Below are 72089 nucleotides of genomic sequence, written 5' to 3'. Positions count from 1 at the left end.
ATACGGGAGTTTATGGTCTAAAGACCATGTGTGTTGGAGTTTACGGCCCAGGGGAGTAAACTCCTGACCGTAAACTCTCTATTGGGGCACTAAAGGAAGCTCAAAGCTATTACAACTTAAGTGGTGAAGTGCTTCTAGGCTTAAACAAGTGTTTGGGTGGGTTTAAGGCCTTAAAATGGCTTTGCTTAATGTTCACGGCCTTGGGACCATATCCCTTGGAGATTACGGCCGTAATCTCCCTTGGGAGGGTGTTTTTGGTGTTTACAAGTCCCTAATTTAAGTAGGAACTAAACTAGGCTAGTGTACAAGGCTTTAGAAGAGTTTATAGCACCATTTGGCACTATTGTTTGGAGTTCACGGCCCTGGAACTTTTTGGGCCGTGAACACCTTACTCTTGGTGTTCTAAGGGTGTTTACTAGTCCCAAACTCATTAGGGTACATGTCTAACCTAGTCTCTTGGCTTAAGGAAGGCTTTTAGGGTGTTTTGGCACCTAAAAATGGAGTTCACGGCCCAAGAACATCCTTGGCCATGAACTCACTTCTAGCATTTGTTTCTTAATGAATTTGTGGTCTAAACATGTCATGGTAGCTCTAGGTTGAGTTCCAAGGATTTGAGGGGCATTGGGCACACTTTGGCCATTTTATAAGAGTTTACTCCCCAAGGTGTTCTTGGGCGGTAAACTCTTAGATCTTAGTGTTTTCCTATGATTTCTAGTGTATTAAGCATATAAGAAGCTTTAAAACAACACTATATAGAAGTACTCACTTTCCGGAACGAAATTCCGAAGATCCTTGAGAGAGAATTCAGCTTTTCTCTAGTTGGAAATGTAACTAATGAAATAATATGGCTCAGAATCCTATATATACTCCTGGGATTTTTGGCAGAAAATATTTTTATTCCGAAATTGAACCCTAATATCCTAGAGTTTCGGAATAACAGTGTTGCACAAAACCCTAGTGCATCCACTCTCCTGATATCTCCTTAAGTGTAAATCCTGAAATACTCAAACTTATACCCAAAAGTCTGGAAATTCTCTGTAACTGTTCTACTTCTATTGGCTGGATATGGTTTGTATAGAATGGAATTTTCGGGTTGTCACATAAACATCCTCGGCCAACTTTCCATTAAGGAAAGCGGTTTTGACATCCATTTTTCATATTTCATAGTCATGAAATGCAGCTATGGCTAACATAACCCTAATAGACTTAATGTTGGCTACTGGAGAAAAGGTCTCATCATAATCAACTCCCGGAGTTTGAGAGAAGCCCTTTGCAACCAGTCGTGCCTTATAAGTGTGTACATTGCCATCCGTGTTGGTGTTCTTCTTGAAGATCCATTTGCACCCTACAGTCTTACGACCTGGTACATTCTCAACCAAGTTCCAAACTTGATTGTCATATATGGACTATATCTCGTTGTCCATTGCCTCTTTCCACTTGGCTGACTCAGGGCCTGCCATGATTTCCGCGTAACGGTTAGGTTCATCCAGCCCTACTAGTGTCTCATCACTAATAAGTGTATCACCTTCCGCAGTAATATGGAATCCATAGTAATGCTCATGTGCATTCCTAATATAATTCTCGTGGAACGCCTCAATGGTACAGACTCGTCAATTGGCTCAACAGGAGTTTCCTCCTCAAGTTGAGTGCTAGGGTTTGAAGTTCCTTCACCACTTGACTCTTGGATTTCTTCAAGGTCAACTTGCCTCCCACTGTTTCCTTGGCTTATGAACTCTCTTTCTTGAAAGACATACCTCCTAGCTACAAAGACCACATTCTCACTAGGTCTGTAGAAGAGGTAACTAAAGGATTTCTATGGGTAGCTGATGAAAATACACCTCTCACTTTGAGGTTCAAGCTTATCATGAGTCTCGCATCTCACGAAAGCCTCGCAACCCCAAATCTTGATGTGGTCTAGTTTGGGTACTTTACCAGTCCACATCTCATGAGGAGTTTTGGCAACTTTCTTTGTAGGGACTAGATTAAGGATATGTGCGGCAGTCTCTAAGGCATACCCCCAAAACGAGATTGGTAGCGAAGCTCAACTCATCATGGAACGAACCATATCTAACAAGGTTCGATTACGCGTCTCAGCCACACCATTCAACTTCGGTGTCCTGGGAGGTGTCAATTGTGAGACAATCCCACATTACCTAAGATAGTCGAGGAACTCTAAACTAAGATACTCACCACCTCGATCGGATCGAAGCATCTTAATGTTCCTGCCCAATTGATTCTCGACTTCCTATTTAAACTCTTTAAACCTTTCAAAAGTCTCTGACTTATGCTTGATTAAGTAGACATATCCATATCTACTATAATCATCAGTAAAAGTCAAATAATAACGATTAGCATCCCTTGTGGCATGTTTGAAGGGTCCACACACATCCGTGTGTACGAGATCCAACAAACCTCCACCCCTCTCACAAGAACCAGTGAAGGGAGACTTTGTCATTTTTCCATGTAAGCATGATTCGCAACTATCATCTGACTTTAGGTCAAATGATTCCAAGCCTCCATCCTTTTAGAGTTGGCCTATGCGTTTCTTGCTTATATGTCCAAGACGACAATGCCATAATGATGCTTTATCCAAGTTATTATCATTAACAAAATCAATACACAATACATTATTTCCTAAGTTATCTACAACAAATACAGTTTCATACACACCATCACAAGGTAATGCTTTAAAATAAAGAACATTATTAAAGAAAACATTAATCGAACCAACTTCATTATCAAATGAAAAGGTAAAACCTTGTTTTTACAATGCATGAAAGGAAATAATATTTCTTGCCATTTCTGGAGAGTAACAACATTTATTCAAATCTAAACTAAACCCACTACTTAGCGATAAAGTATAAACTCCAATCTTGGTGACAGGTGAAGCTTTCCTATTCCCCATGATCAGGCTTATTCTTCCATGCTCCACATTCTCACTTCTTCTTAGTCCCTGCAAATCAGAACATATATGAATATCGCAACCGGTATTAAGGACCCAAGAGTTAGAATAGGGTGAGTTATTAAATAAGATAGTGTAAATACCTGCATGGTTGGGTTTAACTTTCCCATCCTCCACATCTTGCTGGTACTTTGGGCAGTTCCGCTTCCAATGTGCCTTTTCATGGAAATAGAAGCATTCAGCCTCTTTTAGGTCAGCAGAAGGAGTGACGAAACCTTTCTTGGTTCCATTTGAAGAGGAGCCTTCAAGGGTCTTACCCTTGGTACCCTTTGAGGGGATCTTACTCTTTTTACCCTTCCCTTTCCCGATTGCCAAGACAGGGGCGGAGTTGGTAGGAGTTGGAGTAACAAACCACTTACCCTTAAAACCACTTTCCGCGGTCTTTAGGAGTCCTTGAAGTCAGCTAAGTGTGACCGCTTCCTTATTCATGTGATATGTCATGCGGAATTAATCATAACACGAGGGTAAGGAGTACAAAATGATATCTATTGCAAGCTCCTCGGGAAAGTTAACATTAAGCTTCAGTAGACGGTCCACAAATCTTTGCACTTTCTGCATGTGGGCCATGATGGCTTCACCATCCTTCATTCGGGTTGTTATCATGGAGGAGATGATTTCATACCTCTCTTGTCGGGCACTTTGATGGTATCTTTCCATCAAGTCTTGGTGAATTTCAAAAGGGTAGAAGTCCTCATAGGACTTTTGGAGTTCTGCTGTCATGGTGGCCATCATGATGCATGTCACTTTGGTGGCATCCCTTTCATGTGCCCGGAAGTCAGCGATCTCCTGGGGAGTTGCAGTGGTCTCATCAATCTCTTTAAGCTCCTTATTGAGGACATATTCCTTGTCCTCGTAGCGGGTAATCATCCTGATGTTTCTGATCCATTCATTGAAGTTGGATCCATCAAAAGTGACTTTCCCACACAAGTTCATAAGGGGAAAGGAGCCATTATGATTAGAGCCAAAAGAAGCATTGTTTGAAGACATCTGAGCAAGAAGAAATACAAGATTAGTTTAGATATAAATATAGTCATTAATAAAACAGCCAAATGTACTATTAAGGCTAGGGCCCAATCACAATATATTATACTTAGAAGAGGTATGTCGTAATCTAAGTAATAACATATTTGAAAGGTAGGTGAATGACGATTCACCAATTCCCACCAAAAACAAAATATTAATATATTAATTTGGTTCTTAGAAATTCCTAGATTCTTTTGAGATTCAATGAACTTTTCAAAGGCATGTTTCAATCTCGAGTGTGCCCTCCAAGTTTTGTGACCGGGATACCGAGGATCACAAAACGAGGTGTGAAGTAACCATGCAAATCACTTGGTACCCTCAATGTTTATTACTCAATCGTTGTGCCGGTTAACCACAAGCGCTCCACCGACCTATAATAAACTTTAAGTTACCCTTTACCTACCTTGTTAAGTCCAAGTTAGTGTGTCGGTTAACCACACACGCTCTAATAACGACTTAAACAAAGTGTAAAGTGTAATTTCATGGATGAGCACCTTATTCACATTTTCCTAAAGTAACTAAGATTGGGAATTTAATAAAACATTTAGTTACTTTATAATATTCATTATAGTTTTAATGAGAATTTATAAGTCCTTGTCCTACCCGTTCGGCTAACGAACCTCCACCGATCAAGGAGGCGGTGGGTGAGAGTGGACACCCATTAAGTTGCCATTTTATAGGCAACAACCTTATACCCCCTTATTGACCGGCTTCGTGAATGAGGCGTACTAGCGGTAAGACGACTTGATCTTATACATATATATTATTAACTTATAATATTATAAAGTATAAGGGTTGAATTTTAAATTTTTAAAATTCTATGGGTTGGAACTAAAGTTTTAATCATGACTTTACTTGTTCCAAAACTTGAGGGCAAGTTTTGTAAACTTTCAAAACTTTTCATTTCTTATAACTTTTGAATTAATTGAGTATTAAAAATGAAGACTCTTCATTTTTATAACCCTTGTGTTCTTTTAATGGCTTTTATTCAAGTGTGACCTTTGGTTGTCCATAACTTGAGGACAAGTTATAGACTCCATTAAAACACATAATGATCATGAATTAAGCTACCAAGTAGGTTACAAACAATTCCTATGATCATCTAATCTTCATAAGTTCAAGAACATGAATATTAACATTTCAAGAATCATAAATTACTCTTAAAACTTGTAATTTTTGATAATTGCCATCGTAAATGGATTAGCATAAACATTACACCATCTAAAACAAGTTTTAAAACACCAAAACAGTTTAGGGTAATGTTTCTAGTCCATTTCCAGCAACAAAAGTCGAAAATCTGCTGTCAGGGCCTCCTACTCGTCGAGTGCATGAACCTACTCGACGAGTAGGATGATTTTTCACTTGGAGTCGTCGATTCCCCCCATGGACTCGGCGAGTCCACTGTCCAGAAAGCAAGCTGTTTTGATTTTTAACATATTTTTTCACAAATAACAAACAAACAAGCCTAGGCTCTGATACCACTGATGGGTTTTGAGCATTCTAACACTTCCTAAGTGTACATGCAACCCTAATAATCCTTGGATCTATGTTTGTCTACGATTCATGCAAAGTTGATTTCCAAGGTTCATGATCTTATCTAGCATACATGGGGAACATTTTAACTTAAATGAAAGCTATAATAACATACCTTGTTGTTGATTTTGATTCCTTGAAACCTTGTGAGCCTAGCACCCCAAGTGTGATGCCTCAAATGCTTCACAAAACACCAAATGCTATAGAGTAAACTTGGAGAGAAAGTATAATACTCAAAAATCGGCCAAGCCCTCAAGTATGCATGTGTAGCCGATTTTGGGAGAAACATGAGCTATATATAGTGTGTTGCATTAGGGTTACACCATGTAAACCCTAATGTAACATGACTCTTCATTTCATGATCCATGGATTAACTCCATGGAGCATCCTATGGGTGGAACCCGACTTGATAATCCATGGAGCCTCTTAGCCCACTATATAAGTTATGGATGATTTACATAATCAACCCATATATTTAATTAGTTATCTTTTGATCACTTAATTAATTCTAAATTAATTCTTGATCAAACTAATTAAATATAATTATTAATATATTAGAACTTATAGTATATTAATAAACCATAAGTGTTATTTCTCTCATTTAGTTTATCCAATGCATGGTGTCATGCAACCCAAATGGACTATGCCGGGTCGGGTCAAGTACATACCAGAAATAGTTATGGACTTAGACACCTTATCCAACAGTTATTTCATTTAATCATGCTCATCCAATCATCACCTCATATTGACTGTGTCATTCCACTCTTTAATGGAGTCGAACTAGTCATAATGGTAAGTCATGTGATAAGATGTTCCAGAGTCTAAGATCCAGGCATCAACAGAACTAGTTGTACACACAGTCTAAACTTCACCATCATCCTCTTCATCGTAATTTCTTTGAACCACATCAGCATTGTTGTAGTTGCTTGATTCAAATATGTGATTCCCTTTCTTCAGCAATGTGCAATATCTTTTGAAGTGACCTTTTTCCTTGCAGTTATAACACGTAATGTTGGATTTATATTCGAAACATGACTTCCCTTTGTTACCTCTACTATATCTGGTGTTCTTCCTCTTCCTGTGAACAAATCAGAACTAGAAACTTCTTCACAAACATAATTTTTTTTTTCATTTCCTTGGACATCAAAGAATCCTTCATATCATTCAAAGTGATCATTGTCCTACCATACAAAATAGAATCAATAAAACTCTCATAAGTATTCGGCAATAGACATAAGAGGATAAGTGCTTCATCCTCAATCTTTACATTTACACCTTGTAAATCCAAGATGATCTCATTGAAGTTATCCAAATGATCCTTCACTTGGGTACTTTTAGACATCCTAAGAGTATACAAATGTTGCTTTTAATATATCTTGTTCGTCGGAGAATTGTTGTGATAATTTTCATACCATTTCACCCAAAGCCCATGTACACTCGTTTTTCCACGACATCTCGAAGTACTTTGTCTGTAAAAAAAGGAATAATGTTATGCACTCTTTTCAGAATATCCACCTTTTTGTCCGCCACATGGGATGGGAAAGAGAAGTAAGCATTCCTTATAAGGGGTGTGGATACCTTATTCGCCACAACACATTTTAAATTGATGAGGTTTGCAGATCCCATAAGAACTCTGCAGTTAAGTGTGCCCTGGCAAGAACGATTCAGAGATGGGTGACCACCTGGGAAGTTTTTATGCTAGGAGCCCAAAATGAACATGATTGTGTACATGCCAAAGGAGTATGTAACAAATAGTATCAAAGATGGGGCACAAGTTGATGTGTTTGAAGGGGACGATGAACCCTATAATGGGGGTAAATGTGGGTTGCACCAGATCCCATATCATCTTGGAAGGAAAACGAAACATTTCCTAATAAGGGATGGGGATACCTTCCTTATCACGATGCATTTTAAAGTCGTGAGGGAAGCAGATTCCATAAGAACTCTGCATTTAAGTGTGCTTGGGCGAGAGCAACTCCAGGATGGGTGACCCCCAAGGAAGTTTTCGTACCAGGTGCCCAAAGTGGACAATATTGTGATAAGTGCCAAAGGGGGATGTTACACTAGTACACATCACAACATATGTAGAATATCGAGGGACATCATGGATCTTCAAAAACATATGTGGCACTTCAAGCCACCTAATGGCACATCATGATTCACAAGTAGCGGATCATGATTATTACTGAACCATCCATGCTTCAGTAACACATCAATACTTCAGATTACACCATTTTACACTAGATGGAACACCTTGTACCAAGGTGAATCTAGAAAATAAGTGGCGTAACCTGTTCCTAAGTTGGCATATCCAACTCTGAACTGGTGCAACCTACTCCCAAGTGGCGAATCTTCCTTTCCAATGGTGCATCTTCCTCCATAATGGCACATCTACCTTTACAATGGCCCATTGACCTTCCATAGTGGCACACCAAGCACTAAGATTGAGCATGATGCATGAAGATGGCAAATTTTATCTATATGTGGCGCACTCTCCAAAATGGTGCATCCTTGCTTCATGGCTCGTCAAGGATGCTTTATTCCCTTTCTAGATGCTCTACTCCCTTATTAGGTGTTGTTCTCCCATCTTGTGATATCCCCATTTTCATGGCCATAAAAGACCGATTTTTTTATGCTTTATAAAAATTAGAGTATCTCTTTTAATAAAAATGTTGCGGAATTTGTTCCCAGAAAAACATGATAAATACGTTATCAAAGCATTTCCGAAGAAATGTATTATATTCATTTTAAAAAATTGGGATGTCGTCGTCAATACAGAAACATCAGCGTAAACAAAACTTACATTCATTATCACTAGTGATTTATATCTCCTTAATCTCTCAGTGTAATGTAACTTCATATTGACACCTGTGATACAAATGAACTACGTGGGTCAGGTTGGGAAACCTGGGGAGTATTAGGGTTTTCACCCTACAATAATATAATTATTATGTTTCATCATCAAACAATTATCCAATTACCCATCCCAAAAATATCTTCTTTATTCTTAAGGGTCTACCCTAAGAATTATTTATCTTATATTCCTTCAAACTGAAGTCCATTGCTTCCAGGGTTTATCCGATAGGCACTAAGTCCATAACTGCCAATGCGCGTTCGTAAAGCACTAATTCCATAGCTGCTAAAGTTCATTCATTGGATACTAATCCATAGCTACCAACGTTTATCTAATAGGTACTAAGTCCACAGCTACCAACGTTTATCTAACAGGTACTAAGTCCATAGCTACTAACATTTATCCAATAGGCAATAAATCCATAGTTTCCGATGTTATTTATGTTGGATTAGTGTCTAAGCCCGTAACTATATTCGGTAAGTATTTGACCCGGTTGTGCATGATCCTTTTGGGCTGTCTTCATAAAAGCAACTAGATAGGATGATTTATGAAGAAAGAGGTTAATTATAGTTTATTAATATATTATATGAATAATATATTAATAGTGAAATCATGGAGTTTAATTAATATTAGACAAGAATTATTAAGAAATTAATTCTATGGCAAAAATAGATTAATTAGACTTAGGGGACTAATATTGTAATTATAAGATAATTGCAATGTGGGTTATGGATTCCTAAAGGGAAGGAGGTTGGACGAAATATATGGGAAGCCCATATGATTTTAGTCCAATGGCCTTCTAGAAAGGTTCCATGGGTTGCTTAAGGCTTAAGCAGAGAATTAAGGTTTCTCATGAAACCCTAGCAGCCCACACAAGTATAAATAGACCCCTAGGGATCCCAAAAACGTGGCTAAGTCTTCTGGTAGAGATCTTGGACGATTTTGGTGCTTGTATCCTCTTTCAATATCATCCTCTTGCTTATGGTGTTTGTAAACCATTAGAGGAGTGACATTTGTGACTCTAAGCTCCAAGGATACGAGATTTAAGCCATTCTATAAGAGGTATTCATCTAGATCTATTCTTACATGTTAATTTCGATATACATATGCTAGATATAGGGTTTATGGCTTTGGATGATTATCGCATGTTCATTAGACAAACTATATCCAAAGCTTTAGGGTTTGCATGTACACCATAGGATTGATGTAGTGCTCATATCCCATCAGTGGTATCAGAGCCTAGGCTGTTTGTATAATGAATTGATGCAATTGTGAACTGTAAAAGATCAGGAAATCAAAAAATTTTGTTTTCTGGACCATGAACTCGACAAGTTCTATATTAACTCGACGAGTTGGGTGAACTCGGCGAGTTTAGAAGCCCAACTCGACGAGTTTTCTGTTCTATTGCCGGGATTTTCGATTTTTCTGCCAGATTTTGTTGAGGATAATTGCCAAAACTCGTTTTTCTTGGCTAAATCTAATTTTTTAAGTTTGGAATGATTATCTTCATCAAAATTGATGGAATTGGTTAAAAATGGATAATATAGGATTACTATAAGTAAAATATTTAACCTCACTACATTGAAAAGTTTCAATTTACACCCTGAAGTTTTATAGTTTAAATTTGAACTTAATAGTTTTAGTTTTGAAATTTAAATAGTTAAATCTAATTGTTTTTGAAAGGTTTCAAAACATTCCCTCAAGTTTTGGAATTTAAATTTTAATTAAAAGTTTAATTTTAAAATGTTAAATTCTAAAACCCTAATTTTTGAAAAGTTTAAATTGCACCCTTATGGTTTTATTAAATTAATTAAGTGTATAATTAAAAGAGAGTTAATAAATCCATAGTGATATGGGTTACATTTAATTAAATTAAAAGTGTAATTTATTAAATTAGACCACATAGTATTTTAAAAGTGTAAAATACACCCTTATACTATATATAAAATTAAAAGGTGTAATAATATATATGTATAACTTAAATGCTAGTCTTACCGTTAGTAGGCCTCATTCACGAAGCCGATCTATGAGGGGGGGGGGGGTATAAGGTTATGCCTAAAATATTGGTCGTTTAATGGATGTCCACTCTCACCCACCGCTTCCTTGATTTTTGGAGGGTCGTTAGGCGAACGGGTAGGATAGAGCAAACCCCCTTCCATTAAAAGTATAATGAATTATAAAGTAACTAGATGTTTTACAAAATTCCCAAATCTTAGTTACTTTAGGCAAAAGTGAATTTGATGCAATTCCATGAAATTACACTTTGTACCCTTGCTAAGATGTTAGTGGAGCGTGTGTGGTTAACCGGCACACTAAATGGGTTCCAAGAAAAGGTAGAGAAGGGTGACTTGATGTTTGTCATAGTTTTGTGGAGCGTGTGTGGTTAACCGGCACATCGAATAGGTAACTGTAACACTGGGGGCACCATGTAAATTTGCATGGTTATTCACACCCTGTTTTGTGATCCTCGGCATCCCAGTCACAAAACAAGGGGCATATCGAGATTTAAACATGCTATTGAAAAGTTCAATGAATTTCAAAGGATCTAGGAGTTTTCAATACATTTAAAACTTAATCTCTTTTTCGTTTTTCATAATGGAAAATTAGTGAATCGTCATTCACTTACCTTCAAATGTTCTGCAATTTGGATAACGGCATCCCTCTTCCAAGTTGTAGAATATTATGTTGGGTCCTAGCCTTAATATCCTATTTGGGTGTTTTATTAAGGACTCAATCAATCAACTAACTTGAATTTTCTCCTGTTTTGTAGATGTCAAAGTATGACAACTACGGTCTTCCCAATTCCCATGGAACAAGCTTTCCACATGAAGATGATATTCCACGATTTGATCGAGGAATAAGAGATCATGCTTCACTTCTTCCACCTCCTCCTATTGTTCTCCCTAACCCACAAGTTAAAAGGCTTGAAAAGTTCAAGCTCACTCAAGCCCATTTGGCAAGTAAACATGAAGAAGGAAAGTCAGTGTGTGCACACGCCTTAGATATGAAGTCACACATTGATATGTTAAGAATATTAGGAGTCATTGTCTGTGAGAAGTTGGTTGTTGACTGGGTTCTTCAATCGCTTCCTGACTCATATAGTGAGTTCATAAGAGAGTATTATATGATAGACCACGACGTGACCCTCATCGATCTCACCTATTTGCTTGTTGCTGCTGAATCAACAATGATTTGGCGCACTGGAGAAGCAAAGTTGATTGGTGGATCTACCTTCCAAACCTCCGTGGACATAGGAAATGGCAACGAAAGGCATGCCATAGTCAAAAAGTTTGATCATAAGAGAAAGGCAAAGTCTGAAGTAGTTCCGTGTGCTGTTCCAAAAGAGTCAATTTGCTTTTATTGCCAAGAGAAAGGGCATTGGAGACGAATCTGCCCTGGCTACTAGAGAGATCTAAGAGATGGGAGAGTCAAGACGTATGGCTCTACTTCAGGTAAAATCCATTAACTAACTCTATAAGTTCCTATTTTTTATTCTTGATACATTATGTGATAAGATTACATTTTTGATGTTTTGTAGGACCGAAGAAAAGAAAGGAAGCTTAAAGGACGAAGTGTGTTGAATCTGATCGTGAAGAAATGGATTTCAATCGCATGGATTCAAAGATCGGATTTTTTTGGAGCTGCTACTTTAGAGTTAGGATAGATTGCTAAGAAATGAAATAGCATAGTTTTTCATTTGAGTTGCGTTGTAAGGTCAAATTTTTCCGCAATAAAATACATTTTGATTTTGTCTTATTTATTTATCCTTGCAATGACATGTATGAAAAATTGATGTTTGTGTATTTCTATTATTAGCAATGTCAAAGTGGATGTGATTCTTAGGTATGTTATTTATGGTAGTGTCATAATTTTCTAAGTAAGGAAAGATTCCCATCGCCCAAGTTTCAATTGGACAGAAACTTGGAATCATACAACTTGTATTGTGTGATGTATGGAAATCTTTGTAGTTAGATAATTAAGACTAATTCCTTGTTCACATAAGTATGTGAGTCAAGTGAAGGACTAAAGGAACTAGTACACAATGTTGTGAACTAGTCATATCCACCATAAATAATAATAACATTGTTCGTTATGATTTACTAAAAGTCTAGTAAATGGGGTTATACTTACAAGATTAAGTGTAATTATGAATCATTGAAAAGTTTCAATGAATGGCAAAACGAATAAGTAAAATCAATGAAGGCAGGAAAATTAAAAGTTTCTCCAATCTAAGAAGAAGGGAGAGTACTTTTATCATGTTTTTATGATCGTCTTGGTAATCATAGGAACCATATTACAATTCATCCTCTAAGGACACCTTAGTGCACTAGTTTAGCTAAGAAGAGGAATCGAGAATTGTTGTAGTGGTTAAGTCAATAAGATGTATCATACTTCGTTACAAAATCAAGTCTTAGAGTCATACTCCAAGATTGTGACTTGAGTGACATAATCTTAAGTAGGAATGTTCTTACACTTGCACATTTTGGTAAGTTGTGATGTCTTGAATGAGACAAAGACCAACTTGTACCAAATTGTGTGTAGGTTTTGTCTTGATATAGACACACACTAACTTTTGGGTATTTGTTTTTGTCAAGAAATGTTTCTTGATAAGAGAATCTAATATGTCAAGAAGTCAGTGGGAGTCTAAAGATCTGAAAAAGTTTCAAGAACTAATCAAGAGTAAACCTATTAAACACTAGCACATGACTTAAGGATTGTAACCTATCGTGTTGACGTATTCTTGTTTCTGTGCCAATCCAGTTGAGTTGATTATTCATATGAGTTCTCAATAGGTTGCATAGGGGCAAGGCACCTTAATCAATGGAAAGTACATTGAAAGGTATAGGTAAGCTGCTTAATAACTTGGAAGCAATGGTAGGACCCTTGATGGCAAGAAATTAAGAATGAACAAGTTCTGTCCATAAGAGCTTAGATTTGTCACAAACATTATCTTATGATTATGGTTATGAAAAATTTGCATGGATAGAAACACATGCACCATAAACTCTAAGTGTCATAAGGTTTCTCTCCTTCATGAAAATGATTGTGAGGAAATGCTTTCACTAAGAGAGATTTTAAGGAGATATCAATTATGTAAATTGCATTTTCAAATTCGATTATGATTACGACATCCCTCTTCATAGTTCGAATTGTAAGATTTGACGATTAATCTGAACATTTGGGACTTAGTAATATAAGTTCTGAATTAGTCTAGACACACATGTGAGCTGTCTAAGGAAAGGTGTATGAGGTTGAGAAGCTTAGATAAAGGGTTATCGAAGAACATTGTATTGGAAATGTGAACTTTGGAAGTCAATAAGTATTGTCTTCTAGAAGTCCAACTGTTTTCTGATACGTGTCAAAGCTAGTGGGAGTATAAATGTTATGCTGGAATGGATATAATCATCATGTTAGTGGGAGCATGATTATTATTTTAAGTGTTACAAGTTGGCAATATTAATTATAGAAAAACAAAAAGTTTCACTTTGCAAAGTTGCAGGGGTTGAAAAGATGTTTTTTCTATAATTAAGGGAGAGAATGTTATACTTCGTTTCCAATCTAAAAGCTTAGATCGAGAAATTTTATTGAATTTAGTCAAGGATATATTTATTAATTGCATTCTCAAAGTTTGAGTATGATTATAGCATCCCTCTTCATAGTTCGAATTTTGAGAACACAACAAATAGAAATATTATGACAATATTATAGCAAGAACCTGGTAAAGTATCATGTTTTTCATTATGAATCGTATCCCAGACGCTTCGGGTATAGGATCAATTGCATATGCTGTAATATTCGACTATTCTAAAATTTTCCAAATGCCTAGGGCATTTAGAGGGAAAAATGGAATAGAACCGGATTTAACTTAAATAATTAACCAAATGTCAAGGACAATTGGAAGTATAGTCATGGATAGACCATATTGGCATTATTATGAAAAGATAAGACTCTATTTAGAATGAGCTTTCATATGGCAAATATGGAAATGTTTCCTTATTGGGAGTTGGACGTTAAGAATCTATGTCTATATTAGAAACTTCTATACAAGAAGGATGTTCAAAGGAATGTACTTTGAATATGAGACTTCATGAATATGGAATTGTCTTGTAACAATCTCCAATAGAGCACTTTGTAATTTCATTGGCAAAGTCTTGGTGACTTTGGCGCTGTGATATTATGAAAGGACTGTTGCATAAAATGTTAGAGTCTAACATATTCTAGTAGTGGCGAGAATTTTGTATTCTTACACTAATTAATCAGGATTAGGAATTATGAAATGAGTATCATTGGAAATTTGTTCATTTGATCTATTTCACAAAGTAAGGACCATAGATAAACATAGTGTGCATGCTTGGTGCATGGGACAACTGTTGTTATAATTCTAGTAAGAAGTTGATTAACCGAAACAACAAATAATGAGTAATCAATATGGTGATTAAATAAAAGGTTTTTTATTTATACTCAAAATTTTGGGGCCATATAGGATTAGTATTATTCTTGTGTTTCACTTTGCATGTTTTGACTTCCTGAATGATAAGATTATTCAAACCCTCCACAGTCGCTCATACTTTGGAAGTAGGTATGAATGAAGACTGTCATGAATCTGTCTGTAGATTGTCTAAAAAGTTTAGACATGGCACAAGTTTGATGTAGAGTTCATGAGTACTGCCATAAGATTAGAGTATTGGATTAAACCCACGCTCACTTGGATCACTTCATGGATTTTATCACGAGTGATTGGTGAGACGATAATATCTTATATTCTTGAAACTGAGACGTTTGAGTTGTATTCTGCAAGTTGGTTGCACGTTGATAATATGTAAACGCACCAGTAACTTGGTGTTATAAAACATATTAGTGTGTATGATTTGAGGAGTAGGTACAAGCGAGCATTCGAGTCGAAGTTTATCCGTTCCTTTTTCCCAAAGTGGGATAAAAGCGATATTTGTGGGCCCTTCGATGATTTAGTGATCACACCCTAAGCGTTTGGCCAAGCCAGGACTAAGTTGATGTGTTCAACTGTACTCTGTTGTCAGTTGTCATAAATCATAAATCGGGAAACAACACGTGAACAGAGAGTATGATTAAAATCCATGTCTTAGTTCATACCGATATCTAGAATGGAGGAATATATGATCCCTTATCTAAAGGTCAGGTTACTGATAAGATCAGATTTCGACAACGTCTTTGAGAGCTATGATTGCTAATCGGATAATACTTGCATTTATAGTTACTAGACTTATCCAAGTTGGAGACTGTTGGATTAATGTCTAAGCCTGTAACTATATTTGGTAAGTATTTGACCCGATTGTGCATGGTCTTTTTGGGTTGCGTTCATCAAAGCAATTGTTGGATTAGTGTCTAAGACTGTAACTATATTTGGTAAGTACTTCACCCGGTTGTGCATGGTCCTTTTGGGTTGCCTTCACCATAGCAACTTGACAGGATGATTTGTTAAGAGAGAAGAGATATTATTGTTAATATATTATGAGAATAATATATTAAAGGAATAATAATATTATTTGATTAATATAAGTCATATATTAATTGAGAATTAATTTGGTGACTTAAAGAGGTTAATTGAATAAAGGGGCATAAACTGTCAAATGTGTGATAGTTGTGTTTTGGGCTATGTATCCTTATGGATATAAGGGTGGACGGATTTTAGGGTTAGGAGACCATAAAATCGTCCAAGCCTAATATCTAGGAGGATCTTGGATTGCTTAGGGCTTAAGTTATTCAATTAGGGTTAAATGTGAAACCCTTGTAGCTCATAGTATAAATAGCTCCCTTGGGTGAGGGAAATCGGCACTCATGCAAGGCAAGAAACCCTAGAGCCGATTTCTCACCCCTCTTTTCTCTCTCAAGATCATCCTCTTGCTAGTTGGTGTTTGTAAGCCATTAGAGGAATGACAATTGTGACTCTAAGCTCCAAGAAGAACAAGTTTCAAGCAAGTAACTCAAGGTATTGTTCTAGATCCGATTTCATATGATAAGATTCAATTGTTTACGTTAGATCTTGAATTGTAAGCCTTGGATACAATGCATGTTCAATTAGAGAAACCTAGATCCAAGCATTAGGGTTTGCATGTGCACTTAGGAAAGTTCTTATGGCTCAACCCCATCAGTGGTATCAGAGCTTTGATCGATTTCTATTGAATTGATGCATTGGTTGATTTCTTGTTGCTTAACAAATTCGATTTTTGTGATTCTGCCTGATGAACTCGGCGAGTTCCACTGTGGACTCGGCAAGTAGCTCCAGCTCGGCGAGTCCGTAGTGGAACTCGGCGAGTTCGAGCTTCAAAAGGAGGTAGTTTCGGGATTTCTTATTGTTTTACTTGAGGATACTTGCCTCAATTGTTTTGGGTCATCAAAATCCGAATTTAATCATATATATGAGTATATTCTTAACCAAACAAAAGATAATTACCAATTAGTTGAATAATAATTTCCTTATATGATAATAATTGATTATTTGAATTGAATTGGTGAATTGTCTTGCAAGTAACATTGAATAAGATCAAATTGAGATAATCTAATTAGTTGATTTATATTATTTACTATTTGATCCTTATGTTTTGAAAAGTTTAAAACTTGTCCTCAAGTTTGAAATTTAAGTTTTGTGATTAAAAGTTTAATTTGAATAATTTAAATTTCAAACCCTAGAATTTTACAAGTTTAAAATTCAACACTATACTAATATATTATTACAAGATATATATATATATATATATATATATATATATATATATATATATATATATATATATATATATATGTGTGTGTGTGTGTGTGTGTGTGTATGATTTAAAAATGCTAGTCTTACCGTTAGTAGGCCTCATTCACGAAGTCAGTCTATAAGGTGGGTATAAGGTTGTTGCCTATAAAATGGCGCTTAATGAGTGTAGACTCACACCCACCGCTTGCTTGACTGGTGGAGGATTGTTAGAGGAACGGGTAGGATAGGGCAAACCTCTTCTCATTAATAAGTATAATGAATCTATATAAAGTAACTAAACGTGTTTCACAAAATTCCCAATCTTATTACTTTAGGAAAGTGAATTGATGCAATCCCATGAAATTACACTTTGCACCCTTGTTAAGAAGTTAGTGGAGCGCGTGTGGTTAACCGACACGCTAATTGGTTCTAAGCAAAGGTGGCAAAGGGTGATTCATTGTTTGTCATAGTTCGATGGAGCGTGTGTGGTTTACCGGCACATCGAATAGGTGATTGAAACAATGAAGGCACCATGTAGATTTGCATGGTTATTCACACCCGCTTTGTGATCCTCAGTATCCCAGTCACAATCTAGAGGGGCATATCGAGATTTAAACATGCCATTGAAAGGTTCAATGAATATCAAAGAAATCTAGGAATTCTCAATACATTTAAAACTTAAAGCTTATGGTTTTCATGGTGAAGAATTAGTGAATCGTCATTCACTTACCTCTAAATTATTTGCATGTTGGATTACGGCATCCCTTTTCTAATGTGTAAATAATGTTGTTGGGTCCTAGAACTAAATTTTTCATTTTGGGTGTTAATTAGGGACTTAACTCTAATCAAACTTTGTTCCTTTCTATTTGTAGATGTCTAACGCAAACAACGTTGCTGCTAGCTCATTGACGCTAATGAGCCTTTGTCAAAAAGTGACTTTCGATGGATCAAAATTTAGCGAATGGATAAGATACATTCGCACAATCAAGCGTTACGAGGACAAAGAGTATGTTCTCGATGAGAAGCTTGAGAAGACGTAAATAAAAATAACTTTTTCCAATTAAATGGAAATGTAATTTACTTGTTTTTATTTATTTTATTACGACGATATTGACATAAAACACAAATAAATAAAACATTTATTTATTTGTCGACCCTAATTTAACGGAACTTTTATAAAATAAAATATTCTATTAACGAAAACGGGTTATAATGACGGAAATAATTTTGGGTTGTCACACGAAGTAAGAGACTGATAGGACTTAGTCAGAATACTTACTTGGATAAAGTACTAAAATGTTTTAGTATGGAAAACTCGAAGAAGGGAGAACTACCGATACAAAGTAATGTCAAATTGAGTAAGACTCAAAGTCCGAGTACAGAAGCCGAGATAGCTAAGATGAGCCGAGTACCCTACGCTTCCGCAGTTGGCTCAATCATGTATGCTATGACTTGTACTCGCCCTGATGTGGCCTTTGCTTTGAGCATGGTCAGTAGATATCAAGGGAACCCTGGCAGAGCTCATTGGATTGCGGTCAAGAATATACTTAAGTACCTTCGGAGGACCAAGGAATGGTTCTTAGTCCTCGGAGGGAGTGATGACTTAAAGGTGCGAGGGTATAGTGACGCCAGCTTCCAGATCGACAGGGACAATTATCGTTCGCAATCGGGCTGGGTCTTTACCCTTAATGGAGGAGCAGTAACTTGGAAAAGTTCCAAGCAAGATACCGTAGCTGATTCAATGTGCGAATCAGAGTACATTGCAGCAAGTGAAGCGTCAAAGGAGGCGACGTGGTTGAAGAACTTCATTGGTGGTCTTGGAGTTGTGCCTGCCATAAAGGAGCCTATGGAAATTTTCTGTGATAATGAAGGAGCGGTTGCCTTGACCAAGGAACCGAGGGATCATCGTAGATCTCGGCATATCGACAGAAAATATCACTTTATTAGGCATCGAGTAGAAGAAGGACACCTCGTAGTGAAGAGGGTATCGTCAGAGGATAACCCAGCAGATCCGCTTACGAAGGGACTGAGTAGGGTTAAGCATTTGTAGCACGCTAGGAGCATTGGGCTGAAAGATGATATTAGTTTAGATTAGATAGTTTTAGAAACATGTAATAGATAAATGTAATTGACATTTGATGATTAAATAAAGGAGTATTATTTATAAGTAAAGCTACTGTCTTATGTTAATTGTTTAACTATTGTTTCACTTTGCATGTTTTGACTTCCTAAATAATTAAGTTATTAAGAATAATTGAATTATTCAAATGGTCCACAATCGTTCATATGCTGGAAGTAGGTATGAATGAAGATTGTCATGAATTGGTGTGTAGATTGTCTAAAAGGTATTAGACATAGCAAAGGTTTGATGCAACGTTCATGAGTGCTTATGAACAAGTTTTGAGCATTGGAATAAACCCGCGCTTGCTGGTATCACTTTATGGAATGCGACGCAAGTGATCGCAAGACGATAATATCATACGGTCTTAAAACCAAGATATATGGCTTATTGTTTATTAATTGGTTGTGCATTGATAATGCGAAACCGCATTAGTAAATTGATGTTATAAAACGCATTATTGTGTATGGTTGATTAGTAAATAGTAAATGCATATAAGTCGAAGTTTATCTGTTACTTTTATCCTAAGAGGGTAAAAGCGATATCAAGGCCCCTCAATGATTTGATTTGACGTGTGTGTCGGACCCGGTCAGGACTGAATTGATGTGTTCAATTAAGTTCTATGTCAAATGAATCTGAGATCGAGAAACCAACTGCTGGACAATAAGTTCCATGAGATTGTCCGCACAATATCTAAACAGAGGACTGTACGATCCCTTATCTAAAGGACATGATACTGATAAGATCAGAGTTTGACAGCGTCTTTGAGAGTTACGATTGCTAATCGGATTGTGTTTACATATATAGTTACTAGACTTATCCATGTGGGAGACTGTTGGATTAGTGTCTAAGACTGTAACTATATTTGGTAAGTACTTGACTCGGTTGTGCATGGTCCTTTTGGGTTGCCTTCACCATAGCAACTTGACAGCATGATTTGTTAAGAGAGAAGAGATATTATTGTTAATATATTATGAGAATAATATATTAAAGGAATAATAATATTATTTGATTAATATAAGTCATATATTAATTGAGAATTAATTTGGTGACTTAAAGAGGTTAATTGAATAAAGGGGCATAAACTATCAAATGTGTGATAGTTGTGTTTTGGGCTATGTATCCTTATGGATATAAGGGTGGACGGATTTTAGGGTTGCGAGACCATAAAATCGTCCAAGCCTAATATCTAGGAGGATCTTCGATTTCTTAGGGCCTAAGTTATTCAATTAGGGTTAAAGGTGAAACCCTAGTAGCTCATAGTATAAATAGATCCCTTGGGTGAGGGAAATTGACACTCATGCAAGGCAAGAAACCCTAGAGCCGATTTCTCACCCCTCCTCTCTCTCTCTCTCTCTCTCTCTCTCTCTCTTTCTCGATCATCCTCTTGCTAGTTGGTGTTTGTAAGCCATTAGAGGAGTGACAATTGTGACTCTAAGCTCCAAGAAGAAGAATTTTCAAGCAAGTAACTCAAGGTATTGTTCTAGATCCGATTTCATATGATAAGATTCAATTGTTTACATTATATCTTGAATTGTAAGCCTTGGATACAATGCATGTTCAATTAGAGAAACCTAGATCCAAGCATTAGGGTTTGCATGTGCACATAGGAAAGTTCTTATGGCTCAAACACATCAACAACTAGATAGGATGATTTATGAAGAAAGAGGTTAATTATAGTTTATTAATATATTATATGAATACTATATTAATAGAGAAATCATAGAGTTTAATTAATATTGGACAAGAATCATTAAGAAATTAATTATGTGGCTAAAAGAGATTAATTAGACTTGGGGGACTAATATTGTAATTATAAGATAATCGCATTGTGGGCTATGGATTCCTAGGGAAGGAGGTTGGACTAAATCAATGGGAAGCCCATATGAATTTTGTCTAAGTGCCTTCTAGAAAGGTTCCATGGGTTACTTAAGGCCTAAGCAAAGAATTAGGGTTTCTCATGAAACCCTAGCAGCCCACACAAGTATAAATAGACCCCTAGGGATCCCAAAAACGTGGCTAAGTCTTCTGGTAGAGATCTTGGACAGTTTTGGTGCTCCTCTCCTCTTTCAATATCATCCTCTTGCTTATGGTGTTTGTAAACCATTAGATAAGTGACATTTGTGACTCTAAGCTCCAAGGATACGAGATTCAAGCCATTCTATAAAAGGTATTCATCTAAATCTATTTTTACATGTTAATTTCGATATACATATGCTAGATCTAGGGTTTATGGATTTGGATGATTATTGCATGTTCATTAGACAAACTAGATCCAAAACTTTAGGGTTTGCATGTGCACCATAAGATTGATGTAGTGCTCATATCCCATCAATTTATTAGGCACTAAGTTTATAGTTGCCAATGTTCACTCATATTATCTTTCATCTCTCATCATTCATCTACCCATGTTTAACCCAATATATTCATAGATATAAAAAAAATTTAAATCATTTAAAACTTGTATAAAATCGTTCATCCAACATAGATAGCAAGTGTACATATAATATGCACACATAACACGTAGTTTATATAAAATACTTCATATCTCTGTGTAAGATGAAAGTAACTATGCACTCACTTGTTAAGGTGGTGATTCCAAACTCAGACAGCACTTCACTTCTATTAATTTATTTTCTTTCGAAGAAACCTAGTATCATTACCACTAGAGTTTAGTCTAATATTCTCTGAGACTAATTAATAGTCTAGCTATTATTACTATTATCTAAGCGTTAAACAATACTTTTCACCCACTATGTACAGACAGGGGCCAGACATAAAACACCGGAGGGCAGGACAATTTTGGCATATAGCACTTTTGAAATCCAACAACTCTATGCAGCCCTTTAAACCGGATTCCCCGTACCGCGAGTGGTTAAAAAGATATTATAACGACACCTATATAACTCATAATAATAGCCTAAATATTTATTATAAGTTCCTAATAACAATACTATATTTAAATAAAAGCTATATTTAAAATAGGGTAGGCGTATCTTACCTATGATGGGGTTTGGCTAAAAGCCAGGCTCTGCAGAGACAGAACTTACGAGCCGAAAGCTCTTTGTCTCGGAGCCGTCGAGCGCTTCGGGGCTTACATCTAGCGCTAGGGGAGTTTTGGGAGGTTTAGAGAGAGAGTAGAGAGAGAAGGGTGGAGGTGTGAAGAAATGAAGGTGGAAGGGGTTGTATTTATAGGGTGAAATATGGCTGAAATTGGTGCCACATGTCACCATCTAGTGGCAAGCCGTGGGGAGAAAGCGATGGCCAAGATTGTGCCACGTCACCCTTTTTGCAGCAACACCCTGCCGACTTCTAAACCCCGTAACTTTCTCATACGAGTTTTGTTTTCGACGTTCTTTAAATTCACGCGTAGTTAAAAACAAGATCTACAACTTTCGTTTTGACTCCATTGACTAATTCTTGACCAATTTTAAATTTAACAGTAGAAGGAGATTATATTGTTAAATGACCGTGTAAAATTCATAGCTTCTACATACGGGCTCTGTTTTCGTCTATTTTTTCATCGTTGCGCTACTAATAATGAGATCTTTAACTCTCATTTAGGTTGCGTTGACCAAAAAATTGCTCAATCTAAAATTCGAATTTCGGGTTGTGCACTACTAGGCCAAATTTTAGAAAAATCATAACTTCCTCATACGAAGTCAGATTTGGGCGTTCTTTTTATGCATGCTCTCGGTTTAACATATACTACAACTTTTGTTTAGATCACTAAGGCTAAAAAGCACTCTATCATAAATTCACTATTTATGCCGTGAAGTGTTGTACCGGTTCCGTCACAAAACTTCGACGGGCCATAACTTCTTCGTTATAACTCGGATTCCGGCATTCCTTATATGTACAAAATCCTTGTAACATATGATACAACTTTTATTAAGACTATTCCTTCTAAATAATCTTCTACCAAAAAGTCATTTTCGACACATATTGTCTCTAAATTGACTAGCCCAAATCTTCGGGCATGACAATTATCTCCCCCTTAGGATGATTATGTCCCAGAATCATCAACGAAACAGGGTTGTATAATTACTCCATAGGTTATCTCTTCATCCTAGGTACTAATCGTAACTTTTATGTTCCTTTGAATGAGTATCTAACTCTTGGACTTCTTGACCGTAGGCGGTGCTCGATCTATCTCATGTTAGATTTTAAATCATGACCTTCATGTCACAATATCGTTCTTTATCAGAGACTCCTTCTTCTTCTTAACAAAATTAAGATAAGTTATTTGATTTCCATAATAGACCGATGGGTCACGTTCTAATGACCTCTCATCGTATATTGCAACGCTTAGACTCAGGTCTCTTAGAGTCAAATTGCGGAATGGAATATACTTCCTTCATGACCTAATGTGATATAATCACATTTTAACATGTAGCATTTCTAGCTACCAACTTCTTTAACAACGAGCGCATACTTCTATTGATATCTTTGATTTCATTCTTCTGGTTTAAGTCAGATGCTACATCGAACTTGGTCCTCTGAACCACATAACATACTTGTCTTTTTCGGACTCGATTTGATATGACCACTAGTGTCGGAATAACAATCATCTTCTTAGTCATTACCGAAACGATGGTAACGACATACTTGAATAAAACGGAATCAACTACTAGCTTCTTGGTAACCTTGTGAATTTCCCTAATCCAAGTGCGAGTCCTGTGCTTCCGTTAGTATAGGCCTCTACTACCATTCACACCTACTCATACTCGTCCCAAGTGTTGTCTCACAGTTTTCCAATTCACCATACAAGAAAATCACATAAGAACTTAACACACCAGATAACAAAATGAAGGTTTTATATTATTCCTTGAAACGATTACATAGGTGCTCAAGTCCAACCTATATTATGCCTCTAATAGGCTACACCTCCTGGCTACTTCATATCTTGATCTTTGGATATGAAGTCCTCATCCTTGATTCCTCGCGTTGTTATCTGCTTTGTCGAGGATCATGTGGAATTCCCTTGGCCTTGGTGGTGTATCTGGCCTTACTGCTTTATTTTTCCTCTGGTAGTCTTTGGACATGTGCCCCTTGCCTCCACATTCGTAGCATACCTTATCATTATGTGTGCAGTCCTTGGAATAGTGACCGGTCCTCCCACACTTGTAACATGTCACTTCTTCGTTGCATTTCCCACTATGATTCTTCTTGCACTTATCACACCACTTGGCTCCATAACTTTGGTTATCCAGGTTAAACTTCGGGAACTTTCCTTTCTTATCAGGTCTTGAGGATTCTTTAAGCTTCCTCTTCTCGCCAACTTCAACTTTTTTCCTGACCCTTTTCCCTTATTTGGATCTCAACATTCTTGGTTGCCTAGATGGCGGCTTTCAAAGTGGTTGTTTGCTTGACCATTGGACCAAAGTTCGTTGGTAATCGATGGGCAAACTTGTTGACCTTGGAGAGTTCAGTTGGAACTAAGTAAGGAACAAGCTTCATTTTCTCCGTAAAACTTGCAACGTACTCGGTAATGCTCATTCTTCCTTTCTTCAGGTTCTGAAACTCGTTGTTGATCTCTAGTAGATCCTGCTAAGAGCAGTACTGCACTTTTAGTTGCACCAGGAAATCTTCCCAAGACATCTTGCTTGCTTCTCCTTTGGGCATTATATCTGCCAATAACTTCCATCAGCTCAAGACTCCGGTCTTTAGTTGACTGACCGTAAAGACGGTTTTTTGCTTGTTGCTACAGTCGCAAGTTTCAAACACCAACTCCATTTCGGAGATCTATTCCATAATCTCAACAAGCTTCGGGCTTCCTAAGAGACTCGGTGGTTTTGCACTCAAGAAGTTCTTATATGTTCGTCCGTCCTTGTCGTTTCCCTTCTTCGGGCCATTTCTTCGTTCTCCTTGAGTCCCAGCTTGACTCACAAGGCGGGTGTAGTTTCCTTCCTCTGATTGCTCGGGGACCAATTTAGGTTGTACGATCGGTATTGTAGCTTCCTCTCAATTCTATTGAAGTAAGCGTCTGGTCTCCTCCATTTGACGATCCAACATTATTTGGATCATCGCTTGTACTCCGGCCATAGTGATTAGCTCAGGAGCGGCTACCACACCAGGTATTTGCTCAATCACTGGGGGTTGATTCCTGTTTCTGTTCGCATTCCCGTCTCCGCTTCGGCTTCTTGCCATTTCGATCTATACACCAAATCATACGTTTGGTGTGTAATGACGAGAATTAAGATAGGAAAGATTCGACGTGTAATTCTCCCTATCACTCTGAAAAGTTACATGCTAGTTCTAGTACCGTAATTAAACGTTTAGAAATCTGAACACATAAAATTTCCAGATTTGGTCGGCAACAGACCATAGATCCAATCAACCGATAAGGCATCACAAATAATTTAGCACATAAAAGCATTTTAGGCATATTCCTTAATTAAGCTAGTACTTGTGTCTATTCAGGTGTACTACCTAATATATTAGACACACTCCTCATGATCATCTCTTAGCATTCTAAGTTTAAGTCTAGAAATAAATCCTTATTCTTAGTTCGCTTAAACTAATGCTCTGATACCAACTGTGACACCCCTATTTTCACGGCCAGAAAAGATCGATTTTGTTTATGCTTTATAAAAATCAGAGTATCTCTTTTAATAATAATGTTGCGGATTTTTCCCAGAAAAACATGATAAATACGTTATCAAAGCATTTCCAAAGAAATGTATTATATTTATTTTAAAACATTGGGATGTCATTGCCAATATAGAAACATAAGCATAAACAAAACTTACATTCATTATCACTAGTGATTTATATCTCCTTAATCTGTCAATGTAATGTAAGTTCATATCGACACCTGTGATACAAATGAACTGAGTGGGTCAGGTTGGGAAACCTGGTGAGTACATAGGGTTTTCAACCCACAATAATATAATTATTATGTTTCATCATCAAACAATTATCCCAATTACCCATCCCCAAATATCTTCTTTATTCTTAAGGGTCTACCCTAAGAATTATTTATCCTATATTCCTTCAAATCGAAGTCCATTGCTTCCAAGTTTTATACGATAACCACTAAGTCCATAGCTGCCAATGCTCGTTCGTAAAGCACTAATTCCATAGCTGCTAAAGTTTAATCATCGGGTACTAAATCCATAGCTATCGATGTTTATCTAATATGTACTAAGTCCATAGTTACCAACGTTTATCTAATAGGTACTAAGTCCAAAGCTAATAACCTTTATCCAATTGACACTAAATCCATAGTTGCCGATGCTATTTATTAGGCACTAAGTTTATAGCTGCCAATGTTCACTCATATCATCTTTCATCTCTCATCATTCATCTACCCATGTTTTACCCAATATATTCGTAAATATAAAATACATATACATTTAAATCATTTAAAACTTGTATAAAATCGTTCATCCTGCATAGATAGCAAGTATACAGATAATATGCACACATAGCACGTAGTTTATATAAAATACTTCATATCTATGTGTAAGATGAAAGTAACTATGCACTCACTTGTTAAGGCGGTGATTCCGAACTCTGACAGCGCTTCGCTTCTACTAATTTATTTTCTTTCGACGAAACCTAGTATCATTACCACTAGAGTTTAGTCTAATATTCACCGAGACTAATTAATAGTCTAGCTATTATTATTATTATTATTATGTAAGCGTTAAACAATACTCTTCACCTACTATGTACAGAAAGAGCCAGACATAAAACACCGGAGGGTAGGACCATTTTGGCATATAGCACTTCTGAAATCCAACAAGCCTATGCGGCCCTTTAAACCGGATTCCCCGTATCGCGAGTGGTTAAAAAGATATTATAATGACACTTATATAACTCATAATAATAGCCTAAATATTTATTTTAAGTTCCTAATAACAATACTATATTTAAATAAAAGCTATATTTAAAATAGAGTAGGTGTATCTTACCTACAAGGGGGTTTGGCTAGAAGTCGGGCTCTGCAAGGGCAGAACTTCCAAGCCGAAAGCTCTTCGTCTCGGAGCAGTCGAGCGCTCCGAGGCTTTCTTCTAGCGCTAGGGGAGTTATGGGAGGTTTAGAGAGAGAGAAAAGAGAGAAGGGTGGAGGTGTGAAGAAATGAGGGTGGAAGATGTTGTATTTATAGGGTGAAATATGGATGAAATTGGTGCCACATGTCACCATCTAGTGGCAAGCCTTGGGGAGAAAGCGACGACCAAGATTGTGTCACGTCACCCCTTTTGCAGCAACACCTTGCCGACTTCTAAACCCCGTAACTTTCGCATCCAAGCTCTGTTTTCGATGTTGTTTAAATCCACACGTAGTTAAAAACAAGATCTACAACTTTCGTTTTGACTCCATTGACTAATTCTTGACCAATCTTAAATTTAATAGTAGGAGGAGATTATATTGTTAAATGACCGTGTAAAATTCATAGCTTCTACATACAGGCTCCGTTTTCGTCTGTATTTTTATCGTTGCGGTACTAATAATGAGATCTTCAACTCTCATTTAGGTTGCATTGGCCAAAAACCGCTCGATCTAAAATTCGAATTTTGGGTTGTGCACTGCTAGGCCAAATCTTAGAAAAATCATAACTTCTTCATACGAAGTCAGATTTGGGTGTTCTTTTTATGCACACTCTCGGTTTAACGTATGATACAACTTTTGTTTAGATCACTAAGGCTAAAAAGCACTCTATCATAAATTCACTATTTACGTTGCGTAGTGTCGTGCCGGTTCCGTTGCAAAACTTCGACATGCCACAACTTCTTCGTTATAACTAGGATTTCGACGTTCTTTATATGTACATAATCCTTGTGACATATGCTACAGCTTTTATTAAGAATATTCCTTCTAAATAATCTTATATCAAAAAGTCATTTTCGACACTTATTGTCTCTAAATTGACTAGTCTGAATCTGCAGGCGTTACACATCTTAAGTGCTCTATTTCCTTCTTTAATTCTCCATTCCTTTCTTAGATAATCCATTCTTTTCTTAGATGATCCCTTCACTTCTTAGGTGCTCCATTGAACTCTTAATGATTCATTGAGTTCCAGGTGTTCTGTTGAACCCAAATGCTCCAAATTCTCAAATCACATTTAACAATTTGTAACTCCCAAAACTTTTCAACTGATTTTTTTTGTAATATACTAAACTCTTTTATTATTCTAATTTCAATATTAAAACTTAAGCTTGCAAACTAAAATACTTGATTTATTTATTTAACCTGAATCTAAAAAACTATAACTAATCCTACTAAAACAAGCGTAAGCAAATATATAAAAAAAAATAAAACAACTTCACAATTTTACTTTAAATATCATATATGAAATCTTTTTAATAAGTCGGAAGGAAAAAAATATAAACATACTAAAACTAAAGTAAATTACGAATATTATTTTGCTTAATATTCATTTAAAACTGTCAAAACTTTTCAGCTTCTTTTTTCATTAATACCTTAAACTTATTTAATATTTTAATCTCAATATAAAAACTTAAAAATTCAAACTAAAATACTTTATTCATTTATTTGAACTGGATGCAAAATATTATCCTTTTATTATTAGAACATAATATTCTTACTTTGTTTATTTAAGTATAGTTTTAGGGGACTGATTTGTATATGACAATTTTTTTTACATACACAACAATATGTGCTTTAAAATGTTGTGTTGTGTAACTCTATAAAGAATAAATTGTTGTGTACAGATATAAATTATTGTGTACGAATCACCACCCATAGTTTTAAAATCAGAAAACATAATTCATGTTGTCAATTCGACACGAAATATTTTGTCCTAATAACTAAATACTCACTAACCCTTCCATAATTTTTTAACTTATATCATATAATTAGTATGTACTCAAATTAATATAACGATTCAATAGGTTCTAACTAAATTATTCATATTTCTAAAGTTAATATTTAGTAATTGTTCTTTATTTATTAAGATATTAAATTATGTGTCACATATAGCATTCATAATATTTTATTTTATGTATATAAGTGTTAAAACATGTTATCTTATAAGAATTTAAGTGACATGGTTTAAAAACAATAATTATTATTTACATTACTGATTGACAATGTTTATTTCATAGCTAATAACAATGACTTAGATTTTTTAAGTAATTATTAAGTTATTAAATTTATTATGAAAATATCATTCATATTATTTTATTTAATGTATATAAGTGTTAAACATGTGTTACCTTATAAGAATTCAACTAGTATGGTTTAAGAGTAATAATTATTTCTTACAATACTAATTGATAGTGTTTATTTAATAGTTAATGATGTTAACTTAGACAAAACTGCAAAAATGTCCTCGTAGTATGTATTTTTTTTTTAGGTTTAGTCAAAAGCTCGACTTTTTTTTTGGTTTCGTTGTCGTTTTAAGATATTTTCATTGCGGATTTAGTCCCTCAGTAAATTGAATTTAATTTAATACCCTTAGGGTATTTATTTTCTATTTTTCTTTTACTTTTTTAAAATGTAATAATTATTTATTTATTTTAAACAATAAAAAATAAGAGGTACCGCCTCTCTATCTATCTATCTATCTATCTATCTATCTATCTATCTATCTCCACCTACCATCTTCCCCATCCTTTCTCGTTATTCCCTTGAATCCCTATCTGGAACATAATATCAGCTCAAACTCCTTCACTTCACCACCTTTTTCACCTAATCATAAACCAAAACATCCTAAAACCAGAACCATCAAATGGATGTCTGAAATTCATGAGTCGAGGAAGAAATCATGGATATGGCTCGGGATATATTGACTCAATTCGTCGTCCAGAAGGTATGTATAGCCTACAACATCTAAAATAGCTGGCATGGACGCATTTGACTTTCCACCAAAAAGGTCTGATTTTGCATTACTGATAGAACCCAACCCCTAAAGGTTTGTTTTTTATTTGGCTAGAAATCCTTTTTCCATTTGGGTTTATCTATGTTTGAAGTTGTTGATCAAACTATCCTCTTCATCTTCATTTTCTCATAAAGTATAATTGTACAGGGTATCTGGCTCCATTCAAAATCATTGAAGATAATTATAGTGATGAATGCAGTGGTTCGTTGGTGTAGAGGGATGTGTATGTGTGTGTTTTCTCTTGTGATGTCAAAGAGTTAGTGTGGGCGATAGTAGTGGTGAGTAGTTTTGAAGCTCTCGGTGGTTTTGAGGAGCATATCACCTGATTTTATTGTTTAGGTTTCAGAGGGATAAATATAGATTGAGGGAAAGATGGAGAGGGATAAATATGGTTGTGGTTTTTTAAACCTAAGTACAACGAAGGGTTCATCGGACTTGGGAAACATGTTGATGAATGGGAGTCGCATCTTCAAAGGTTCACCAGAAAAAGCTTGACACGAGATCTGGTGTGTGTTTTTGTTCTGATGACGAATTCATGTATCTAATTTGATGTTCTTGAGGCATTTCTTGATGAATTTTTTGAGGAACAAACCATTAAAGAGTTACGGTAAAGGAAAAGTAATGAAGAATAAGAAATGGGCGTTAACAAGAGAGCAGGGGATATATATATATATATATATATATATATATATATATATATATATATATATATATCTGTGTGTGTGTCGAAAAATAAATATGTGGTTGTTATGCACCTAAGGTTAGGTATGGAACCTTTTAAACGACATAGTTTTAACCAAAACAAATTCAATTTCATTTTCTCTTAGTTTTGTTTTAATAGAATACCATTGAATTAAGTTCAATTATGGAATGAAAAAGATCAATTATATATATTTTTATTGCAAATAATTATTGAAGTTTATACAGAAAATAAAAAACCAATATTTTTTAACGAATATAACTCAAGCGTTTTGTCTTTCAATTATAAAACTATATCCAATGATTTTGTGTAAAGCTTGATTGAGTTATGACATGTTCTTCTTTTATTTTTTATTCTATTAGTTTTCAATTACAATTTAGTAGGGTTGATTAAATGGTCACGACTTTTAATGCTTTAATTTCTTAGACACAATGAAGAAAAAAAACATAAATTTGATCGATTTAGTAAGTCACATGATTAAGGAAGAATAGTAAAAGAGATATCATGATTACTTTAGATATAAATGGATCAAAACTACATTGGGTTCTATATATAAGCTTAGGTACATGACAACCACATATTCTATATATATATATATATATATATATATATATATATATATATATATATATATATATATATATATATATATATATATATATATATATATATATATATATATATATATATATATATATATATCAGAAAAAATGCATACTACAATGACTTTTTATAAATTTTTATTTAACTTAAATACATTTAATGAAAGATATTTGTTTTTAGTATCTATATAATACTACTATATTTTTGTTTAATGGGAGGAGATTCACCTGCTATTAAATAAACTGAGTAATTTTGCTTGAATTCTAGATTTAAAGAAAAATTAAAATAATAGCACTACGTAATTATTGCTGAATTCTAGATTTAAAGAAAAAACTAAATTAATAGGTCTATTTGTGTTCTGGATATCGAACATATAAAAGGAAATAAAATTTCTTTGGAAGCATCCAGATGACTAATTTTATATTAAATTCAAATGATAGGCCAACGTTTGTTTGTTGTTTGGAAAAGGAGAAGCCGGGAAGACATGGAAGTAACCAAAAAGACCATTACAACAGCTCGTCTATTCATTGAAGACAGTTATTGGTTGTAACAACCCAAATTGATTTATTTTATATTTTATTTTAAACAATGAAAATTATACGATATTTCAATAGCGTGATAGCGTCATACCTTTTGTTAGCTTTTTATTTATATAAAATCTTAAATCATTCATGATTACGTAGAATATGAATAGACATGTTTTGCGTATGTCAATTAAAGATAGGGGTGTTGGTATTCAGTAATGTTGTATTAGATCGTCATAAATCTATCTTTATCTTTATAAGAAAACATTTGGTTTTCTCCTATCATGGCCGTCATAAATCTATCTTTATCTTTATAAGAAAACATTTGGTTTTCTCCTATTAGATCGTCTCTTTTTAATTGGGTTGGGTATGTTCCTAGGATAAATCTAGAATAAAAAGCCATATGGTTTTCTATGTTTTTTAAAATGAAAAAAATATGAGAGTAAAATATAATAGCGTGGCAGGTGGGGTTGTATGTCTTCAAAATATTTAAAAACCAATTCAATAATTATAATAAAGCTCTTACAATTGAACCCAACGCGGTCAGAAATGTCGATGAATCGTAATTCGTATATAGCGTTTTTATTTTTCTTTTGTTTAACTTTAAATGGATTAGAATATATTGAGATATTGGATTATCATAAATGATTAGTGTGTTTAAAAAAATATAGGCTCATTCATATTTTTTTTTAAAGATTATTACGTAGTCTTTTTATAAATAATAAAATAGTTCCTATTTTTTTTTTTTCACATATACCATCTACTACAATTAAAAAAAATATAAGTTCTAAGACACAACTTCACATAGTGTAGTTAGGCCCCGAATATGTTGGGGTGAATAATAATAGGCTCCTTAATTGTTGTAGTTTGTGTGGTATATCTGAATGAGTCTTGTATTTATTAATCTTTAGATGAAGGAAGAACATGTGGAAGTTTCCATTAATTTTGTGTGGCAGTGGCTATTCTCTACATAGCTTAGGCAGCTGAGTACGGGTCTGTTGCCACCCATCAGCGTTGTGATCATGCCTTACACCCTGCTCCCGAATTCACTAAAGGAAAGAAAAGAAAAGAAAGGAAGAACAAGGAGAGAAAGGAAAAGGAAGGGAACGGAAATAATAAAGTATTCAGTGCTCCCGAGTTCGAAAGAAAGGAAAAGAGAGTATTCATTTTAGGTGCTCCCGAGTTCATTAAAGGAAAGAAAAGAAAGTAAAAAAAGACAATTATACCCTTTTATGTTTTTGAGTAAATATTAAGTTTTTACATCCTCACATTCATTCTACCGTACCCCCTACCCCAAAAAAACCAACTCTCCCTTCCTCCCCTCTACTTAAAACATTAACAAAACAATTTTATTTTAACATAAAGTAAATTGTAAAAAGGGAAATCGCATGTTATTCAATTGTTTTCAAGATGCAAAACGAAAACCACAAACAACTCAAAAAAAAAATAAAAAAAACCAAAATCATAAACGCATTAGATCAATCCAGTAACAATCACCCAAGGTTATTTAATCACGTGCACCCATCATATCTTTGAGGATACCCATTCGTATCTGAAGGGGACAACTGAACAATGTCCTAGCTTTTGCTTGATTTGTTGCCAAAAAATTTAGAGCCCTCGGTAATTCATGGGGTTCCAAACCCACCAACTCCAATTCTCTATAAATTTCTTCCCCTGTATATTCCCGAGGATAAGCTCTATCAAAAATTATATTACCCTCCCTGATAGCACCAGCCACATTATCAACCGATTTCATTATCTTTGAGTTAATATCTTCTTCTTCGTCGTCGTCTTCAAATTTCCTCTTTTTACTCTTACACTTCTTTGCACATGAAGACTGTTCTTGTGAAAAAGGAGGTGGAATAACATCCTGAATGTTATCATCAAGATCAACATATTCGTTCTCCAAATGAATTTCATTGTTAGCTAACATGTCATCAACTTCTTTAATTGTTTCAACTTGAATATTTTCATTTTTATTTAATCGGGCATTTCTTTCTTTCGCTGTCTCAGCATGTGCACCAGATGCCCTATCCCTTGCAAATAACATCAACATCTCATCGAAGTATGCAATCTTTTTTGTCTTTAACGACACAACCTCAGGTTTTGACTGTATAACAACACAAAAATAATTAGTATTGCAAACGATAACATAAAATATTTTAAAAAAATAACATAGACATAAAAGGAACAATTACTTTTATTAAATTATCCCATACTTCTTCCTCCACTTCTATTAGTTGAGTAGACGAATTCCAAGAGAACCCGCTCATTGAAATTCCCCTAAACACATCGTACCATTGCGAAAAATGTTTTTTTAAGGTTTTGTAGCGATTCTTCAAATGACTTTTGGTAATATCCATTTGATGGTTTGTGTTCAATTCCTCAACCATTTGAGCATATGCACTTGGTGTGAAACTACCATTCACCCTATTGCCTGTCTCTTGTTGTTTAATCATCGCTTGGATGTACGCATAATCCATTATTTCTGACCATTTAACTTGTTCCTTTTCACTACCACCAGCTTCCTGTTTGATCATGATGACTTTGCATATAGGAATAAAAATTAAAGAATGGTACATTGTTAGACCACAATATGAAGGATAATACTAATAAAAAATATGAAGGGTAAATAACATAATTAATCTCAAAAACCAATCATCAATACAATGTGAAATTGTAAACAAAATGTATCAAAATGAAACTTGTTTTACATATTAATTTAATTGTTTGAATGTGTCAAATAATTTGCCCACATTTCATTTGCAATTGAATTCCTTAGTTGCTCTGCCATTCTATTACCCTCATTTGTTTCTGTTGAATTACGACGATCTTGCTCTTGTGGTCCGTTTAAGATCTCTTGCATCACCTCATCTTCAAGATTTATGTCGCGGTCTTCATCTAATAAAAAGTTGTGTAGAATACAACATGCCAAAAATATGGTAGATTGTGTTTCACAAGAGTAAAATGGTTCCGTTGTACTTCGAATGATAGGAAACCTTCTTTTAAGGACACCAAAAGCTCGCTCAATGGTGTTACGTAAAGAAGCATGACGAAGATTAAACAACTCTTTAGAATTTTGTGGACCACGCATGGAGTACTCTTTTAAATGATATCTAACACCTCTATATGGCGCCATTAGTTTATTCGTATGAGGCAAATCCCCATCTACTAAACAGTATTTACCTATAAAGAGCTTAATCAATATTATTGAAAAATATTAGATATTGAAATTACATTGGTTTAATAAATTACCTGATGGAATTAGCAGTTTATCATTTCTAGTAAATGCGTTCTTTATTATTCTCGAGTCTGATGCAGTACCCTCCCAACCCGTTAACACAATGGTAAACTTCAAATCAAATGTACAAGCAGCTAATACATTTATTGTCGGGTATCCCTTACGACCACGGTATCTAGGGGCATCTCTATTAGGCACATGGACACGAACATGTGTTCCATCTATTGCCCCTATACAATCCTTGAAAAAAGGATAAAATCTCGTACTTTCTTGAATTTCTCTCAGGACAACATCACCTGTAGGTTGCTGAATATAAAGACCTTCTATTGCTATAATCGATCGTAATACTCTATGGAAGCACCTACTCGTTGTTGATCTAGAGCGACGATACATCCACGAGGTAAACCGAGTTCGCAAATCATTACTTACAATATGCAAAAATCTAGCAACATGTTCCTCAACGGACATGCGTTGCATACGTCGTAGACCACCTATAGTTTGTAAGATTTCACACAATCTCCTAAAAGCGTTTTCACTCATACGAATAAGGTCAAAACATTGACCACCTTCTAAAAGATTGTGGAGCAACTCTTCCCGTACAGCTTGTCTTTCTAAAATAACTTTTCTAGTGGGTAACCTAACCCGCTTTTTGTTGGCCATATTACGTTGTGTAATAAAAGTAAACAACAAGCATATCAAGTTAACGACTTGCAATTGTCGGGCTCTTAAAGCATGGGCAGGGTTGAGTATCGGAGTATCCATAAGGACTATATATGAACTAATCCGTTTTTCTGATACATGATAAAATAGTTTGAGTTAAATTTAAAACAATTGTAATATAAAACATTTGTAATATAAAACATTTGAAAATATACAACCCCGAATTGAAAATATTCAAAGCAATTTTTAAACATATATACATTGATCACATTCTAACAATATTGGTAAACAATATCATAAAAGTATTAGGCATATATCTAGATTTTGTGTACAAATAAAATTGATTTCATGGTAATATTGATATATGTATATTGTTGAAAATACTAAGTACTTGTAAGATGAATATTTGTAAATTCTATCCTGGAGACAAATATGTAAATACTTTATATTTACAAGATGTTTTCTAATATGGTTCACCCAATGTAATTGAGGCGAATCAATTGGTAATTACCAACTAAGATTTAAGTTGAATTTAGTCATTCAAAGTATAAAACTCAATAGCTAATTTTAAGAAATTTGTGACAAACAATACCCGTCAGGTCATACTAATTGTAAGTTAAAAGTTTTATATTATTCTAATTATACATCTACAACAAACAATAAGTACTTAAGCATGTGAGAAGAACAACCAATTTGATTTTATTTCCAATTAGTTTTTTGGGTGTTAATATTTCTGGGAAAACCACAAAAGATCACAGGAATTAAATGAAAATATATAAAAAGTTTGTTATCATTAGTTCTATATAGTTCTGCCCATTTGCTGATATATACTTACTGTGAGAAGAACAACCAATTTGATTTTATTTCCAATTTTACCCTTTTTACTAGAAATATGAAAACAGGTTGTTGTTTATAAGAAGAAATTACATACAAAGAAATTATGTACAGAATAATAACCAAAAACAAAACACAAGGCGGAAGGCTAGATGATACATCAGAATAATAACCAAAAAACAAGTTTGAAGCTGTATATAAGAAGCTGTACAAAAAAACCAAAAAAAAAAACAAAAAAAGGAATTGTGCGTACCAATTGGAGAAGGCAAAAGGCTAGATGATGAAGAAGGTAGAATAGAAGACGATGATGAAGAAGGTAGAATAGAAGACAGGGGCGTATCCTTTTATCATCAAGGCTAAGGGTATTTTCGTCATAAATTAACTTTTTATCCCCCATGCATTTCTTTCTCTCCAATTCCTCCCGATTTGGGAGGAAAGTTTAGAGCGGTAGAATTCCTCTGCAATCCGTTCTGTTCTTCTCTTCTCTTCTTAAAAAAAAAACTAGGGAGCAACCAAAATTCTCTGTTTTCCTTCCAAATCCTCTCAATTCTGTTCTGTTCTTTCGTTAATTGAAACGCAGGAGCAGGGCATTAACGACACTGTAACAGGGTGAGCAACCCCCCCCCCCCTTGCCGTCATGTGGTGTCCCGTGATGATAGTAACAATTTCTGTGTTTTTTCTTTACTCTTCTAAACTTAACCGTTTGAACGATCAAATTTCTTATATATATATATATATATATATATATATATATATATATATATATATATTTATCTATAAATATATACTATTACCTTGTTTTTAATTACATCTTTCTTTTCTTTCTCTATATTTCATAAACTTTCAATACCTTCAAAAAAATAGATCAGTTCGATCCGTTCCCAACCACGCAACGATGATGACGATGACACTATCTTCATCGCTGCGATGAACCAATATTATATGAATGCGTTACTACAACCAGATCCAGGTCCACTACTGTTAGGATATCAGACGATACTTGTCAAAACTCATAACAAATCTGATGTCACTTGTAAAGTTCTCATGACCATTGTTAGGAAGTAATGCGGATAACAAGAAAAACTAAAAGCACACAAAGACACAATATTTACGTGGTTTGGTCAAGGTGACCTATGTCCACGGGACGGAGGGAGTATTCTTTATTTCAGAGTTCTTAACAATAGGTTACAAATACAAATCACATGAGATTCGTCCTACTCACTAAGGATACGAGATACAAGACACAAAATGACCAAGTAGGCATCCCTATTTATAGTTGAAGGATCATACCTAAAACCCTAATGGGCCAAGCCCATTGGCCCATAGTCCTATGAAAGGTGAGAGCCTATCACATTCTGCCATGCATCATCTTCTAGAACATTCTTTCATGCCATAAAACCCATGATCATCAGCAACACACATGATGGACCACCTTTACCATATTAGAGCAACATAATGCATAGGTGGAGCATCATGATCACTAATGGCCCAACATCCATCATGGTGGCACAACATGGTGTATTTCTTGAGCATCATCATCATCTTCTAAGCATACATGGATCAATATGGCACAACAAAAGAATCAAGATGGTGCATCGTGTACCAAGATGGTCCATGATGGCGCAACATTTCCTCCATGGCGCAACTTCCCTTCATGATGGAGCAACATCGCCTTCATGGCTAAACATCACTTTGGAGCAATTTCAGACATGATGGCACTGAAGGGTTTTAAGCATTCTAACACTCCTAAGGTGTACATGCAACCCTAAATACCTTGGACCTATGTTTTCTCTATTATACATGCAAATATCAATTTTCCAAGGTATTGTTCTAACTAGCATAATATGAAGTACATATAATATAAATTCTAGTAGAATTACATACCTCTTTGTTGTAGCTTGATTCCATGGAGCTTAAGAGCCTAGTGCCTCAAATGTGACACCTTAAATGGTTCACACAACATCACCAACATCTTGGAATAACTTGAGAGAAAAGGTTCTTATGCTCAAATCGGCTAGCCCTCAAATGTACACACATTGGTGCCAATTTCTTGAGCCATGGGGTCCTTATATATAGTGGATATTAGGGTTACACCATGTAACTCATGTCTTTCCATATTCTTCATGCTCCATGGGTTAAAACCTCCGTGAAGTATCCATGGGTTACTCCATGGGTTTAGCCCAACATGAAGAACTGTGGATCATAAGCTCACATATATAAGAATGAATGATTAACACAATCAATCCCCATATATTTAATTAGTCTCCTTTTGATGACAATATTAATTCCAAATTAATTCTTGATCAATACTAATTAAATAATATGATTTCATATTAATATATTAGAACTTATAATATATTAACAAATCATAATTATCCTTTTCTCACAAAAGTCTATCCAAATTGTTCAATGTCATGTAACCCAAATGGACCATGCCAATCGGGTCAAGTACATATCAATTATAGTTATGGACTTATACACTAATCCAACAGTCTCCCACTTGGATAAGTCTAAAACTGTTATTGCGTATGACTTCAAAACCCGAATAGCAATCGTAGCTCTTGAAAGCTGTTGTCGAACTCTAAACAAATCAATGACGCGTCCATTAGATAAGGGATCATATATTCCTCCATTCTAGATATCATATGAACTGAGACATGGATTATAATCATTCTCTCTGTCCATTTGTTGTTTCACGATTTCCGATCTATGTTGATCGACTAATTGAACAAATCAAATCAGTCCAGGCTTGGCCAAGCACTTTGGGGTGTCATCACTAAATCATTGAGGAGCCAACATATATTGCTTTTATCCCTCCAAGGGTAAAAGGAATGGATTAACTTTGACTAATATGCTTGTTCTACTACTTGTTGAATCATACACAAAGGCACGTTTTATAACATCGAGTTACCAATGCATTTTCGTACAATCAATGTATAACCAACTCATAGGCAACACCTAATATCTCTAGGTTTGAAGAATATAAGATATTATCATCTCATGATCACTCATGATAAAATCCATGAAATGAGTCAAATGAGCGTGGGTTTAATCTAATACTCAAAACTTATGAGCACTCATGAATGTTGCAACAACTTTTGCTATGTCCACTACCTTTGACATCTACAAACCAGCTTCATGATAGTCTTGATTCATATCTACTTCCAACATATGACCAACTGTGGATGGTTTGTGTAACAACGGAAATTTTCAAACAAAATTTTCATTTCAAAATAAAGTGTTTTCATCCAAAACAAGGCATAAACATTCCACGTGTCATGTCATAGTACAAATCATATGAATCCCAAGATCATAAATCAACCATCAGTGTGTACAGATCACGCCGGCGCCTTCCCACGGTCCTCGCTAGTACCTGAAACGCATACACAACAACTGTAAGCATAATTGCTTAGTGAGTTCCCCAAAATACAACTTACGCACATACGCCTTTCCAGGCCCTGACCTTCCGGTCCATGTGTCTCAGGGGACTTCCGTCCCTGCTGGGTAAACCTTCCGGTCCTACCCACGCCAACCTTACGATCCACATTACAACGCCTTCCGGCCCATAACATATTCGCCTTCCGGCCCATAACATAATGCCTTCCGGGCCATATCAAGCATATCATACATAGCACATATAACAATTAACTTATCACATAAAACACATATGTCTCATATCGTATCCGACCTTCCGGTCACACAGTCAAACCCTTCCGGGTACAGTATAGTGAGAAGACTCACCTCGTGAATATCGATAGCTAGCAAATCCCGAAGTCACTCGTGCTCGATCCGTCGAGCTACAATCTCCCTATAACATCATACATCTCTAGTTAACACTTTTATCTTCTAAGTTTGACTATCCCTAAGAAGTCAAACATAGGTCAACTCTGGTCAACGGTCAACGGTCAACTTGACCGGACTCGGCGAGTGCACGAGGGCAACTCGGCGAGTCTAGACGTTTTCGCCAACTCCCTAGGATTCCTTTCTTACACGTCGAGTGCTTCCCCTGACTCGACGAGTTCCACCTGGGAGAGTCGCGGGGCCACCCCGACTCAACTCGCCGAGTCTCAAGAACAACTCGGCGAGTCCCAGCTCGACTCAGTCCGCCTGTCGACCCTCTCTAACTCGTCCTGACTCACTGAGTCAACCCCTGACTCGACTGGATCACTCACTGGCCGATCCAAGGAAATCTTCAAGCTACTTGCCGAGTCTGCTCATCGGACTCGGCGAGTCCATGCCATGCAATCACTCAAACTTGCTTCTAAGGTCAGATCTGTTCCAACAATTCATAGATCTGGCCTTCCTAGACTGATTCACTACGTAAAGCCCTTATCTTGGTGTTCACAATACACTCCATGTCTCATAAATGGAATTTTGGCCCAAGGCATAAGGATTCCAATCCAAAACCTCCATTGATTCACAGAAAGCTTGGGCAAAGGGACACTCTAGACCCCCAAGGGTCCAGATCTATGGTCTAAAACGCTTAAGGGACCAAGGGAGCACTAGATCTAGCCACATGAGGCCTTAATAAGCCCTAATCAATGAAAACATCAACATAGAAGAGGATAGTTCGAAGATATTACCACAATAACGATGCTCTGGACTCCAAACCCTCAGAAATGGCTCCTCTTGCTTTCCTTTTAGCTGATCCTCCCTTTCCCTTGCAAGATGACACTTCCAAGGTCAATAATGGCCTCCTTCTTTGCTCCAAACGCTCACACTCGATTAGGGTTTCACTCAAGGGACTGGTGAGCACAAATGACGGCCATAAGGCCCTTTAAATAGGTCCCAAACCCGAGAAATTAGGGTTTCATTAAACAGCGCGGACTCGCCGAGTCCATATCCTGGACTCGCCGAGTCCAGACGAATCCCGCATCCAGAATCGCGACCCTACTCGGCGAGTCTGAGCTCCAACTCGCCGAGTCCCCTCTCAAAACACGAAAAAATCAAAACAATAAAGATACCTGGAAATCCGGGCTGTTACAGTTTGAATAACTTAGTCATTCAGGAAGGACGACCTAGTTATTCTGGAAGTCAAAACATGCAAAGTGAAACACAAGAATAATCAAATCCAATATGGTCTCAGAACTTATGAATATAAATAGAACACCTTTTATTTATCACCATATTGATTACACATTATTCATTGCATACTGTTTCAAACTACCAACTTTATACTTGAATTAAAACAATAGCTGTCCCATGCTCCAACCATGTACACTATGTTTTCTAAACACTAGTCATGCCATACACCAAGTATGCACACTATGTTTTTTCCAGACATTAGTTATGCCAGACACCAAGTATGCACACTAAGTTTGTCTATGCTCTTTACTTTGTGAAATAGATCGACTGAACATAATTCCAATGATTCTCATTTCATAATCCCAAATCCTTACCGTAAATGCAAGAATTCCAAATTCCTGCCATTTACCTAAATATGTTAGATTCTAAACTTATATGCATTGATCATCTTGTAATGATTATGCACAAAATCACAAAGACTTGTCAACATACATTATAGAGTTTTCCAATGGAGATCAATTCCATGGAAACGAAGTATCATATTCAAAGTACATTGCTTTAAACATCATTCTTGCATTAATTTTTCTAATCTTATACATATTGAATAACTTCCACCTATGGAGACAACTCCATATTCCCATTTTGACTATCACTTCTGAACAAGAGTTGCCTCTTTTCAGAATATGTCAAAATGGTCCTTTCCATAAATTTACACCATACTTCTAACTGTCCTTGAGCAACCAATCTTTGGTAAACCTTAGATTGTCCTCGACAATTGCTTAATAAAATTAGTCATATCTAGTTCTAGTACTTTTTCCATCTTAACGCTCTAGGCATTTGAAAAAATTTAGAACAGATGAATATTATAGCACATGCAATCGATCCTATATCTGAAGCATATGGGATACGATTCATGACGTCTCATATAAAGACTAGAACAGTCTTTTGCTATAATATTTCTATTTCTATTTGCCATGTTCTCAAAATTCAGATTATGAAAAGGGATGTTGTAATCATAATTGAATTTTAGAACGCAAATAATGGACCCATATATAGAATTTCTTTATGTTGAGCCATTTCAACATAAAATTCACACACACACACACACACACACATATATATATATATATATATATATATATATATATATATATATATATCCTTGACTAAAGATGATTAAGACCACAATCTAAGCTTTTAGAATTGAAATGAAGTATAATTTCCTCTCCCTTAATTATAGCAAAACAACTTTTCCTAATTGAAACTTTTGTTTTCTATAATTAATATTGCTAACTTGCAACACTTATGATAATTATCATGCTCCCACTAACATGATGATTATTAGCATAACACTTATGTTCCCACTAGCTTTAAAATGTACTCAGAAATCTGTTGGACTTCTAGAAATCAATACTTTATTGACTTTGTTACCAAAGCTCAAAGTTAAGATACGAGATGCTTTGCTAAAACTTTATCAAGATCATACACCTTTCCTTAGATAGCACACATGTGTGTCTAAACAATTTCAGAATTATGAAAAGGGATGTCGTAATCATAGTCTCAATTGTTTAGACCTTTGTCATTCCTCACAAGTCTATGTTAGTGTGCCGATTAACCACACACGCTCCACTAACGACTTTGAGGATGCAAATATCACAATTGCTATCTACCTAAAATATACTTAGTGAAAGCGTTTCCTCACCATCATTTTCATGAATCGGAGAGAAACCTTATGACGCTCAGATTTTATGGTGTATGTTTGTGACATCCCCGTTTTCACGGCCAGAAAAGACCGATTTTGTTTATGCTTTATAAAAATCAGAGTATCTCTTTTAATAAAAACGTTGCAGAATTGGTTCCCAGAAAAACATGATAATTTCATTATCAAAGCATTTACAAAGAAGTTCATTTTTATTCGTTTTAAAACATTTGGGATGTCATCTTCAATACAGAAACATAAGCATAAACAAAACTTACATTCATTTACACTAGTGATCTATATCTCCTTAATCTCTCAGTGTAATGTAACTTCACCTCGTCACCTGTGATACAAGTAAACTGAGTGGGTCAGGTTGGGAAACCTGGTGAGTAAATAGGGTTTTCAACCCACAATAATATAATTATTATGTTTAATCATCAAACAATTAACCTAATTACCCAGCCCCATTGTCTTCTTTATTCCTAAGTACCTTCCCTAAGGATTTATCCTAAGGGTCGTCTCCAACATCATATTTATCTCTCATCTCCTTACATCACATTTCCTTATATGTTTGTTCCTAAGAACTCTCCCTAAGGATCACCGCCTACATCGCATAGATAGTATTGATTCAAGATTACTCCCTCAATACGTGCCCAACAAGGGTTAAGGCATCATCACATGAATACGTAGTTACAACATCGCCTGAACTCGTAATTCATAGTAAGGGGGTTAGAATATCATCGCATGAATATGTAGTTACAACATCGCCTGTACTCGTAATTCATCACCTACAAGTTATGAGCTTGCTGGTGTTTCCACGGGGTTGTCTATAATAGTCAGTGGTCGCCATCTATACTCTGGTAGACAACGACATCTCCACATTGCCGGACAAGGTTATGGTATCTTTGATCCTACATCACCGATTCATCATCACCTATCTATCCTCACCTAATTATCATCACCTATCTCTCATCATTTCATTTCATCACACACCAACTATTTCATCTACCCATGTTTTATCCCAACATATTTGTAGATATAAAATAAATATACCGTTTAAATCTTTTAAAACATATATAAAATCGTTCATCCAGCATAGACAACAAGTATTCAAATAAGATGCACACATAGCACGTAGTTTATATAAAATATTTCATATCTATGTGTAAGATGAAAGTAACTATGCACTCACTTGAAAAGGTGGTGAATCCGAACTCAGACAGCGCTTCGCTTCTTAAAAATAATTTCCTTCGACGAAACCTAGTATTATTACCACTAGAGTTTAGTCAATTATTCGTCGAGACTAATTAATAGTCTAGCTATTATTACTATTATATAAGCGTTAGACAATACTTATATAACCCATAATAATAGCCCAAGTACTTATTATAAGTTCCTAATAACGTTACTATAATTAAATAAACGATATATTAAAAATAGCGTAGGCGTAGCTCACTTACAGCGGGTTTTATAGAAAACCGGGCTTTGCTTGGAGCATCATTCCCCAGCCAAAAAGCTCTTCTTCTCGGAGCCCTCGAGCACTCCGGGGCTTCCGCCTCGTGCTAGGGAGGTTCCCTAGGCTTTTCGGGTGGTTTCGGGGCTAGAGAGAGGTTCTAGAGAGAGAGAGAGTAAAGTGAAGAAATAATGGGAAAGGTGTGAAGAAAATGAGGATGGGAGATGTTCTATTTATAGGGTGAAAAATGGCTGAACTTGGTGCCACATGTTATCGTCTAGTGGCAAGACTTTGGGAGAAAGCAGTGGCCAAGATTGTGCCACATCACCCATTTTCGCACAACACACTTCTGACTTCTAAAATCCGTAACTTTCACATATGACCTCCGTTTTTGACATTCTTTATATCCACGCGTAGATAAAAATAAGATATACAACTTTCATTTTAACTTCGTTGGCTAATTCTCGACCGATCTTAAATTTAACAGTACGAGGAGATTACACTGTTAAATATCCGCATAAAATTCATAACTTCTACATACAAACTCTGTTTTCATTTGTCTTTTTACCGTTGAGTTCCTATTAATGAGATCTTCAATTCTCATTTAGGTCACGTAGGCCAAAATCCGCTCGATCTAAAATTCGAGTTTCGGGCTGTGCACTACTAAACCAAATCTTAGAAAATTCATAACCTCCTCATACGGAGTCAGATTTGGGCTTTCTTTTTTTGTATGTTCTCGTTTTAACGTATACTACAACTTTTGTTTATATTTATAAGGCTAAAAAGTCCTCCATCATAAATTCACTATTGACGTCTCCCAGTGTCGTGCCGGTTTTGCCGTAAAACTTCGACGGACCATAAATTCTTCGTTATAACTCGGATTTCAATGTTCTTTATATGTACGGAACCCTTGAGACGTATTATAAAACTTGGTTAAGATTATTTATTATAAATAATATTTTGTCATAAAGTTGTTTTCGACCCCTATTATCTCTAAATTGACTAGTCCGGATCTACGGGCGTTAGAATGTGTTCCTATCCATGTGAATTTGTCAAAACCATAATCTCAAGACAAGGTTAGTGACAATTCTAAACTCATATGGATTGAACTTGTGCAGTCTTAATTTCTTGCCACCTGGCAGCACATGGGCCTGCCATTGCTTCCAAGTTGTTAAGCAACCAATTGAGAACTCTTAGAACTCATATGCAAAACCAACTTTAACTGGAATGGGCACAGAAATAGGAATATGTCAACACGATAGGTTATAAACCTCACGTCGTGTGCTAGTGATACACAACAAGTTTTTATTGTTGATTAGATATTGAAGTTTTTTCAAGATCTTTAAGATTCCTACTTTCCTCTTGACATATAGGACTCACTTGCCAAATATTCAAGAGATAGTGCAGATTCTTTATCAAGACAAACACTTCACACACTTGGCCTTAGTTGGTCTTTGTTTTATCCAAAAAAACACAACTTACCAATTTCAAATGTACAAGAGTAGGACACACTTAACTCTTACATTTGACTAGTGTTAATAAACCTTTCTTTAAGATATTTCACTCAAGTTACAATCTTGGGGTATGACTCTAAGAATTGTTTGGAATGAAGTATGACTCATCTTCTTGATTTAACCATTTTAACAATTATTGACTCCTCTTCTTAGCCATAAGAATGCACTAAGATGTCTTTAGAGGACCAATTGTGTAACATCCGGATTTCCAGGTACATTATTTATTCATTTATTTTGGAGATTTTGGAGGGACTCAGCGATTTGATGCTTAGACTCGCCTAGTAGGGTCGCGTTTTTCCATCTGGGTTAATGACCGGACTCGGCGAGTCAGCGCTGTTTAATGAAACCCTAATCCCCGGGGTTTGAGGCCTATTTAAAGGGGCTTAATCCTTGAGATGTTGGGTTTCTAGCCCATTTAGAGTGTGATTGTTGGTGCAAATGGTCCCTTCTTGTGTTGAGGCTGCAGATCTGGATCCAAAGAGGTCCAGAGACCTTAACTCCCTGATCTTTATGGGGTGTCATTGGGTAATATGAGCTTAGGGTGACATTTTGAGGCCATTTCTTCAAATAGAGCTATTGGATCCTTGCATGGGCATCAAGATCCAAACTTTATGTGTTTATATTGCTTCAGGAGGCCAAATCTATGGATTAGAGGAATGAATCTAACCTCAGGAGGTCATTTGAGCTTGTGCACGACGTAGACTTGCCGAGTCCCAAGAACAGACTCGGCGAGTAGGGCTAGGGTTTCCCATAGTTCACTCAGCGAGTACTTGCCGAATTGGGGGAACGACTCGGTGAGTTAGAGGGAATTAGAGGACTGGAGTTCAAGGCGGAACTCGCCGAGTTCATAATGGGACTCGACGAGTTGAGTCGGGGTGGCCCCGTGATTCATGCCGGGTGTAGTCCGTCGAGCAAGGGAAAGACTTGAAGTGTCATGCGAGACTAAAGGGATAGTGGACATGCGTAGACTCGCCGAGTCACCCAAGTGCACTCGGCGAGTGGGTCAAAGTTTGACCGTTGACTTTGTTGACTTGAGGGTTTGGTCAACAATGGGGTCTTGTGTCAAGAGAGGAGTAAAATGGTCTTCTACCCTTCTGAGGATGCCAAGATAGGGTTGAGTCTAGTCTCGAGAGTTATACTTATGAGAGTATTTACTTTATGTGATTAGGCGGAGGCTAGACCATATTTCTACCGAGTCAGAGATTTACCGAGACATCTGAGGTGAGTCTTCTCACTACACCATACCTAGAGTGGTAACAGAGCTATGTGCTAGTATATTGTATGTTATTTATGTGTTATTGTGATATGTGATATGCATGATTCAGAGTTTCCAGAGTTAGGACCAGTGGGTCCATAGAGTTAGGGCTAGTAGGCCCATAGAGAGAGTTGGGACTGGAGGATCCCACTGAGACACATTGACCAGAGGGTCAGCAGGGTTATAGCCTTGAGTGGTTAATGTATGTTAGAGTGGTATTTTGGGGAACTCACTAAGCTTCTTGCTTACATTGTTTTGTGTTATGTGTTTCAGGTACTAGTGAGGAATGCGGGAAGGCGTCGGCATGATTCGTACACACATGCATGGGGTTTTATGTAATTCGATTTTGGGAAATGTTTTGTGAAACCGAGTTATGATACAATGAGATTTTATTAATAAATGTGAACGAACAATGTGTTTTGAAAATGTGAAAAATTGCTTTAATTTTTTTTACGGTGTTACAAGTTGGTATCAAAGCCTTGGTTTTAGGGATTCAAATGCGTCTTCGGGCGTATCTGAACTCAAACTGAGGATTTGAGAAAAGTTTTGATAACAAAAAAATTTAAAAAGAGTAAAAAGAGTTTTGAGACAAACAGAGCAGAGCCATGTGTACAATCAGCCAACGCCCGAACGGTGATTTCCCAAAATACCCTTACAATAAGTGTTATTAGATATATTATGTTATGTTATATGATGAGTTATATTATGCATGCCAGAGTAGACTATATATTCTTATTAGGACTAGAGTGGCCTGATATGTGATGCCTTAGTCTAGGAGTTTTTCTGCTAGGGATGCTTGATAGTGTTTAGATAGCAGCGAGGAGCTTATGAGAGATCTGTTAGTGAGTAGCATATGATTAAAGAGAGTAGAGTACTTGGGATTTGGGACTATGGGAGGAGGACTTGGGATGGATGCTGATGCGGTGTGGACGGTAGTATTGGGCCCGTACTACTGAAGACACCGGGTTAGTGCGCAGTCCAAGTAAGAATCCTTAGAGTACTAAGGAACAAGTAGGGTGGAGTCATCGAGTGTGGGTATACTCGAGTGAGTCCCTAATATTCTTATGTCGTATTTCAGAGGGAGATCATGGTTGAGACACGCCACACACCAGGGAGCAACAATGCTAGGGATGAGGAGATCCATAGGATCATTCATGAGGAGGTGGTTGCGGCCATCAGGGCAGAGATACCAAAGATGTTCGGGTCTATCAAGACCACCCTAATCGAGACATTTGACGAGAGATACGCTGCTCTTTCTGAGGCTGCGGTTGCTGCGGCCACTACAGCCATAGCTGCGACTAGGACGCAGGGTGGTGATACGTTGCTATTCCGGGAGTTCAGCAACACAAAACCACCAAAGTTTGATGGACCCAGGACCCGATTACAGCGATGAGGTGGATCTTAGACATTGAGGGGTATTTCTTCACTTGCTCATCTCCAGAGCATTTGAGAGTCCGGTTCGCGTTGAACCAGCTTCGCTTGGGAGCGAAGGACTGGTGGAAGTTTGTGACGGCGCATTATTCGCCTGCTGAGCTGCTGCAGTGACCTGGGAGAGGTTCACTTCTATGTTCCGAGATGAGTACGTTCCCCAGGTGGAGTGGGAGCATTTGGCCCAGGAGTTTCTGACCCTCAAGTAGGGTATTGAGTCTGTTACAGTGATTACAAGGATGTTCCATGAGCGGCTGATGTTCTGCCCAGAGCACGTGTCCTCCGAGCAGGCACGTATGAGCCGATATCTGAGCATTTTGAGGAGGGATATACGGGAGTTCGTGGCGAACTCGATGTACCGGTCATTTGTTGAGCTGCAGGAAAATGCCCGGAAGAGGGAGATAGAGCTGGAGACCCAGGTTAGGGAGGAGGCTGAGTCTCAGGGGAGGGATCGGTGATCGGTGCAGTCTCAGCCGGCAGCCAAGCGGGCCAAGCCTACTGATTCGAGATCTAGGAGTCAGAGGGGCCGCACTTGTGGCAAGTGCGGCAAGAGCCACGATGGGGTGTGCAGAGCGGTGTCTTGCTACAAATATGGAAAGGAGGGGCATATGGCCAAGGATTTCCCCAAGGGGTTTGTAGTATGTTTCCACTGCAACCAGACTAGGCACTGGAAGGCAAAGTGTCCACAGTTGCGAGGGACAACTCATGGAGCATCTCAGGGATCTACCCCCTGCTGCAGTGAGAGCTACAAACAGTCGACCCGTGAAGGTCGAGGCACCGAAGGCGCGAGGGAGAGCCTTCCAGTTGACCGCGGAGGAGATCCGCGCAACGCCCGATGTCGTGGCTGGTATGTATTCTTTCATGTATTTATTTTGATGTTTGAGATATTGTGTTTATATTATGTTATGCGTAGGTACTTTTCTTGTGAGTTCTATACCTGCCTTGGTGTTATTTGACTCGGGTGCGAGTCGGTCTTTTGTATCTTTGGCTTTCAGTCAGTACATCAGTATTAGTTGAGAGGCATTGAGTCGACCTCTAAGAGTTTCCATAGCTGACAAGAGGGCGGTGTATGCCACCGAGGTGATCTGAGGGTGTGTACTTGAGATTTTCGGCATTGAGTTTCCGATTGATTTAGTTCCTATTGCGATGGGAGATGTCTGTGTCATCGTGGGCATGGACTGGTTGAGCAAATTTGGAGCGGTCATCGACTGCGAGAGACAGCTGGTGACTATACGAGACCCTAGTGGGGGAGTTCTTATGGTGTACGGCGAGGGTACATGTTCTGGGTCAGCATTTTGTTGGGCCGCTAGAGCAAGACAGAGTCTACAGCAAGGCTGTAGTGGGTTTGTGGCGTATGTGATGGATACGAGGGTTGACTCAGGGAGTCCAAGGTCAGTTGATGAGGTTCCAATAGTGCGAGAGTTCCCAAATGTTTTCCCGAAGGAGTTACCGGGTGTGCCTCCTGAGAGGCATGTAGAGTTTCGTATCGAATTGGTTTTGGGGGCGGCACCTATCGCCAAGGCGCCCTATCACCTTGCACCTCCAGAGATGCAGGAGTTATCCTCGTAGCTTCAGGAGCTGCTGGGGAAGGGGTTTATTCGGCCGAGAAGTTCACCGTGGGGAGCGTCTATCCTCTTTGTCAAGAAAAAGGATGGTTCACACCGGATGTGCAATGATTACCGGGAGTTGAACAAGTTGACGGTCAAGAATCATTCCCCGTTGCCAAGGGTCGACGATTTGTTTGATCAGTTTCAGGGAGCATCTTGGTTCTCCAAGATTGACTTGAGGTCTGGATATCATCAGATGAGGGTGCGAGATGAGGATATCTAGAAGACAACGTTTAGGACTCGTTACGGGCATTACGAGTTCGTGGTGATGCTTTTCGGGCTCACCAATGCACCGACGGCGTTCATGGATCTCATGAACAGAGTGTGCAGGCCGATGTTGGACCGCTCGGTGATCGTGTTCATCGACGGTATATTGGTATATTTGAAATCCAGAGAGCAACATGAGGAGCATTTGAGGGAGATCCTTGGAGTTTTGAGATCGGAGAGGCTTTACGCCAAATTCTCCAAGTGTGATTTCTGGTTACGAGAGGTCCAGTTCCTTGGGCACCTCGTTGACCATAATGGGATATTGGTCGATCCGGCCAAGATCGAGGCAGTGATGAGTTGGGAGGTGCCCAGATCCCCCACCGAGATCAGGAGTTTCTTAGGATTGGCAGGCAATTACCGGAGATTTATCCATGATTTCTCCAAGATCGCCGTGCCACTCACCAAGTTGACCCGGAAGGGTGTTGCTTTTTCATGGGGCCCAGAGCAGCAGGCCTCCTTCGAGACACTTCGCCAGAGACTATGTGAAGCCCCGGTGTTAGCCCTTCCGGAAGGGATTGAGGACTTCGTAGTGTATTGTGATGCGTCGATATCTGGGTTGGGAGTGGTGCTTATACAAAGAGGGCATGCGATAGCATACGCATCGAGGTAGCTGAAGCCTCATGAGATGAGGTATCCCACACATGATCTGGAGTTGGGGGCAGTGGTGTTCGCCCTCAAGATCTGGCGTCACTATCTGTATGGGTTTTGGTGTACCATATACACGAACCACAAGAGCTTGAAGTATTTAATGGATCGGCCCAACCTAAACATGCGGCAGAGGAGATGGTTGGATGTGGTGAAGGATTACGATTATGAGATCCTGTACCACCTGGTCAAGGCTAATGTTGTAGCCGATGCCCTGAGTCGTAGGGCGGAGGGCGCCCCAATGCGAGATGTTTGTTTCAGGCTGATAGTGATGACCCTAGTGTTTGACGCCATTCGAGGGGCCAAGGCTGAGGCCGTAAGACCAGAGAATCATAAGAAGGAGCAGGTTATCGAGAAGGTATCGGAGTTCGTCACCGATAGCCGAGGGCTTATGACCTTTCAGGATCGGATTTGGGTGCCATTTGTGGGCGGAACGCATACCATCTTGATGGAGGAGGCGCATAGATCGAAGTTTTCGATCCATCCCGGGGCCACTAAGATGTATTTGGACCTGAAGCGAGAGTATTGGTGGCCCTGTATGAAGAGGGATGTTTCATGGTTCATTGAGAGGTGTTTGACTTGTCGCAGGGTTAAGGCCGAGCACCAGAGACCGCATGGTAAGTTGCAGCCATTGGAGGTTCCCGAGTGGAAGTGGGAACAGATTACCATGAATTTTATCACCAAATTTCCGAGGACCGCTAGGGGCGTCGATGCAATTTGGGTGATTGTGGACAAATTGACAAAGAGTGCTCATTTGCTTGCTATCAGTGAGAGCTCTTCCGCTGAGAGGTTGGTAGAGTTGTACGTGAAAGAGGTGGTATCACGACATGGAGTGCCGATCTCTATTGTCTCAGACCGAGATGTGCGTTTCACTTCCAGGTTCTGGAAGCAATTTCATGAGAATTGGGTACGAGGCTGCATTTTAGCACCGCATACCACCCACAGACCAACGGGCAGAGCGAGCAGACGATTCAGATGCTCGATGACATGCTTCGGGCATGTGTATTGGACTTCGGAGGGAGTTGGGACACATTTTTGCATTTGGCTGAGTTTTCCTATAACAACAACCATCATTCGAGCATTGGTATACCACCCTTTGAGTTGTTGTATGGGAGGAGGTGTCGGAATCCCATTTGCTAGGGTGAGGTCGGTCAACGTGTGATGGGTAGTACATAGATAGTACTTCAGACGACTGAGCAGATTCAGCAGGCCGGACAGAGGTTACTGACAACTCTGAGTCGTCAGAAGAGCTATGGAGACAGGCGTCACTCGGAGCTCGATTTCCAAGTTGGTGACTTCGTTCTCCTTAAGGTATCTCCTTGGAAAGGAGTGATTCGATTCAGGAAGAGAGACAAGTTGGGGCCTCGGTATATTGGTCCTTTCAGGGTGACCGCCAGGGTAGGCAGGGTAGCGTACCATTTGGAGCTACCTTCAGAGTTGAGTCAGATTCATGATAGCTTCCACGTGTCTCAGTTGAGGAAGTGTATCGCTGATGAGTCGACAGTGGTTCCATTAGAGGACATTCAGGTGAATGCGAGCCTGAACTATGTTGAGAGGCCGATCGCGATTCGGGATAGATGTATCAAGGCTTTGGGAAACAAGGAGGTGCCTTTGGTTCATGTCAGAGGCAACATCGGAAGGGTTCCGAGATGACCTAGGAGCCGGAGTTAGAGATACACGAGCAGTATCCAGAGTTATTTGTGGAATGAGACTTCGAGGGTGAAGTTTGATTTTAGTGGGGGAGAATTGTAACATCCGGATTTCCAGGTACATTATTTATTCATATATTTTGGAGATTTTGGAGGGACTCGGCGAGTTGATGCTTAGACTCGCCGAGTAGGGTTGTGTTTTTCCATTCGGGTTAATGACCAGACTCGGCGAGTCGACTAGTGGACTCGGCGAGTCCGCGCTGTTTAATGAAACCCTAATCCCCGGGGTTTAAGGCCTATTTAAATGGGCTTATAGCCACCAATTTCGGCTACCAGACCCCTGAGTGAAACCCTAAGCGATCTAGAGCGTTTGTGAGGAAGGAGAGGCCATTTTTGATCCTTGTGTGGGTGTTATTGCAAGAAGAAGGTGACCAAGGAAGGAGGGAGATGAAGAAGGCGCTATTCTATGGATTTTAGAGCCTAAGAACTTCATATTGAGGTATATATTCAATTCTTCTTCAGTTTTGGGTGTTAATCCTTGAGAGTTAGGGTTTCTAGCCCATTTAGAGTGTGATTGTTGGTGCAATTGGTCCCTTCTTGTGTTGAGGTTGCGGATCTGGATCCAAAGAGGTCCAGAGACCTTAACTCCCTGATCTTTATGGGGTGTCATTGGGGAATATGAGCTTAGGGTGACATTTTGAGGCCATTTCTTCAAATAGAGCCATTGGATCTTTGCATGGGCATCAAGATCCAGACTTTACGTGTTTATATTGCTTAAGGAAGCCAGATCTATGGATTAGAGGAACGAATATGACCTCAGGAGGTCATTTGAGCTTGTGCATGATGTAGCCTCGCCGAGTCCCTAGAACAGACTTGGGGAGTAGGGCTAGGGTTTCCCATAGTTCACTCAGCGAGTACTTGCCGAGTTGGGGGAACGACTCGGTGAGTCAGAGGGAATTAGAGGACTGGAGTTCAAGGCGGAACTCGCCAAGTTCATAATGGGACTCGGCGAGTTGAGTCGGGGTGGCCCCACGATTCATGCTAGGTGTAACCCGTCGAGCAAGGGAAAGACTCGATGTGTCATGCGAGACTAAAGGGATAGTGGACACGCGTAGACTCGCTGAGTCACCCAAGTGCACTCGGCGAGTCAGGTCAAAGTTTGACTGTTGACTTTTTTGACTTGAGGGTTTGGTCAACAATGGGGTCTTGTGTCAAGAGAGGGGTAAAATGGTCTTCTACCCTTCCGAAGATGCCAAGAGAGGGTTGAGTCTAGTCTCGAGAGTTATACTTATGAGAGTATTTACTTTATGTGATTAGGCGGAGGCTAGACCATATTTCTACCGAGTCAGAGATTTACCGAGACATCTGAGGTGAGTCTTCTCACTATACCTTACCTAGAGTGGTAATAGAGCTATGTGATAGTATATTGTATGTTATTTATGTGTTATTGTGATATGTGATATGCATGATTCAGAGTATCTAGAGTTAGGACTAGTGGATCCATAGAGTTAGGGCTAGAGGGCCCACAGAGAGAGTTAGGACTGGAGGGTCCCACTGAGACACACTGACCAGAGGGTCAGCAAAGTTATAGCCTTGAGTCATTAATGTATGTTAGAGTGGTATTTTGGGGAACTCACTAAGCTTCTTGCTTACAGTGTTTTGTGTTATGTGTTTCAGGTACTAGTGAGGAACGCGGGAGGCGCCGACATGATTCGTACACACACGCATGGAGTTTTATGTAATTCGATTTTGGGAAATGTTTTGTGAAATCGAGTTATGACACAATGAGATTTTATTAATAAATGTGAACGAACAAGGTGTTTTGAAAATGTGAAAAATTGCTTTAATTTTTTTACGGTGTTACAAATTGTGAAATGGTTTCTTAATCACCACGATGATCACAAAACATGATACTAAAGTACTCTCCCATCTTTTCATATTTGAGAAACTTTTATCTTTCTGCCGAATTTGATTCTTCTCATTCGTTCTGCAATACATTGAAATTTTCCAATGTTTCAGAATTATACTTAAACTTGTAAGTATAACCATATTTACTAAACTTTAGTAAATCATGACGAATAGTCTTATCGATCTTTTGTGGTGGACTTGATCAGTGCACAAGAATGTGTACTTGATCGCTTAGTCCTTCACTTGAATCACATATACATGTGAACAAGGAATTAGTCTTAATTTTCCAAAGATGAAAATTCTCATTCATCAAACTATACAACTTGCATGATTCCAAGTTTCGGTCCAATTGAAAACTTGGGTGATGAGAATCTTTCCTTATTTGGTAAATTTAGACACTACCACAAATGAAAGAATCAAATTCACATTTCCATTATTGCTAGAAGCATACAAATATCAATTTTCAATAAAAGCCATTGTAAGGAGATATAAACTAAAATAAAATGAAATTTTTATTTATTTATAAAATGCGGAAAAAACTTTTCCTTACAATGCAAGTTAAATGAAAACTATGTTATTACATATTTTCTAGCAATCTATCATAACTCCTAAGTAGCAGCTCAAGAATCCGATCTTCGAACCATGCGATTGAAATTCATCTTCGCGATCAGATTCAACATACTCTTTCTTTAAGTTTGCTTCCCTTTGATTGATCCTTCCATACATCAAAATGTATTAAGAATCTCCAAATGGGAACTTAATTAAGTTAGATTGTGGACTTACTTGAAGCAGAGGTCAAGCTTTATCAGATCTTTCAGGTAGTTAGGGCAGCTTTGCAACCAATTCCCCTTCCTTTTGGCAATAGAAACATATGGACTCTTTGGGAATGGTACACTGAACTATCTTAGACTTGACTTTCTCTTTACCATTTGGTCAACTGAGTTGACAATGATCAATCCCTTTCCTTGGGAAGAGAAGGCTTTTCTAGATATCCAATGTTACCATTGTCAATGTCCATGGAAGTCTGGGAAGTTGATCTTCTTAATCAAATTTTCTCTACCAATGCTCCAAATCATTGCTGATTTAGAAGCACCAAGCAAATATATAAGATCATTAAGGGTCATGTCATAGTCTTTTACATAGTAGTCCCAAAGGACACGCACTATGAGACATAGAAGGTGATTGAACAACCAACTTTCTCAAGAATTTGACACCCAACTCTCCCGGCTTGTCAATATATGACTTCATCTCCAAGATGTGAGTACACCTAGACCTTGCTTGCCAATAGGGCTTGAGTGACCTTGAACTATTCAAGAACTTGTAGGTTAGGGATAATAATTGGAGGAGGTGGAGGGAGTGAAGAATGATTTCCGGGACATCATCTTCATTAGGAAATCTTGATCCAAGTGTTTTTAGGAAGATCATAATTGTCTGAACCAGACATCTTTTGGGAGATACTCAAGATAGCTGATTTAAAGTCCTTAATATAACACCCAATATGAAATATTAAGGCTAGGACCCAACACAATATGTGACAACCGTCAATTTTCGGTCAAGTCAAAGTCAACTAAAGTCAACAAGTCAAATCGGTCAACTCAATTTGCCGTGAGTATTAGAGTTTACGTTATGTAATTTCTAAACAACTCTCTGTTCTAATGAGAAATCATAAATTGAAAAGTGCGTACATCTAGATCTCCTTAACCTAAAACTGTGGTACGTGGCGAGCCAAACCGATAAAACAATGTTGCATACTCATCGGGAGTATGCAAGATCCTTAAACAAGGCTTAACGGGGCTTACGGACCCTGCATTGTGAAGCCGAACACTCAAAAAGGTCACCAATGAAACCTCTCTCAATCGTGTTCACTCCATCTCTTCTTATCATAAATCTCTCCCAAATCTTTCTAAGTATGTGAAATCTCTCCCAAATCTCTTTTTGTATGAGAAATCTCTCCAAGAATGTCAAATCTCTCCCAAATCTCTCTAAGTATGTGAAATCTCTCCCAAATCTCTCTTTGTATGAGAAATCTCTCCAAGAATGTCAAATCTCTCCCAAATCTCTCTAAGTATGTGAAATCTCTCCCATATCTCTCTCTAAATGAGAAATCTCTCCAAGAATGTCAAATCTCTCCCAAATCTCTCTAAGTATGTGAAATCTCTCCCAAGTCTCTCCTTGTATGAGAAATCTCTCCAAAAATGTCAAATCTCTCCCAAATCTCTCTAAGTATGTGAAATCTCTTCCAAATCTCTCTCTGAATGAGAAATCTCTCCAAGAATGTCAAATCTCTCCCAAATTTCTCTAAGTATGTGAAATCTCTCCCAAATCTCTCCTTGTATGAGAAATCTCTCCAAAAATGTCAAATCTCTCCCAAATCTCTCTAAGTATGTGAAATCTCTCCCAAATCTCTCTCTGAATGAGAAATCTCTCCAAGAATGTCAAATCTCTCCCAAATCTCTCTAAGAATGTGAAATCTCTCCCAAATATCTCTTTGTATGTGAAATCTCCCCAAGTATGTCAAATCTCTCCCAAATCTCTCTGAGTATGTGGAATCTCTCTCAAATCTCTCTCGAAATCTCTCCCAACTCTCTATAATCACTCGGGGCATCCCGACCCTCGAATTTGGCGAGAACAGCCCAAAAACGGAAGTCTACGCGAAAAACGGGCATGAGGAACCGAAACCCCTCTTAGGACCCGAAAGTCCTCTTAGGAACCGAAAGTCCCCTTAGGAACCGAACCCTCCTGATGAAGAAGGCTGCTGAACCGAACCGAACCTCACTCTAAGAACCGAACCCTTCTGAGCCGAAGGCTGCTCAACCGAACCCGAACGTTCGGCACCTTTCGGTTCTGACCATTTCCTCTTCTGATGACTAACCGAACCCTCCCTTCTGATGGCTTGCCGAACCTTCCCTTCTGAGGACCGAGGACCGAGCCCTCGCTTCTGACTTCGGACCGAGCTCCCCGCCCCTTCGTTTCCCTCTGTTCGTTTCCGGCTACAATCCTCAGCATGGACCGAGCCTCGGCCTAGGTACCGAACCTCGGCCTAGGACCGAGAGGTCTCGCTGGGAACTCATTTTCTCCCGGTTTTCGCGTAGTTTTGCGTTTAAGGCCCCGTTTTTAATTATTTTAACGCGGGATTTTCACCAAAAATCATATTTTAACATAATAAACCCTAAATATTCACAATTTAATCATATTTTCATAAAAATCTTTATTTAAATAATAAAAGCAAGTGGGTAAAGTACAAAGAGGTGGAGTGTTGACTTTGCTTTACCTTATGACACAAGCAACCACTCCCACACCCACTCTATGACCAGCCACACCTCCCCACCTTACCTAGGTCACATCAATGTCCTTTCCACTCAATCATCACTCTTTCCCATGTTTTTGAGAGCTGAATATTCATCCTCTTTCCTCACTTCTCTCATTTGCTCTCATTTCACAAGAAGATCAAACTCTTTTCTCTCTCACTTTCTCTCTCTAGAAATTCGAGATTTCCAGGGCTGATCTTGAGTTTTTCCTCCACATTTGGTAAGCATAATCCATTCTCTTTATGATTATCTCAATTATTTCCACTCAAATCATGCATATCTTACACAAACTCCATTATATTTGTGTTAGAGCTTCGAATCTTCAAGGGATTCTTCAAGTGTTGTTGGGTTGAACACTTCTCTTCTTCAACACTTATCTACTGAAATCACTCAAGGTGAGTTCATACATCTACATTTTCATGTTTTCTCAAGTTTTTAGGGGGGGGGGGGGGGGGGGGGGAATACAAGTTAAAACACCAAGAACATAACTAAACTTTTCTAACAGCCTTCATCAGAAAAGTTCAACTTCATTCATGGACTGTTTTGGACAACTTAAACATTTTAGTTTTCAAAACTGTTTTAGGTGCATGTAGTTCCACTTCTTAGCTTTAAAATGACTACTTGCACATCTCCATACGATTTTTCTACAATTTATGGTGATTTTTACAAAACTGCCTATCATTTCAAACATCAATCCGGACCAGTCTGTGATTATGGACTTTTTCACACAAGTAAGAGGTCATTAAAAATTATAATAAAAATTATGAACAAACTAGACTCATTTTTCAAACTCTCAGAAGTTACAGGACTTGATTTGGACCTTTTATGATTTTTCTACAAATTTACCAATAACAGTTACAGAAAATGTTATTAACAGAAAAACACTATAAATTTCATTTCACCTTGTAACATGTTGAGCAAGGTATACATCATTATGTGATTATGTGTTGTTGCAATATATGACAATTTTGTATTCTTATATAGACATACATCAGAAAACAAATGGATTTATACCTCCACAAGTATGGTAAATATATAAATGATATTACAAGGCTATATCCATTAAAATATAAACATTGGTAAATTATGACAAGTAAGGCTTATGCTCACTACCCACACAAATAATTAATAAACTATAATAGGTATAGTTTAGGGTTATTTTACATAACAAACACATGATTAAAGGTTTTACACATACAAAAGAGTTATTACCACTATGGATAATTATGATAAACTATAATAAGTATAGTTAAGCCATTATACCCCCACAAACGAACACGCTAGTTATAATCGGTATAGTTATGGCATATATATATTACAAAGTGATAAACTATAATAGGTATAGTTTATGTTTCATCTACCCTATGAACTTAATTACAAGAAAGGAATTCACCATCACCATCACTTTTGGTAAACTATAATATGCATAGTTCATGTTCACTAGTCACTATCACTATTTGATGAACTATGATATGTATAGGTTATATTCACCATCACCACCACTTTTGGTAAACTATAATATGCATAGTTCATGTTCACTAGTCACTATCACTATCCCATGAACTATGATATGTATAGTTTATGTTCACAGTCACTACTACTATTTCATACACTACACTAGGGTTTGGTTCCGGTTTTTGGATTTAAGTCCACATTAAATTTTCGCATTGTTAGACTTCAACTATAATCGTTGAGCGTATATGCTTGAGTCATACAAGAATTTAGTCTGGATTGGCTTAGAATTGGTGGTGCCCGCCTCATCTCCTGTTCCTCGTTGGGTTGTGGACCTAGGGCAGACCCACTATATTCAATGTTTTATCTAACTTAAATCTTCTATAACTTATATACGCTGGACGATTATAGGGGAAATCTACGGGTCAATCTAGGGTTCATTAATACATCATATAGGAATATGCTGTTTACACTTAACTAAGAAAATATTGGATTTCCTGGAAATCAACTCTATCGATTTTATAAGGAAAACGATTTCTACTCCAAACAAAACTCTTATGAACTCACCAACTTAATTGTTGACACTCTTTCAAAACTACTTGTATTCTCAGGAAATCAGTGAAACAGGAAAACTTCAGTGCTTTGAGGATGGGACGTTAAACCGTCAACAATTTATTTTTGTCATCATAATGTAATTAATTTTGAAACATGTAAACATATACTTTAGTGTAACTTTTTCAATTATATTTATGATGGTTGTATTTACTTTGAGCATTATTATACACGTTGTTGTGATACTGTACATGAAGTCCTCCACCCCCTGACGTTTCCGCCATCCTTGGTTTGGGGGTGTGACACAATATTTTATAACTTGGAAGAGGGATGCCGTAATCCAAGCTATAAAATATTTGAAGGTAGGCAAATCACGATTAACCAATTTTCACCATGAAAAACGAAATAATTTATTAGGTTTTTAATGGCATGTTTCAATCTCTATTGTTCCCTCTCAAGTTTTGTGACTGGGATGCCGAGGATCACAAAACAAGGTGTGAATAACCATGCAAATGTACTTGGTACCCTTAATATTTACTCCTCAATCAATGTGCCGGTTAACCACATACGCTCCACCGATACTATGATAAACATTAAGTTACCCTTTTCCTACCTTGTTAAATCAAGCTAGTGTATCGGTTAACCACACACGCTCCACTAACCGACTTAAGCAAAGTGCAAAGTGTAATTTCATAGGTTAGCACCAAATTCACATTTTCCTAAAGTAACTAAGATTGGGAATTCATGATAGTTTAGTTACTTAGTATTTATCATTAATACTTTTAATGAAGGGATAATTCTAGTCCTTGTCCCACTCGTTCGGCTAACGACCCTCCACCAGTCAAGGAAGCGGTGGTGAGAGTGGACACCCATTAAACGACCATTTTATAGGCAGTAACCATATACCTCCTTATAGACTGGCTTCGTGAATGAGGCTTACCAACGATAAGACTAACTTGCTCTTATATATATATATATATATATATATATATATATATATATGCATATTATTAACTTATAATACTATAAAGTATAAGGGTTGAATTTTAACTTTTGAAATTCTAAGGGTTTAAGTTGGAATTAAAGTATTCATGAGGGGAAATTTTACAAATTCCAAAACTTGAGGGAAAGTTTTGATCTATTCAAAAACTTTTTCAATTCCATAACTTATGTGTTTAAAGTAGTTTTAATGAAACACTTTTTCAATTTCATGTAATTAGCCTAACCATTAAACTAATACAAAACATGAATCTATTGACAATTATTAATGAAATTGGATTAACACGAACATTACAACATCAAAAACAGGTTATCAAGTTCAAAAACAACTTACAATAATGTTCCTAGTCCAATTCCAGCCAAAAACTTCAAAAATATGTTGTCTGGGGTCCAACTCGTCGAGTGCATGAATCAACTCCACGAGTTGGATGATTTTATGATTGGACTCGGCGAGTCCATCAGTGGACTCGATGAGTCCACTGTCCAGAACAGTAGAAAATTGAATTTTTCAGCATTTTTCAGCAATTTGCATCAAGTATAATTGAAGACAAGCCTAGGCTCTAATACCACTGAAGGGGTTTAAGCATTCTAACACTCCTAAGGTGTACATGGAACCCTAAATACCTTGGATCTATGTTTTCTCTATTATACATGCAAATATCAATTTTCCAAGGTATTGTTCTAACTAGCATAATATGAAGTACGTATAATATAAATTCTAGTAGAATTACATACCTCTTTGTTGTAGCTTGATTCCATGGAGCTTAAGATCCTAGCGCCTCAAATGTGACACCTCAAATGGTTCACACAACATCACCAACATCTTAGAATAACTTGAGAGAAAAGGTTCTTATGCTCAAATCGGCTAGCCCTCATGTTGTAACACTATGTTTATTTATTTAGTAAATAAATAAATTAATGAATGAATAGTAACCCTAAAATAAATAATTACATATCAAATGATAGTCTCGTAGAGCTAATTGCTACACTTTAAGAGATTGGGGGTTAAAAGTGTAAAATCCGGACTTAAATTGTATGTATTAATGAAGGCAGGGGCTAAATGGTAAATTACGGACTCCATTTGTAAAGAATTTTGAAGGTTGGGGTTAAAAGGGTAACATATGGATTTTCTTTGAGAATAAATTATAAAGGAGGGGCTAAATGGTAACTGTGTGACTAAATATGAAAGAAATTATGTTAGCAGGGGTGAGAAGTGTAAATTGTAGACTTTCTGTGAAAAGAATCATATGGGGAGGGACCATTTGTGACATTATGGGGTGAAGTTTGAGTGGGTGTCGGGTATATAGCTCTCGGTAAACCCTAACCCTAGCATGAGAACACAGCCGCCACTTCCCCCCCCCCCCCACCCTTATTCCACCCTCGCCGGCGCCGCAATCGCTCCACCTTCCGACCAGTCTGCATCCACCAAGCGACACCCGACTTCCTTCAGTTCCGATCGCTCGAAGCTCCCTTCAACCGTGGTCGTTAGCCGACGGTCGTGCCACTGCAACGCTGTTACCGCTCCATCACCGGTGACGATGAAGACCACCATCAAGCGTCCCTTTCGCCATCGCTACGGTTGTCGTTTGCAACCACCTCACTCCCTGGCTGTCTTCTTCTGATGTATCACCTTATGAAGACGAAGCTGTCAGCTGCCGCCACATGATTCCGACTGTGGCTTCGTTCGTGCGTGTCTTCGATGGTTTCATGTCAGAGTGTTCATCCTAGTTGCATTTCGGAGCTATGTGTATGCTCCTTGCTGGCCAGAAGGCGTAGGAACCACCATGGTAGCCCGCCATGGTGGCCATTACTGTGCTACCGCCATTCCTTCCAATTTCCGACGTCGCTGCCATCGTGAATAGCTCTTACCCCCGCCGTGAGCCACCAGGTGGGTGGATGGACCCTTGAACAAATCAGGAATCATGTGATGTGTGTGTATAGCTGAAGCTTTCAGAAATAGAATCACCACCACCATAGGGTGGTGGCTACTGCCATGCGCCACCGGCAACCACCATTAGGTGGTTGTGTGTGTTTGTGATTAGCTTAGTGGATGTGTATGTGTTAATTGATTATTTTTTTGTAAGATGTAACTAGAAATCGGAATAATGAAATGAAACTCTAACCACCACCGTGAGGTGGTGGCTGCCGCCACCGGCCGCCGTGTCGGGTGGCGGTGTGCTTGTCTTGTGAGTTGACTCGATTGGGGATGCTTGAAACCCTAATGGGCGTTGTTAGCCTAATGGGCCCACTGAAGCCAAATGGGCTTGGTAAAAACCCTTATGGGCTTGATGACATTCTAGTAGGCTTGATAGGCCCAATAAAACCCTAAATAACCTAAAAGTCCAACAAATTAATAAATGGGGTAGTACTTGGGTTGGAAACCCTAATTAGGGTTTGGAAAACCCTAATGCAATCAAAACCTTAATTTAGGGAAATTAATCGGGACACACGAGAATTATTTAATAACTTGGAATATTAAATAATAATCATTGGCGGAAATTAATCTAAGCAATATTGGACTTAATAGATTAAGTCCTTAATGGATTAAGTATGAAACTTAACCCTAATCATCATTTTATGAGAAACCCTAATTTCACTTGGGTTTATTGTTGGGCCTCTCTATTGGGCTTTGGTAATTGGATTATTAATGAGCCATCCAAGAATAATTATATTGACTAAAATAATTTAATGGGCCTAGGGTAAGTCCCATGTAAGGGGTTGGGCCCAATTTGGAAAATTGGGCCATAGATGGGCCATAGTTGGGCCTTAATGATTATATGATATTGGGCCTTAGAATAAGACCATGTATAGGCCTGGGCCTAATTTGGAAAATTGGGCCATATGCTGGGCTTTGATTCCTAGATGACTTTCGGCCTATGGATTGGGCCTTGGGCTTGAATACGCCAAGCTTGGGGTAATGTAGTAATTGTCGAAGTATGTGTTTGTGTTATGGTTATGTAATGGAACCCGATTATTAATTGGGTGTTATTTTGGTATTGAAAGTTCGGGAATCTGTCATCCAACAGCTGGGGTTGAGTCTGCAGGACTTCAGCAGTGTGGGATTGTGTCTACGGGACATCAGCAGTGTGAGGTGAGTTACCTTCCAGTAGGGGTGGGTCTAAGGCCATAATGCCGGCCCACCAACATGGGTAGTTGGTAGATAATTGTCTTTGTGATAATTATCTTGGTATGTTTATGTGATATGCTCATGAGATATGCTTATGTGATGTGCTTATGAGACATGTTTATGTGATATGCTATGTGTGTTAGTGGTAGTAGCAGGGAATAGTTTTTCCCTGACTCGGTCGTTAGGATCGAAGGGTAGGTCAGTACCCCAGAAATGTCTGACTGTATGATTATATTATGATGTTATATGATAGTGGTAGGGGTCAAGTAGTCCCCGGTTACCGATTGAAAGATACCGAAGGGGTATACAGAACCCATGCAATGCTTATCTGTGTGTTTATGACATGTTAGTATGTGATCAGTATGTTTGTGATGTGTTAGTATGTGATCAGCATGTTTATGATGTTAGTACGTGATCAGTATGTTTATGACATATTATTATGTGATAGTGGTAGAGGTAAAATAGTCCCCGGTTACCGGTTGAAAGATACCGATGACAGTTACCGGTTGAAAGATACCGATGGTATTATGTGGTATGTGGTATTATGGGGGAACTCACTATGGTTCGTGCTTACGGTTTATAGTTTTGTTTTCAGGTGCTTCGTTTTCAAAGGAAAGGAGCCGGCTCGATCGCAACGCATCACACTATGTTTTCCGCACATGAGATCTTTGGGATTACACTCTGATATGGTTTTATGGTAGAATGCTTTGATTATTGACACTTGGGTTTCATGTAATAACTTAATTAAAAACAAAATTTTTGGCCTTGAATTTTGGGATGTTACACATGTGTACACACACTAGTGCTAATTTCTTGAGCCATGGGGTCCTTATATATGGTGGCTATTAGGGTTACACCATGTAACACATGTGTTTCCATATTCTTCAAGCTCCATGGGTTAAAACCTCCATGGAATATCCATGGGTTACTCCATGGGTTTAGCCCAACATGAAGAACTATGGATCATAAGCCCACATATATAAGAATGAATGATTTACACAATGAATCCCCATATATTTAATTAGTCTCCTTTTGATCACAATATTAATTCCAAATTAATTCTTGATCAATACTAATTAAATAATATGATTTCATATTAATATATTAGAACTTATAATATATTAACAAATCATACTTATCCTTTTCTCACAAAAGTATATCCAAATTGTTCTGATTCGATGCAAGCCAAATTAACCATGCCAATAGGGTCAAGTACATACCAATTATAGTTATGGACTTAGACATTAATCCAACAGACACATCATGCTATCATTTGGTGCAACATCCCCAAATATGGAGCAACCTTCTTCTACATGGCGTAAAATGATATTTCATGTTTCTCTAAGTGTTGAAAGTTCTCCAGGTGCTCCAAGCTGCTCCATGTTGCTCCAAGTGCTCCATGTGGCTCCAAGTGCTCCAAGTTGCTCCTAGCCACTCCAAGTTGCTCCAAACCCTCTTTTAGAATATCTTTTCATTTTCCAGATGATCCAAACCTATCTCAGATGATCCGTTCCTTTGTCACTTGCTCCATGAACCTCAAGTGCTCCATTGAGATCTATGTGCTCCAAATGCTCCATGAGAATACTCCAAATGCTTCATGAGAATGATCCAAGTGCTTGAGTCATATTTAACACTGTCCACCTTGACTTAAGTATCCTCTGAACTCCACCTCGAACAACAACTTCCTTTCCCTTCCTACCATCAAGCCACGAAGGGGCTTACCTCCTGCAAACGTCAACCAAGTCCAGGTAAAGGTTGAACTTCTCTTTGGGCAACATGTTTGTAACATCCCAAAATTCAAGGCCAAAAATTTCATTTTTAATATAACTAAAACACATTTGTAACTTTGTTCACACTTGAAAAACATTTCAAATAAAACATTCATTAGAGAGAAATCACACATTGCGAAAAACACGGGTGTATGAGCTGCGATCGTCCCGAGCTCCTTTATTTGAAAACTGGAGGTACCTCGAAACCAAAACTGAAAACCATAAGCACGAAGCTTAGTAAGTTCCCCAAATACCACATACCATACATATCAACTGATCCATACATGCCATACATAATCGTAAGCCATACATATCATTCATATATCATAATCAATAAAGGTGCTATGTGTCGCAAATTGTCTTGCCATTATGCCACGGGTCACCTCATTGTCTTTCATGCCAAGCTGGGAGCCACCCCCTGGGTCTTACAGACAAGTGCCAAGAGCCACCTCATGGTCTTCCATACAACCATCACAAACACAACTAGCATACATACTACTCTACTCAGCCAATTAGCATACAGTGTGCCAGGAGCCACCTCTTGGTCTTTCATACATAATACCTAGGGCTAACCCCCGGGTCTTCCTACAATACATAATAGCATATAGTGTTCCAGGAGCTACCACCTGGTCTTTCATACATAGTGCCTAGGGCTAACCCCTGGGTCTTCCCACAATAAATAAACCAAATGGGCCGACATTTTTGCCTTTGACCCATACAAACAGTGAGGAGACGAACCTCGAATGTTGAAGCGTACTGCACGGAATCCTTAGCTGGTGCCCTGACAATTCCCCGAGCTATCCATACGAAAACATCACCCAATTAGCAATTAGGTTCCAAACCATGATCCATAATCCTTACTTGGGGTGAAATGACCTTTTCACCCCGGACCCATCAAGGCCCAAATTATAAAATCCATGAAAGCCCATCAACGGTCCAATTTTCCAAATTGGGCCCAAACCCTTACATGGACCTACCCTTTAGTACCCATTCTGTACTTCATAACCCTACAGGGGTCAACCTTGGTCGAGTCAAGTACAAAGTCAACATTCAAGTCAAAGTCAAAGTCAACACTCTGAGTTGACTCGTCGAGTTATCCCTTCAAGTCTTCGAGTTCCCGTAACCATAATATAGTGATATCTCTTACCAACTCATCGATTTTTCCCCAAACTCGTCAAGTTCTTCCATTTCAACAGAATCGGGACACTTCGAATTAACTCGTCGAGTTCTTTAGCCCGTTAACCCCCTCTTAATGCATTAGGCCGTTATTCTTTAGATCTGAACCCAATACTCTAGATCTAGACTGGAAAGACCTTTTAGAAGGTCAAAGTTTCCAACTTTACCCATTAATCCCTTCCTAAAGAGAATAAGCTCAAACCCTAACTCCAAAAGGCTTAAATTTAAATCCTAGGGTCCTCAAAGCTTCAAGATAGGGCATAAGACCATAGATCTGGACCTTTGATACTAGAAGGACATCGAAAGTCTTAAACTTTATCCACATACATGACCATGTGGAGCTCGAAAGGTCAAAACAAGAGCTTAGAGGTTGCATGGGGCATTTAGGGCCGCATAGTTGGCACCTTTATGCCATAAAAGCCCCTCAAGGCCCTAGATCTGAAGTGTTTTCCATAAGGTACGTCGAACCCATAAACAACCATCTTATTTGGACAAAACAAGCCAAAGAACCCTAAAATGGAAATCTAGATGACTACAAGGCTTAAGATTTGTACCAGAAAATTGTCGTGGATGAAGCAAGGATTCTGGATTTATATGCTCCTTCTGTTGTCTCCAAGTTCTTCCTTCTTCCTTCTTCAATAACTCCAACACTCACCAAAAACACTCAAAATGACTCACAAACTCTCTAAATAGCTGTAGGGCTTTGAGATTTAGGGTTAGGGACTGGGAGGCTAAAAATAAGGCTGAACCCTAGGCTTAAGTTGTTTAAATAGGGTGCAAAGTCCTGATTTTAGGGTTTCCCAAATCCAGTCCAACTCGTCAAGTTGATCCTCCCCAACTCGTCGAGTTGGTTTTTAACTTCCTGCGTGCCGATTTATTCCAACACGTCGTTCGAGTTCTCAACCTTGAAATTGATGAGTTGGCCTCTTAATTGAAGATTTTCTTTCCTTAATAAGCCTTTTGGATTCCAAGTGTTATAATTCCACCCCACTTAAACTAGACTTCGTTCTCGAAGTCTGCTACAGTCATCTACCCTAACTACAGTTCCCATGCCATGCCCACGATCACCACTAGCTTCCATGAACCAGTTGAAGTTTCCCACGAGTACTGGCACCCGCCATCCTTAGGGTACTAACATCACCCTGCACAATCAATGGCCTTCCCAAGGCAAGCAAGACTCCCATCTTAGAATAACACCCGAACCTTCAACCCTTGCAAACCACTTCTACCTTCTAAGACCTGAAATCTACAATAACCTGACTTCCCGACAACTTGCATGTGTTGGAACCACTCCTACCAAACTCTCAATGAGATGCAAACCAATAATAACACTTCCAATAATGATCTATCCAGATTTACCGAAACCATCCTCGGAATAGTTCCTCGAATCCGATGAAGAACAAATCCTCAACTCTTGAATAGAAACCGACCCCACTTATCTGGAATCCAAAACCTAAGTCTCAATGGTCTGAATCCCTGTCAGACCCCTCACACCAAATTACCTCCAAGTCATCCTCATAGAGTCCCACACCACACAAAATGATTCCAATACCTAAACACATTGTCATCTCGACGGAGGCGAAGACACTGACCATATACCACTAAAATTACTTAACTCAACAGGAGGCTAAGATAATCCTTCGAGTAGAAGATTATCCCCTGCAACGGTTAGACTCAGACGAGAGTTGCACACCAGGTTCAAATCAATTACTTTGAGATTATTTAATCCAAATGCAAGTGACTTATCATATTCCAGTCCACAAGCTACTCAAAGCAAAATCCCAAACCACTGCCGCTATCTGGAATACAGGATTCCTACCCGGTTGCTGAGCCAAAGAGAAACCTCAAAGTTGCTCCATGTGACTGATGTGCACAAAAGTACCCACTAATTTTAATATTTATAACCTAACAAACTTAGACTAACTATGCACTTATAGGTAGTGTACCTAGTCAGATTACAATATAGCTTAGGTAAGTCGGGTGTCGATCACAGGGAACGGTGGTGAATTAATTTAAAATATTTGATTATAGATTACAGGTCACACGAAAAGAATAAAGAAATAGTTTAATAAATCTCAAACGAACAATCAATTAACAACTTTCGATAAACTAACAGGAAAGCAAATCTCTTCAGGTACTTTGGTTTAGATAAATTACACCTTAAAAACATAGATAATTGCATACACAAATTCATTTAATCATGTTCACCGATTCATAAAATGATTAGATTCGTGTTCACTATAACTAATCCTTTAGCAAACAAGTCAATTTAAACAGTGATCAGTTGATTAAACTAACATGCTTCCTAGTGTTCAGTTCGTATCAAGCAAGACTTGTAAATATAGTTAATCAAATTAGTCATTCAATTAACCTCTTGTTGATGGTCATCTAACATGGCTCAAACATTAACTTACTTATTCCCAAGTTAATCCTAGTTTCATATTCGTTATTCCTAGACTTATAATCTCGATGGTCATCAAAATCATAAGAGACAAGCAATCAAGCAGATGTTCATACAACTCAATTTACTTAACAATTAACAACAAATAATTATCATTAATACTTAAGGATCTTTTAACAAGCTTGGCAAGATAAATTAAACATAAACAAACAATTCAATATAGCAATTAGTCTAATAATCAAAGCTTCATTCAATCATAAACGCAAAGTAAAAGGTTTTTACACCCAAATCAGAAACTAAATACAGACTAGTAACACAATGGAATGCTAAACATGGTCACGTTAACAACCCATATGATTACCAACATGTATCCGCTCTCCAACCCTTCCAATCTCCGCTCCCATTAGCTTAACGGCCTTCCGGCCGCCTTCTAGACCCTCAAAACGACTTAACAACAGTTTAATATCGACTAAATTAGGTTGGAAGTCGAATGCCCCCTTTTGGTTAGCTGATATAACCCTTGTAACCGACTTACGTACGCTGGGCGTAAGTCGGATTACGTTGGGGGTAGTAAAGATTTATACGCGATTGGAGTTATGCGATGCCAGCCATTACGCGGGGGGTACACTAATATTACGCTGGGCGTAAGTCTAATTTAGTCATTACGCTTGGCATACAAGTTTATTACGCGGGGCGTAAATAGCTCCTCCAACATTTTCCTTTCTTTTAGCTTCTAAGCCCGATTTCCGCTTCAATCTTTTCTTTTGTGCTTTATCGACAACGAATAGCTGCAAATCATAATTCAAAGCATTATGAGTACTTTTTAGTTCTAAAAGAGAATAATAAAGGCCAAAATATTAAGATATAATAATATATATATAAATACACATATCAAAATACCCCACACTTAGCCTTTGCTTGCCCTCAAACAAATTTACTTTTATTTTACCAATATCACACTAAACAATCCATTTAAAACTCAGCCATTATGTCAAGACCGCAACGCATGCATTTGTGTCTAAAATTGTCCTAAATTACCCCCCCCCCCCCCCCCCCCCCCCCCCCCCCGTACTTTAAATACTCACAATCTTCATAAATACTCGCCCACTTTTTCCGAACAATGCTCATTTTATGCAACCCTCCGAATCCATCCGCAGCAAACCTCCTTGTCCTCAAGGTATTTTTAGTTGAGCAACCTAAGCATACATAATCTAGAATTACAGTTTATGATACCACTATGGAGCTCTTTTGGAATTCTTCACTTCTTTGATAATTTGATCTTTGATTTCTTTGAATTCACCACCTTATTTGATTTGATTTCTGGTATCTTCAACTTTTGGAATTTCTTGGAATTTTGATCTTTTGATCTTCACTTTATTTGCTCCAAAATTCTTCAAACTTTTCTTGCAATTCTCTCTTTTTTTTATTATTATTACATGAACCTCACTTTTTTCACTCAAAACCTACATGCTTAAGAAGAGGCGCTCAACCTCAACCGTTATTGGTTAATGATAATAATTTTCCTGGATACATTTCAGGTTTAGGCTGCTAAACATATTGCATCCCTCAAACCAAGCGGGGTTATGTTTTTGTTCCATGATTTCACTAAATAAGGGAGGCCACAAATGCACTATAACGTATATTGGCTCAACGAAACATTTGAGTTCTCATCGGATCATCTCATACAATATTAGCAAAATTTAAATTATCACTAAATTTTTCTAAATTAAACTATTATTTCAAGTTTTTTAAAATTTTAAATTTTCTAAATCTAGCAATTTCATTTTTTCTTTTAATTTTTAAATTACTTTTACCGACCCCCTACCCCACACTTATTTCATACAATGCCCTCATTGTATGCTAAAATGAATTAAGAACATAAAAAGGAGAAAAAGGAACAGACTCCCCTGGGTAGTTGTGGCGAGATCGAATGGAGCTGCTACAAGTTGCTTCAAATATTGCTGAAAGACTGAAAACTGGAACTGCTGCTTCTGAATTTGCCGAAAAATAAAATCAAGACTGCCGACTTCAAAAAAAATGTGGTGCACAAGATTGCAAACAAATGCAATGTGTAATAACCATGACGTGGGAAAGTGTCGACCACGTCGTCTCGTCAAGAATGATATCCTCTTCTCGCGATGAAAAATCCCCCACAACATAGGAAAGTCTCAACCATGTCATGGTAGCCGGGATGATACCTCTTCCTCGCATCAAAATAAAACTCTATGGTGTGG

At 37.7% G+C, this 72089-nt stretch overlaps 2 protein-coding genes across 2 annotated transcripts; both read right to left on the bottom strand.

Moving 5' to 3' along the window:
• Positions 1-32540: 32540 nt before the first annotated feature.
• LOC111918186 (uncharacterized) lies at positions 32541-34426 on the bottom strand. Its single transcript, XM_023913844.3, has 2 exons — positions 34085-34426; positions 32541-33996 (listed from the first exon to the last, which is right to left on the bottom strand). The coding sequence occupies exons 1-2, from the start codon at positions 34424-34426 to the stop codon at positions 33394-33396; spliced, it is 945 nt and encodes a 314-aa protein (XP_023769612.2). The 3' UTR covers positions 32541-33393.
• A 182-nt stretch (positions 34427-34608) lies between these two features.
• Positions 34609-35787, bottom strand: LOC111918174 (uncharacterized). Its single transcript, XM_023913833.2, has 2 exons — positions 35142-35787; positions 34609-35072 (listed from the first exon to the last, which is right to left on the bottom strand). The coding sequence occupies exons 1-2, from the start codon at positions 35785-35787 to the stop codon at positions 34609-34611; spliced, it is 1110 nt and encodes a 369-aa protein (XP_023769601.2).
• Between the last annotated feature and the right edge of the window lie 36302 nt (positions 35788-72089).

Source organism: Lactuca sativa, chromosome 9 (assembly GCF_002870075.4).
Source record: "Lactuca sativa cultivar Salinas chromosome 9, Lsat_Salinas_v11, whole genome shotgun sequence".
Taxonomy (NCBI): domain Eukaryota; kingdom Viridiplantae; phylum Streptophyta; class Magnoliopsida; order Asterales; family Asteraceae; genus Lactuca; species Lactuca sativa.
The sequence above is the reverse complement of the archived record's forward strand: the minus strand, read 5'-3'. Positions and strand labels throughout refer to the sequence as shown.

Bases quoted from the DNA above. Each gene is read 5' to 3' on its own strand.
- LOC111918186 (XM_023913844.3), bottom strand. From the start codon at position 34,426: ATGATCAAACAGGAAGCTGGTGGTAGTGAAAAGGAACAAGTTAAATGG. The intron at 33,997-34,084 runs GTAATTGTTCCT...GTTGTTATACAG, and splicing joins TATGGGATAATTTAATAAAA to TCAAAACCTGAGGTTGTGTC.
- LOC111918174 (XM_023913833.2), bottom strand. From the start codon at position 35,787: ATGGCCAACAAAAAGCGGGTTAGGTTACCCACTAGAAAAGTTATTTTA. The intron at 35,073-35,141 runs GTAATTTATTAA...AGCTCTTTATAG, and splicing joins TAAACTGCTAATTCCATCAG to GTAAATACTGTTTAGTAGAT.